This window comes from Rhincodon typus, chromosome 2 (genome assembly GCF_021869965.1).
Source record: "Rhincodon typus isolate 14 chromosome 2, sRhiTyp1.1, whole genome shotgun sequence".
Lineage (NCBI taxonomy): Eukaryota > Metazoa > Chordata > Chondrichthyes > Orectolobiformes > Rhincodontidae > Rhincodon > Rhincodon typus.
In genome coordinates, this window is record NC_063333.1 from 65,447,868 (window position 1) to 65,514,213 (window position 66,346).

General features: G+C 40.7%; 2 protein-coding genes across 3 annotated transcripts in view; one reads left to right on the forward strand and one right to left on the reverse strand.

The window, feature by feature from the left end:
• Positions 1–15,564: 15,564 nt before the first annotated feature.
• On the reverse strand, positions 15,565–56,115 carry ino80c (INO80 complex subunit C). Its single transcript, XM_020533402.2, has 5 exons — positions 55,890–56,115; positions 54,952–55,062; positions 36,918–37,029; positions 35,376–35,443; positions 15,565–16,100 (listed from the first exon to the last, which is right to left on the reverse strand). The coding sequence occupies exons 1-5, from the start codon at positions 56,103–56,105 to the stop codon at positions 15,969–15,971; spliced, it is 639 nt and encodes a 212-aa protein (XP_020388991.2). The 5' UTR covers positions 56,106–56,115; the 3' UTR covers positions 15,565–15,968.
• A 2,898-nt stretch (positions 56,116–59,013) lies between these two features.
• galnt1 (UDP-N-acetyl-alpha-D-galactosamine:polypeptide N-acetylgalactosaminyltransferase 1) overlaps positions 59,014–66,346 on the forward strand; it is a 121,868-nt gene continuing 114,535 nt past the window's right edge. For both annotated transcript variants that reach the window (XM_048614242.1, XM_020533400.2), the window contains exon 1: positions 59,014–59,953. The gene's annotated coding sequence lies outside the window, so the exon portion shown is untranslated. The remainder of the gene's footprint in view (positions 59,954–66,346) is intronic.

Here is a 66,346-nt window from a genome sequence, read left to right on the forward strand (position 1 = left end):
TCCTCTGATGCTGCTTGGCCTACTGTGTTCATCCAGCTCTACACCTTGTTATCTCAGATTCTCCAGCATCTGCAGTTCCTGCTATCTCTGAAGGTTTAATTGCAATTATTTACTCATTCGCCAACTATCTGGAAATGAAAGCAGCTTAACCATCAACATAGAGTCATAGAGTAATACAGTCTGGAAACAGGTCCTTCGGCCCAAACTGGTCCATGCTGACCATGGTGCCCACTCAGCTAGTTCCAATTGCCCACGGTTTGTCCGTATCCCTCTTAAACCCTTCTCATCTATATACCTATCCAAATGTTTTTTTAGATGTAGCTATTGTACCTGCCTCAACCACTTTCTCCAGCAACCCATTCCATATACTCAGCACTCTCTGCATGAAGAAGTTGCCCGTCAGATCCTTCTTAAATCTGTCCCATCTCACCTTAAAACTACGCCCTCTAGTTTTCAATTCTCCATCCCTGGGAAAAAAGACTATATGCATTCATTCTATGTATGCCCCTCATGATTTTATACACACCTCAATATGGTCACTCCTTATTCTCCTACATTCCAAGGAATAAAGTCCTATCATGGCCAACCTATCTCTATAATTCAGGCCTATTGGTCCTGGCAATGTCAGTTTGTTTTTCCAGCTTCCATTGAGCTTCACTGGAACACTGCAGCAAGCCAGAAACAAGGATGTTGGCCAGGGAACAAGGTGGTGTGTTGAAGTGGCAGGCAAAAGGTAGCTCAGGGTCTTTTTTGCGAGCAGAATGTAGATATTCTGCGAAGCAGTCACCAAGTCTACCCTTCGTATCCCCAATGTAGAGGAGACCACATTGTGAGCAGCGAATGCAGTAGACTAGATTCTGGGAAGTGCAGGTGAAGTGTTGCTTCATCTGGAAGGTATATTTGGGCCTTTGGATACTGGAGAGGGAGGAGGTAAATGGGCAGGTGTTGCATCTTTGCTGGTTACAGGGGAAGGTGCCGTGGGGCTGTGGGAGGTGTTGGGGGTGAAGGAAGAGTGGACTAGGGTATCTCGGAGGGAACGGTCCCTGCGGAAGGCAGGCAAGGGAGGGAAGGGGAGGGGAATATGTGTCTGGTGGTGGCATCTAACTGGAGGTGGTGGAAATGGCGTCTCATTATCTTCTGTATGTGGATGCTGGTGTGATGGTAGATAAGGACAAGGGGAACGCTGTCGCTGCTGCAGGAGGGAAGAGAGGGGTGAGGGCGGAAGTGTGTGAGATGGGTCAAACCCGGATGAGGACCCTGTTGATGACGATGATGGGAAATCCTTGGTTGAGGAAGAAGGTGGACTTTTCAGAGGCTCTCTTGTCGAAGTTGGCCTCATCTGAACATATGCGATGGAGACGGACAAACTGAGAGGCACATATTCCCGTCTCCTCCCTTGTCCGCCCTCTGCAGGGACCGTTTTCTCCGGGACACCTTGGTCCACTCTTCCTTCAGCCTAACGCCCCCCATAGCCCCACGGCACCTTCCCCTGCAATCAGCAAAGGTGCAACACGCCCATTTACCTCCTCCCTCCTGACTATCCAAGGACCCAAACATACCTTCCAGGTGCAGCAAAAAGACCCTGAGCTACCTGTTGCCTGCCACTTTAACACACCGCCCTGTTCCCTGGCCAACATCTCTGTCTCTGGCTTGCTGCAGTGTTCCAGTGAAGCTCAACACAAGCTGGAAGAACAACACCTCATTTTCCGCTTGGGTACCCTGCAGCCCTACGGACTCAATATCAAGTTCAATAATTTTAGGGCGTGAACTCTCCCATGTCCTAGCCCCCTACCGTGCACACCAGGCCTTGTTATCACGTAGGCTGCCATTACACACTACCTATTGTCAGTCATTAACAGTCCCCATTAACAACTATTCACTATTCTTGCCAGATCGTTATCAACTCCTTTGTCTATCCAACTGCTCTTCTCTCTCTTTGGGTTGTATCCTATCGTTTACTCCTTACCCCACACCCCTCCCTATTTTCTGCTTATAAACTAATGTTTTACCAGTTACCATCAGTTCTGAGGAAGGATCACCAGACCCGAAACGTTAACTCTGAATTTTTCTTCACAGATGCTGCCAGACCTGCTGAGCTTTTCCAACAACTTCTGTTTTTGTTCCTGAGTTACAGCATCTGCAGTTCTTTTGGTTTTTATTTAATATTTGACAAATTCCATCCTGTCCGGGCCTTTTACAATCTGGGTGGCTCAGTCAATACAGGGGAAATTGAAATCTCCAACCAATACTACTCTATCATTCCTCCAGGTATCTGCACTCTCTCTACACTTCGACTCCTCTAGTACCCACTGGCTATTTGGAGGTCTATAATACAGTCCCAACAGAATGACCATCCCCTTCTTGTTTCTAAATTCTAACCATATGGCCTCATTTGATGACCCCTTAAGAATATCCTCTGCACTGTTGTTATGTGCTCCCTTATCAAACGGGCACATCCTCCTCCAACTCGCTTATCTGTACTTCTGTCATGCCTATAGCTTCTGTATCCTGGAACATTGAGCTGCCAGTACTGCCCTTCTCTGGTCTCATCTCACCAAAGTGCATCAGTCCACTTTTGTAAAAAATAAAGAAGCACACATATGAAAGACAATCATGCTCAGATCATGCATGGTTTCTTTCGCAACTCTGATGTTACACTATCATTAAATATTAGGCATAAGTCTAAAAGTAAGGCATCCAGACTACTTAAAGGAATTGCCAGAACCACCATATCTCTGAGGTTATCGATAGCAAATGTAAAATATATAACACCCAACAATAAAACTGAAGAACTGTAGATGCTATAAATCAGAAACAAAATCAGAAATTGCTGGAAAAGGACAGCAAGTCTGGCAGCATGTGTGGAGAGGAAAAGAGTTAACATTTTGGGTCCGGTGACCCCTCTTCAGAACACCAGAGCTCTGCTTTCTGTGCACACATGTTGCCAGACCTGCTGAGTTTTTCCAGCAATTTATGATTTTGTATATCTAATCTGATTATGTAAATTAATTTACTGAAACAAACTAATGTTTGACAAATTTATCAGACACCTACTCCTAATTAAAAATGAAATCATAACTGCAATCTCGACAACTTCAAAATTTGAACATTCCTCCCAAGGCTTTGCTGCTTATGATAAGTCACAGGTAAATGACTTATGCCATGCCCCTAAATGCTTTGATATCTTGCTTGACTAGTGAAATTATTGTCAGTCCTAATGTCTCTACCCTGGTAGATAAAGCTTTATATTTTTGTGAGGTCATCAAGGACTTTAACTATACCAAACCTTCACACCAGATCTGTCCAACAGATAGGTCCCAACCAGAACCATTAGGTTATACTTGAACAAACAATAATAACTTTAAACACCTCTGCCACAACATAGTTCATAAATCTGGCACTATTAGCAGCTATTACATGTTATTCCAAATTGGAAAAGCCACATAGTTTTTTAAAATAAATCCCTATATCATAAACCACCCGGCACATATATATTAAAAGAAGTGCTGTAAAATTATTGTTAGTCAAATTCATTGCAATAATTTCTAATTTTGAGTGATAGAGTTCTTTGATAGTGACAGGTGTATTTTGTCTCCCGTGTGATCTCCTGAGCCTGGAAACAGATGGCTTTAATAATACCATGCAACAAAAAAATACCTGTAGAGTTTCACTTTTAGTATAATTCCTATTTGAGATCCTTGTCGCCACAGGTATGCTATTTGAGTTGGCATGACAGTTATTTTGTGTTGGTCTTCACAGTGGAAGACACATATAACATGCCGAAAACTGATGGCAAGAAGGTTATAGCAGGTGAGGACCTAGAAACTATCATTATCACAAAGGAGGAAGTGCTGGGCAAGCTAATGGGACTAAAGGTAGACAAGTCTCCTGGACCTGATGAAATGCATCCCAGGTACTAAAAGAGGTGATGGGGGAAATAGCAAATGCCCTAGTAATTATGCACCAAAATTCACTGGACTCTGGGGTGGTTCCCGCAGATTGGAAAACAGCCAATGTGACGCCACTGTTTAAAAAAGGAAGTAGACAAAAAGCAGGTAACCGTAGGCCAGTTAGCGTAACTTTGGTAGTGGGGAAAATGTTTGAATCTATCATTAAGGAAGAAGTAGCAAGACATCTGGATATAAATTCTCCCATTGGGAACACCCAGCATGGGTTCATGAAGGGTAGGTCATGTTTAACTAATTTGGTGGAATTCTTTGAGGACATTACTTGCATGGTGGACAATGGGGAACCTGTGGATGTAGTGTATCTGGATTTCCAGAAGGCATTTGACAAGGTGCTACACCAAAGGCTGCTACATAAGATAAAGTTGCACGGTATTACAGGTAATCTATTGGCACGGATAGAGGATTGGTTGACTAGCAGAAAGCAAAGAGTAGGAGTAAATGGGTGTTTTTCTGGTTGGCGGTCAGTGGCTAATGGTGTGCCTCAGGGATCAGTGTTGGGACCGCAATTGTTTGCAATTTACATAGATGATTTGGAGTTGGGGACTAAGTGTGGTGTATCAAAATTTGCAGATGACACTAAGATGAGTGGCAGAGCACAGTTTGCAGAAGACACTGAAAGTCTACAGAGGGATATAGATAGTCTGAGTGAGCAAAGGTCTGGCAGATGGAGTACAATGTTGATAAGTCTGAGGTCATCCATTTTGGTAGAAATAACAGCAAAATGGACTATGTTTTAAATGGTAAAAAATTGCAGCACAATGCTGTGCAGAGGGACTTGGGTGTCCTTGTGCATGAATCGCTAAAAGTAGGATTGCAGGTGCAGCAGGTAATTAAAAGGCAAATAGAATTTTGTCTGTCATTGCGAAAGGGATGGAGTTTAAAAACAGGGAGGCTATGCTGCAGCTGTATAGGGTCCTGGTGAGGCCACACCTGGAGTACTGTGTGCAGTTTTGGTCTCCTTACTTGAGAAGAGATATACTAGCACTGGAGGGGATGCAGAGGAGATTCACTCGGTTGATTCCAGAGTTGAGAGGGTTGGATCATGAGGAGAGACTGAGTAGGCTGGGATTATACTCATTGGAATCAGAAGAATGAGGGGAGATCTTATAGAACCATATAAGATTATGAAGGGAATAGATAAGGTGGAGGCAGGGTGGTTGTTTCTACTAGCAGGTGAAACTAGGACTAGGGAGCATAGCCTCAAAATAAAGGGAAGCAGATGTAGGACTGAAGTCATGAGGAACTTCTTCATCCAAAGGGTTGTGAATCTGAGGAATTTCCTGCCCAGTGAAGCAGTTGAAGCTACCTTGCTGAATGTGTTTAAGGCAAGGCTAGACAAATTTTTGAACAGTAAAGGAATTGAGGGTTATGGTGTGCGGGCAGGTAAGTGGAGCTGAGTCTCAAAAAGATCAGCCATGATCTTATTGAATGGCGGGGCAGGCTCGAGAGGCCGGATGGCCTACTCCTGCTCCTAGTTCTTATGAAGCCAACAATGTTATTTGCCCAGAGAAATGACTCTTTTTACCATTACAAATAAATGAATAATCTATTGCAGAAGAGAACATAGAACAGTGCAGCACAGTACAGGCCCTTTGGCCCACGATGTTGTGCCGACCTATTATCTTACTAAGATCAAACTACCCTACATTTTACTATCCTCCATGTGCCTATCCAAGAGTTGCTTAAAAGTCTCCAAAGTATCTGACTCCACTACTACTGCCGGCAACGCATTCCACACGCCCACCACTCTCTGTGTAAAGAACCTACCTCTGACATCTTCCCTATACCTTCCTCCAATCACCTTAAAATTATGCCCCCTCATAATAGTCATTTCCGCCCTGGGAAAAAATCTCTGGCTATCCACTCTATCTATGCCTCATCATCTTGTACACTTCTATCAAGTCACCTCTCATCCTTCTTTGCTCCAATGGAAAAAGCCCTAGCTCCCTCAACCTGTCCTCATAAGATGTGCCCTCCAGTCCAGGCAGCATCCTGGTAAATCTCCTCTGCACCCTCTCTAAAACTTCCACATCCTTCCAGAATGAGGCAACCAGAACTGAACACAATATTCCAAGTGTGGTCTAACCAGCGTTTTATAGAGCTGCAGCATAACCTCGCGGCTCTTAAACTCACTTCCCCTGCCAATGAAAGCCAACACACCACACGCCTTCTTTACAACCCTAACAACTTGGGTCGCAACTTTGAGGGATCTATGGACCTGGACGCCAAGATCCCTCTGTTCTTCCACACTGCCGAGAATCCTGCCATTAACCCTGTATTCTGCATTCAAATTCAACCTTCCAAAATGAATCACTTCACACTTTTCTGTGTTGAATTCCATCTGCCACTACTTTGCCCAGCTCTGCATCCTGTCAATGTACAACAGCCCTCCACGCTGTACACAACTCCACCAACCTTCGTGTCATCGGCAAAATTACTAACCCACCCTTCCACTTCCTCATCCAAGTCATTTATAAAGATCACAAAGAGCAGAGGTCCCAGAACAGATCCCTGCGGAACACTATTGGTCACCGAGCTCCAGAAGAACTAGGCAAAACTCCAGGCAAGTCTTAATTTGAAAGGTGTTGTTGAAGCAGCCTTGGTGAGTTGCGGCAATGCATCTTATGTACAGTATACATTGCTACCACTGGAAGTGAATGTTGAAGGTGGTGAATGGGTTGTCAATCAAATGGACTGCTTTATCCTAGTAATGTAGAACTTCTTGAGTGTTGTTGGAGCTGCATCCAGAAAAGTGGAGAGTATTCCATGACTTGTACCTCATAGTTGCCAGATTAGCTCCAGGGAATCAAGAGTTTAGTTATTCATTGTTGATTTTCACCCTCTGACATGCTTCTATACTACCTGGTTCAGTTCAGTTTCTGATCATTGGTAACTTCCAAATGCAGACTGTGGGGGAAAGCAGCAATGGCAATGCCACTGAGTGTCGTCAGGATAGGGCTTGCTTTGACCTTGTTGGAGATGGTTATTGCAAACTGAAATAAAAATGTTTACATTATAGGTGTATGCCCAAGATGTACCCAATCAAATAGAGATGAAATATCATTGTAGCTCTTTACTCAATGCTACCGAACGTTCTCTCCAGATACATAGCCTGCTAAAAGTCAGCTAATCAATTCTGTCGAAAGGCCATCTTCTACCATTTCCTCACCGGAAAGCTTTCACAGCTGAAAGATAACAAAAAGTAAACAAGTCATTGAAAACCTCTGGTTGTTTGGACAGAGATATCATTGCCTTTTGTCTGGAGGATTTTTGTGAGAAGTTCATAAAGAATGTACCTTCTTTCTGAGCAGCTCATTACTAAATCCCATTGTTCAAAACTAACCTTTTTGAAAAAAAATATAAGGGGAAACAGTGTTAAAAAGGTTATGAATGACCAACGCAGGAAATGGGCCATTTTTTTTTCAAAATGTCATAAGGACAAATGAAAGCCAAATATCGCACTTTTGATTTCCTGAACAGAATATTTATACTTAGGTTTAGGGCAGTCTCTTGCTTTTGTAAGGAAGGGAAATTAGAAAGACATTGAAAAAAATACATTTTATCTGTGTTGAATATTAAAGTTTCAAAAATATATTATTTTAGTGTAAATGATTCATATTTATAGAATTATAAAATTCCTACACGGGAAGCAGGCCATTCGGCCCATTGAGTCCACACCAATCCTCTTAAGAGCATCCTACCCAGACCCACGCCCCTACCCTATCCCTGTAACCTTGGAATTTCCATGGCTAATTCACCTAGCCTGCTGATCACCTAAAACAAGATGGCAATATCAGTTGTGACAAGGATGCAAAGAGGATTAAAAGAGATTTGGATAGGCTAAGGGAGTGGGAAAGATGAAATATCGTGTGGAAAATGTGAGGTATCCATTTGTTAGCCGAAACAAAAATGTAGAGTGCTTCTTAAGTGGTAAGAGATTGGGAAATGTTAATGTCCAAATGGATCTGGTGTCCTTGTTTATGAGTCATTGAAAACTAACATACAAGTGCAGCAAGCAAATGTTATGTTAACCCTATTGTTAAAGGATTTGACTACAGAAATAAAGATGCCTTTCTGCAATTGTATAGAACCTTGATGAAATCACACCTAAAGTACTGTGTACAGGGTCTGTATCCTCACCTAAGATAGAAAATTGTCACTGAAACATCAAACACTAGTATTGGACTGAAGAAGTCAGCACATCAGGATTGGTTTGATGAAAATGAAGAAAGCATCTCTCAAATCCTTTAGCCAAAAATGGTGTTGCAGAATGATCCAAGCTCCATCTCCAAACGATACAGTTAGCAAGCAATATTCAGAGAGATAAATGTGTAATGCAACACAGAGTTCAACAATTTTAGACTGGTATACTCTGTCTCTATTTTGTATCCATTCTTTGGCACATTCCTGTAAGGATGAAGGATAAGTATGGCAAATTTAGGGAACCTTGGATAACGAGAGATATTGTGAGCCTAGTCAAAAAGAAAAAGGAAGCATTTGTCAAGGGTAGGAGGCTGGAAACACACGAAGCAAGGGTGGAAAGTCAAAGGAAAATTAAGCAAGGAGTCAGGAGGGCTAAAAGGGGTCATGAAAAGTCATTGGCCAACAGGATTAAGGAAAATCCCAAGGCTTTTTACACATTTATAAAGAGCAAGAGGGTAGCCAGGCAGAGGGTTGGCCCACTAAAGGACAGGGAAGGGAATTTATGGGTGGAGCCAGAGGAAATGGGCGAGGTATTAAATGCATACTTTGCGTCAGTATTCACCACAGAGAAGGATTTGGTGGATGATGATTTTGGGGAAGGGTGTGTAGATAGTTCGGATCATGTTGAGATCAAAAGGGAGGAGGTATTGGGTGCCTTGAAAAACATTAAGGTAGACAAGTCCCCAGGCCCTGATGGGATATATCCCAGAATACTGAGAGATGTAAGGGAGGAAATTGCTGGGGCCTTCAGAGAAATCTTTGTATCCTTGCTGGCGACAGGTGAGGTCCCAGAGGATTGGAGAATAGCCAATGTTGTTCCTTTGTTTAAGAAGGATGGCATGGATAATCCACCTAATTACAGGCCAGTGAGCCTTACGTCAGTGGTAGGGAAATTATTGGACAGCACTCTTCGAGACAGGAATTACTCCCACTTGGAAATAAGTGAACATATTAGTGAGAGGCAACATGGTTTTGAGAAGGGGAGGTTGTGCCTCACTAACTTGATGGAGTTTTTTGAGGAAGTGATGAAGATGATCGAGGAGGGTAGGGTAGTTGATGATGTCTACATGGACTTCAGAAAAGCCTCTGACAAGGTTCCTCATGGCAGACTGATACAGAAAGTAAAGTCACATGGGGTCAGAGGTGAGCTTGCAAGATGGATAAAAAAAACTGGCTCAGTCGTAGAAGACAGAGGGTAGCAGTGGAAGCATTTCATAGAATCCCCACAGTGTGGAGTCAGACTATTCTGCCCATAGAGTCCACACCGACCCTCCAAACAGCATCCCACCCAGACCACCCCCCTTCACTTAACCAGCATACTGTAGGAGGAAACCAAAGCACCCGACAGAAACCCACACAGACAAGGGGAGATTGTGCAAACTCTACACAGACAGTCACCTGAGGGTGGAATTGAACCTGGGCCCCTGGCAGTTGTGCTAACCACTGAGCCACCATGCCGCCCATCTGAATGGTGGGCTGTGACTAGTGGTGTCCCTCAGGGATCAGTGTTGGGATCTCTGCTATTTGTAATATATATAAATGATTTGGAGGAAAATGTAACTGGTTTGATTAGTAATTTGCTGATGACACAAAGGTTGGTGGAATTGCAGATAGCGGTGAGGACCATCAGAGGATACAGCAGGATATAGATCGATTGGTGACTTGGGCAGAGAGATGGCAGATGGAGTTTAACCCAGAAAAATGTGAGGTAATGCATTTCAGAAAGTCTAATCCAGATGGAAAATATACAGTAAATGGCGGAACCCTTAAGAGTACTGATAGGCAGAGGGATCTGGGTGTACAGGTACATGGGTCACTGAAAGTGGCAACGCAGGTGGAGAAGATTATCAACAAGGCATATGGCATGCTTGCTTTCATCGGCCAGGGCACTGAGTTTCAAAATTGGCAGGTAATGTTGCAACTTTATAGAACTTTAGTTGGGCCACATTTGTAATATTGTGTTCAATTATGGTTGCCACACTACCAGAAGGATGTGGTAGCTTTGGAGAGGATACAGAAAAGATTTACCAGGATGTTGCCTGGTATGGTGGGCATTAGCTATGAGGAGATGTTGAAGAAACTTGGGTTGTTGTCACTGGAACGACAGAGGTTGAGGGGCAACCTGATAGAGGTCAACAAGATTATGAAGGGCATGGACAGAGTGGACAGTCAAAAGCTTTTTCCCAGGGTGGAAGAGCCAGTTACTAGGGGGCATAGGTTTAAGGTGCGAGGGGCAAGGTTTAAAGGTGATGTATGAGGCACGTTTTATACACTGAGGGTGGTGGGTACCTGGAACTCGCTGCCAGGCGAGGTAGTGGAAGCAGATACGATAGTGACTTTTGAAGGGGATCTTGATAAATATACAAAGAGGATGGGAATAGAGGGCTATGGTCCCTGGAAGGGTAGGGGTTTTTACTTGTGACAGGCAGCATGTCGGGTCAAAGGGCCTGTTCCCGTGCTGTAATCTTCTTTGTTCTTTGCACATTTCTCATTTTTCACTTATTTTTCACTTTCAGACATACCTTTTGTACTTCCAGCATTTTCTATTTAATATTTTCAATTTCCATAGTATTTTGCTTTTTGACATATCAATTGAGTTTTTATGTATGTTTGGTTATTTTTGTTGAAGGAACAGCAAAGGTTTAAGATACAAACAAAATGGGTAGCTTTAAGTAGATTCATCAGGGATTAAAATGTTGGAAAATATTCTGCTAATACTGGTAGGGAGTGGTTTTGATCAACTTGACCTAATAGCATTTGGAAGATCAAAGTCAAAAGTACCCAACTGACTGAAAATAGAAAAATAAGCACCATTGTGTTACAATATGGCACAAAAGAAAACTGAGCAAGGGTGTTGCTGGCTGGCCAGCATTTATTGCCTTTGAGAAGGTGGTGGTGCGCTGCCTTCTTGAACCGTTGCAGTCCATGTGCTGTAGATAGATCCATAATGCCCTTAGGGAGGGAATTCCAGAATTTCAACCCAGTGACAATGAGGAATGGCAATTTTTCCAAGTCAGGACGGTGAGTTGCTTGGAGGGGAAATTGAAGGTGATGTTCCTATGTATCTGCTACCCTTGTCATTCTAGATTTGAACCCATGAACACATAAAGGTGCTGTCCAAGGAGCTTTGGTGAATTTGTACAGTACAAATTTGTCCAGTTGAGTTTCTGATCAGTGATAACCCCCAGGATGTTGATAGTGGGGGATTCAGTGATGGTGACACCATTGAATGTCAAGGGGTCATGGTTAGATTGTCTCTTACTGGAGATGGTCATTGCCTGGCATTTGTGTGGTGTGAATGCTACTTGCCACTGGTCAGCCCAATCCTGGATCTTGTGCATTTGACCATGGATTGCTTCAGTATCTGGGGAGTTGCAAATGGTGCTGAACATTGTGTAATCATCGGTGAACTTCACTACTTCTGACCTTCTGATGGAGGGAAGGTAATTTATGAAGCAGCTGAAGATGGTTGGGAAACTGTACTAAGGACTCCTGTAGAGATGTCCTGGCACTGAGATAACTGATCTCCTACAACCACAACCATCTTCCTATGCGCCAGGTATAACTCCAACCAGCAGCGTTTGCCCCGATACCCATTGATTCAAGTTTTGCTAGGGCTTCTTCTTACTAAACTCAGTCAAATGTGGCCTTGATGTCAAGGGCTGTAACTCTCACCTCATCTCTGGGATTCAGCTCTTTCAAGCATGTTTGAACCAAGGCTGTAATGAGATCAGGAGGCGAGTGACCCTGGAAGACCCCAAACTGGGCATCACTGAGCAGTTGCTGCTTGTAGCACTGTCAGTGACACCTTCCATCACCTTACTGATGTTTGAGAGTAGACTGAGGGGGAGATAATTGGTCGGGTGGTATTTGTCCTGCTTTTTGTGCATAGGACATGCTTAGACAATTTGGCATTACCCAAACATATGAAAGTGTTGTAATTGTACTGGAAGAGCTTGGCTAAGGAGGCTGAATTAGATCATCCACTTGGAACTTCTGGCTGAAGATTCCTGTCTAATGCAAGTAATTCCCTTTTTTAAAAAAATGAATTAAAGCATCCGTGCAAGTAGTAGATACGGAAATGTCTTCACCATTAGTTATTTAGTCATCCATTATAATTTATTGGCTATTGAATGTAATTTACCATGTGATTAATAAGGCATTTTGATAGACAGAGTAGAATGATGTGCAGAAGAATGCAGCATCACTCCTGAATTAGTGAAATCCTTCCTTATTTCATGCATGATTAACTAAGCATAATAACTTGCAATATAACTAACATTCTTGTGAATTATTGCATTTGTTCAAACATAATACATTGGAAGTTTCTGACTTGCTCGCTGTGCCGGCTTGTTATTGTTCAAACGGTTCGTCACCATGTTAGGTAACATCATCAGTACCGACAACCACAAGAGGACACAGTATGCCCTAACACAACTGGCCACACTGCCCTACATCAAGAACATATCAGAACTGACAATGAGATTCCTACGACCACTAGGAATCATGGTAACACACAAGCCCACAGCCACTTTACCACAAACACTCAAGGATTAAAGACCCCATTCCCACAACCTGCAGAACCAATGAAGTTTACAAAATATCCTGCAACCACTGCCACATTACATCGGACAGACAGGAAGGAAACTAGCCATCAGAATACACGGACATCAGCTAGCAGCAAAACAATACGATGAACTTTCCTTAATTACAGTACACTCAGAGAGTGAAGGCCATCAGTTTAACTGGGACAAGGTAATCATAGTGGCCCAAGCCAAACACAGACATGCACAGGAATTCCTAGAGGCATGGTTCTCAACCCATAACGTAATCAACAAACATATAGACCCCATATGCAAACCCATACAGAACGAAACCAGAAATGACACTACTCGCCATAACGGACCAGACAGTATAAATTCCAAGCGGAGTAGAACAACTTTGCTTCATTGGAGGCCTCACTGATGATGTTACCTACCATGGTGACGAAACGTCTGAACGAAAACAAGCCAGCTCGGCGAGCAAGAAAACAACCTCACCCACAATCCGAGCTACAGATCTTTGCTAAAGACTTAAATATAATACATTTTTCATGAAATCATAGATCAGAGCTTTTCCCCACATGCAGTTGAAGAGTTTTGCTGAGTGACATTCAAGGCAATCTGTCCCTGACATGGTTCAAAAGAAATCTCTTGTAATCTTCTGTTCTTCACCTCACTAACTATGCAGCTGAGCTCTTTACAGCCGTTCCTGTGGAATCAGTGCTCACCACTGCCAGACCATCCACCGTTGATGCTGCCAGGACCACGTTTAAAACAGAGAAAAAGAGGACTTCAGATTCTGCAGGCAAGATATACCACTAATACTATGGTACTACACCATTATGGTACAGAAAGGCTATGTCAGACATGGGAGCAGAAGGCAGCCAACTGGCACATTAAGTCTGCTTTGCCTTTCAATGAAGTCTTGTTGATCTGATGATTTTCAACTCCACTTTTCTGCCTTTTCCCCATTATTCTTGATTCCCTTATTGATGAAAAGTCTGTCTATCTTAGCCCTGAGTATATTCAAATGTTCCAGCCTCTACAGCCCTCTGCGATACATAATTCCACAGGAAAAAGAAAATTTGTGCTTCGTGGACAAGGGCCAAGAAGTGCTGGTGAACAGTGTGGTGGAGAGGAAGGCTGTCGTTTTTCTTGTGGCTCACGACAGGAGGCCATGCCACCAGATCAAACCAGCCTGGATCAGTACTGTGTCCTGAGTCAGACAATGAAAACATACTGACATGCAGAATTTAAATATGAGTATAGTTGATTACCTTCCTTTGGGTTCAGGTTATACTGCATCTCTCATTTACATTCTCTCACACACACACAGAGTAGCGAGCCTCTCCTGTTTGCTGCTTACACATGGAACTTGTGCTTTCCTCTGTAAATCTAAAACTGATACATTTACAAATGAAATAATAAACTCTTCATAGGTTGTGTAGCAACTGATAAGCATTTGATGAGATCAATATGCTACAGAGTTCCACTACATTGAGTTTGCACAGAAAATTCCCATTACAGATATTGGTAGTTTACCAACTATGTGCCAAGTTACTTCTCATTTGTAAAATGGGAAAACTACTTTATAAAGAAGAGGAGACAACAAGATGCAGAGCTGGATGAACACAGCAGGCCAAGCAGTATCATAGGAGCAGAAAGGCTGATGTTTTGGGCCTAGACCCTTCATCAGATCACCTTGTTGTCTCGGATTCTCCAGCATCTGCAGTTCCTACTATCTCTTATAAAGAAGAGGATCTGCCGAGTCCTGATCAAACTGATGAATACCTTCAACTGGTTCAGTTGCTTTTCCATCAATGATAAATAAGTCTCAGAGAAAGAAGGTAGCTAATGATGTCAATATAGAATTTGTAATTTTCAGCCATTTGTATCTGTCCTGGACAATCTTCCAGAAAAATGTATGATATCATGACTTAGAGCATTTCTGCTTTTAAAAAAAAAGAAATTTATGTGGTTGCTAATCTCATTAAAAGAAAGCAATGGATTCAAAAATCTTATAGGTTTTGTTATTTGTATTATATATGCATCACTCTCAATAATCCTATACCAACTAACACACAAAAGTACATTATAGCTGATGCTGGAAACCTGAAAAAAAAACCCAGAAAATACTAGAGATCCTCAGCATCTCAGATAGCATCTATGGAGAAAAGCAGACTCAACATTTTAGGTTGATACCTAAAAGATTAACCCTTTTCACACAAATGCATGACATGACTCCAGAACCTGTGCAACATCATATCTAAACACTTCAAAGAAGTAATTTTTACTCCATTTTTTTCTCCCTTCAAATCAAATTTTAATCCATTTTGCGATAAATTTCACTAATTACAAATACATTAACCTTATCTAATGTACAGTACATTCACTGTATATGATAGATATTTTCCCACATCTGCCACAACTAAAAGATTGGTTGAGAAGACAAGTCAAACAACTTAATTTTCAAAATTGTTAAATTTGTCTTGACAGTCTTCAGAAATAAAATAATATTGAATAAAAACTGATTCTACTCAAATTATTACAATTCTTAAATGCTATATCCATATTTTGTGCTAATGACTGTCACTCAATTCTATGTGCAAAAATTCCAAGAAATAAACTAATTGACAAAAATATATGCATCTGTCTCAATTTGGCAATGTTTTGCTCACTAATTGCAGTTAATAGAAAAATGTACTTCGTGTAAGCAACATCTATAATTTCATTAAATATTATATCATACATTTAGTCAAGTTGAATCACTAAACTTATTTATTTTCTTCAGTGCCTGGTTAACTCCATGAATTAGTTAGTAATTAAAAACCGACCAATACCAAGGAAAAAAATCATTTTCCAAAATTAATATTTATTTTATATCCAAATATTTTGATAATTTCATCTTCTCTTCATTTTTTTCCTTGTTTGGATTGCCGTAAGGCCATTAAAACATTTTTTTTAATAACCAGCATCCTTTGGAAAAATATACAAGAGCAGTTTTACAATATATTAGCTGTACATGTATCATTTTCTGTACATCCTGAAGTTTCATCAGGGGAGTTTTTGTAGTTTTATGGTAGTTTGCATTTCCCATTTACAATTTTTCTTAAAACCTCTGTTGCCAAAACTTCAGTTGCTGGAATTTTTTTGTTGAGATGCACAGGAACTTCCAAATGTCATAAGTCACCATGTGTTGCTTTGTGCAACAGAAAATTTGTTTTCACATACTTCAGAAAGACAATTGTGTCCTATTTCACGGTACTATGCTTGTTGCTTTCCTTAAAGCCAAATAACCAGTCACAATGTCTGACGGAAGCATACGAATGTAGGAAAACTCCTCTGTGCTGCTAAATCGTAGCTTACTTTGTGGGTCTGTATAATTGGCCTGTAAAAACAAAATCCATATTTAATAAAAACACACAATACTACAGGATAAATTTTGATACAGAGCACTCTTAGATAAATGAGCCATATAATGAGAATACAATGAAATTAGCAGACCAAATGATTAGTGACTTGTTTTAATATACTGAAATCTGCATGGTCACAAATTAGGATATTGTCATTCAGATTCTCTAGTCTTCATACAGTTCAATACTGAATGCACTGGGAACCATCCCAAGTCTCAATGCATTAACAATGGAGGAACTGCCTGTCAAGGTTAAATTTCCAGGAAGAAATTGATGCCCAAAACCCTCTCAGAAAGTCTCCAAATCAGAGATGGAGACTCCAGAGGGTCTGAGAAATTACTCAGGAAACATCAGGGGGATTAAAACTTACTCCAGTCAGTCACTCTCAGTGATGCTCCCCTCCCTGAGATCACTGCACTATCCCTTACCTAACCAGACTGGGATCTCTCACTCAGCCCCACGTCCTTCAGTCACCCCCTCACATCTCTGCCACTATAAACTCTCTGTAGCTTGTCAAAGAGGCTTTGGGACCCTTGAACTATATATATTTTATCATTTGTAGCATGCATGTAAAAACCAGGCAACAGATTAATGATTTTTTTTAATATTCATTCATGAGATGCGTCATTGACTGACCAGCATTTATTCCCCATCCCAGTTGCCACTGAAAAGGCGATAGTGAGCTACCTTCTTCAACTAATGTTGTCCATGTGCTGCAGGTTGACCTACAATGCTGTTAGGGAGGGAATTCCAGGATTTTGACCCAGGAACAGTGATATATTTCCAAGTCAGGAGGGTAACTGGCTTGGAGGGGAACTTGCAGGTGGTGGTGTTCTGATGTATCTGCTGCTCTGGTCCTTCTGGATGGAAGTGATTGTGTGTTTGGAAAGTGCTGTCTAAGGATCTTTGGTGAATTTCTGCAGTGCATCTTATAGATAGTACACACTGCTGCTACTCAGCATTGATGGTGGAGAAAACAAGACAAGACTTGTGGATGTGGTGACAAGCAAATGGGCTGCTTTTTCCTGGATGGTATCAAGCTTGTTGAGATTTGTTGGAGCTGTGCCCATTCAGGGAAGTGAGGAATACTCCATCACACTCCTCACCTTGTAGATGGTGGATATGCTTTGGGGATTCTGGAGGTGAATTACTTGCCACAGTATTTCTAGCCTATGACCTGCTCTTGTAGCTTATACAGTTTATAAAGTTAGTCCAGTTGAGCTTCTGGTGATTGGTAACCCCCTCCAGGGTGGTGATGGTGGGGGGGGGAGCGGGAGTGAAGAAGAGGTATTCTCTGATGGTAACATCTTTGAATGCCAAGGGACAGTGGTTAAATTGCCCCTTATTGGAGGTGGTCATTGTCTAACATTAATGTGGCATGAATGTTACTGGCCACTTGTCAGCTTAAGCCTGGATATTGTCCAGGTCTTATTGCATTTGAAAATGGACCGCTTTAGTAACTAAGAAGTTGTGAATGGTGCTAAACATTGTGCTATCAGTGGTGAACACCCCACTCCTGAACTCTTGGTGGAGGGAGGTTGTTGATGAAGCAACTGAAGTGATGATTGGACTTAGGACACAACCCTGAGGAACTCCTGCAGAAATGACCTGGAGCTGAGATGATTGACGCCCAATCTCTATAACCATCTTCCTATGTGGCAGGTGTAAATCTAACCAGTGGACAGTTTGCCCTGATACCCACTGATCCCAATTTTGCTAGGGCTCCTTTATGCCACACTTGGTCAAATGCAGTCTTGATGTCAAGGGGTATTATTTTTCACTTCATCTCTGGAATTCAGCTGCTTTGTCTATTTTTGAACCACGGCTGTAATGAGATCAGGAGCTGAGTGGCCCTGGTAGAGTCCAAACTGGACATCATTGAGCAGGTTATTGCTGAGTAGGTGTTGCTTGATGATAGTGTTGATGATCCCTTCCATCATTTTACTGATGATCAAGAGTAGACTGATGGAGCAGTAATTGACCAGGTTAAATTTGTCCTGCCTTGGGTGTCCAGGACATACTGAGACAATTTTCTACATTGTTGAGTAATGGATAGATGCCAGTATTACAGCTGTACTGGACCAGCTCAGCCATGATGTGGCAGGTTCTGGAGCACAAGTCTTCAGTATTATTGCCAGAATGCTGTCAGAGACCATAGCTTTTGCAGTGTCCACTGCCTCCAACCATTTCTTGATATTACATAGAGTGAATCAAATCAGCTGAAAACTGGCATCTGTGATGCTGGGAACCACTGGTGAAGACCGAGATAAAAACCAAAAATAGAACACAGACAATAAAACTTGAAAGTACATTTATGTGAACTAACTCACCAAAACAATCCATGTGTTCAACAAAAGCAGACTGAGTTGAAACAACTTTATGAAGCAACGCCATTTAAGGTTATAGATTGTTTTTCAATTAAAAATTCCTGAATATAATGTAATATGATTACAAATAATTAAGGTGCTCAATCAACCAAACTAATTATATTTTAAAAGCCTTGCAGTGCGATAACAGAGAATAAACCTATTTGCAAAACTTGTGTTTTATGGTTTCATCTTGGAGCTTCTTGAAGCTTGGCACTCAGATGGCAATTCCTCTCCCCTTACTGCGATCAGCTGTATTTTACCATAACACCTTTAGTGGCACTTTAACCTTTACTGCCAAGCTTCTTTATTTTTCTGGCACTTACTCTTTCATCCGTCTTCTCATCCCCTTTCTCTATTCTGCAAAGCCTTCAATGCCTGCATTCTATGGCAAATTCTAAGCTAAAATATACCCTCGTGACAACAATCATACTCAATTGCAACCTTCATGTAAATTTCACTAGCTCCCTCTCCTGTCATTATACTACAGTCACATTTTTGTTTGGTTTCACTTTTTTTTTATATTTTAAATATTAATTCTTGACACGTGAACACTGCTGATAAGGCTGACATTTATTGCTCATCCCTAGTTGCCCAAAGGTGATGCTGGGTGATTTCATCAGAATGTCACAGGAAAGTGACGACTCAACCAAATCAATAACGATAGCAGATTTCCTTCCCTGAAAGGTCATTACTATGTGAGTTGGTTTTTAAAAACCACCTGCCAGCTTCATAGTCGCTTTTACTAACATCGGTTTTGTTTAATCTCTAACTTTAAAACAAACATGAAGTTTGCAAAACTGCCTTTTTAGAAGCTGAAATGATATTTTCTAGATTATTAGTTCACGAACATAACTACAACACTACTAAGGTGATCATTTCAATATTGTCATTTTTAAGGTTTTATTACTTTAAAACCCCAATCTGCCTCAAATATATCCATGCTACTGAAGCTGCTTTTTTGCTAACTTTAGCATCAGTCACAGAAATGTATAGTCAGTAGGATATCTGCAGACTGTCAGCAAGACTCGAAAGAGACAGATTACAGGCACAATCTTAGACCAATTCCAAGCTTCTGACGTGCAACTGTGACTTCATTGAATCATATTTTACAAATGAACATTGCCCTGTTTTGGTGACCTAACTAGTGTAACTAATTTTCAAGTTTTATTTTTGATTTTTATTACTATATTGTGTTTTAACTGCTGCATGGTATTTGCATACATGTTGCATATGATAAAATTTACAATTTTGTGCTCCCACGCACATTTCATTTATGGGACTGCAATTTGGGAAATAATTGTGAAAGTCAACAGCCCAAGTCTTCACCTTCGTGGCTGTCCAGGCTACACTAGTCCCATTCCGCTGCAGCCTTGAAAGCCCATCTGTTATGAAATTATTCTGGTAGCTTCTCATGTTGAAGAATATATTGATCTTGTGAGCAGAGCTCCCAATTTATGACCTTAAAAAATTACCTATACATTTAACTTCTGAATCAGTGAAGTCAAATACAGAGAGAAGAATGCGTACGAATATAAATGCCTTTGTCAGTCACCAGGCATTTCAAACTATTTTACAGAGTCATGGTTGTAATACAGGAAGCACCAATTTTCACAGCAAGCTTTCACAAACAGCAATGTAATACCGATCCAATTCTTGATGTATTTTGAGGGGAAAATATTGATCATTACACTTATAGAGTCATAAGAGTCAAACGGCACAGAAACAGACCCTTTGGTCCAACAAGTCCATGCCGAACATCATCCTAAACTAAACTAGTCCCACCTGCCTGCTCCTGGCCCATATCCCTCCAAACCTTTCCTATTCATGTATCTATCCAAATGTCTTATAAACGTTGTACATGTACCACATCCACCACTTCCTCAAGAAGTTCATCCCACATGTGAACCACCCTCTGCATAAAAAAATTTGCCCCTCGTATCTTTTTTAAATCTCTCTCCTCTCACCTTAAGAATGTGCTGCCTAGTCTTGACATCCCCCATCCTAGGCAAAAGACAACTACCATTAACTCTATCCATACCTGTCATTATTTTATAAACTTCTATCAGGTCACCTTTTAACCTCCCATGCTCCAGTGAAAAAGTCCCAGCCAATCCAGCCTTTATAACTCAAGCCTCCACACCTGGCAACATCCTGGTAAATCTCTTCTGAACGCTTCCTTCTGGATATATGTCATCAACTTTTTTTGTGCTGCTGAAAAAGTGGACATGTTTTAACATTTTACCAGAAAAACAGGTTCAAAGGCTTGCGGAAAAGACTTTTGTTTTACGCAGATTAAGTCTGCATTAGTTTTGACAATTGGAAGTTCGATTCTTCAGTAAATCATGATGTACCAGATATGCTAACATTCCTCCCCTGCTGACTCTCTCTTTTTCCCCGCTACACTTTATGCCTCCTGCCTTCTCAAGGCATCGAGTGTCACCCAGAAATAAGTCACACTTGATATCAATTCAAATGGATAACATGTAATGAGCATGAGCCAAGTACTTGATCTTAAATGATGGGAGGTTGGCATCAAATCTAATCATTTCCTCACATACATTCACTTTCCAGCATTACTAGGTAATGATCAGAATTGAGAACCCTGGATGATTTGATCCACAATAGTCCATGAGCAGTGGAGGCAAATTATCAGCTAATGTTCTTCAGGCAGAGATTGGTTAACTGAGAGCCAAGTGTATTTTACTGACAAAGTCCCTTCCAAAATCTAGAATCTAAAGCTTAAACTAGAAGGAAACAACATGTACAAGATAAAATGGCTTAATATTACTTACTTCAGGACTTCAAATCATCACATTATTTACCATAGTGTTACTTTGGCAGGGGAGCTGGGATACAAGTCACAATTCTGATGTTTTTTTTAAATTAAACCACAGGGATGAAGCCTTGCAATAACTGCAACCTCCTGTCATGGGACTAGGGTAAGCAGCTCCTGTGGAGGAGTGGTAGACAGCACAAAATACCAAAAAACAAACTCTTCCCGCACTAACATTTCTGGAAAAAAAATTGGCCCAAATGCAAATGAACATACATATTTTGTAAATGTGCTTGAATTCTACAGTCTCATATTTCCTTTCCTCACATGAGCAGGAGTCACCTTCTAGGCAAGTAATATGGATTACATGTATTCAACAACAGCTATCCGAATGACAAGAGATTTAATGATCTTGCAAGTTGAGCACTGTAGCAGAAACTAGATTTTAGAAAAATCTGTGATTTAATTATTTCCTATAGCAACCAACCAGTAAGAATCCTGGCCAACTTAATTGTTAAAGAGTAACATTTCCTTCTAGGATGAAGAAACACTGGCATTTTTATAATCAGTTTATCTAAAAACTCCTTGTAAGCTACATATTCCAAACTATTCAGATGTGTTTTATCAGCTTGTCAGAAAAGAAAAGTAGGGATGGGGTGCAGGGAGAATGCAATTGGAGTGGATGAGCTAGCATCACAACACAAGACATTTTTCTAAACTGCTCACATTTCTACAAAAAGAACACTAGCCAGTAGCAGCGTATATGCACTTTTTCTTCATAAAATGAAAACTGAACTAAGCTTAGTTACATGCAGAAACGAGGAGAAACTAGAGTTTGGTAGTCTGCAGCCAGCAGACCACATACTGAACCATGTCCATCATTAGCCAGCTGAAATCAGTTGACAAGGTTAATACATATTTAGCAGGAATCAACTTGGTACCTTGCTGGTATGTCTGGAAAAGATTAATGTACAAAATTATACTTGGCCAATTATGATTTTCAGTTCTCCATAAAATCACATGCAGTTTCTTTATTTACAGATCTGTGAAAGACAAGATGTGACCAATGGGAGTAAGTCCAATTGCATGACATGTTATATATAGCCTATTAAGTGTTTCCTTTGCTGAGTTAGTTGGCATCATAATCAGCTGTATCTTGGCTCTTTCCTTTAGTATGAGGATTATATTTTTGATAGCAGTTCTTTGTGGAGACGAATGGAGTGCATAGTAATCAACTTCATTTCCCACTTACGTTCCACATGACTCATTAACCTCACCTAACAAAAATCTTTCTCATCCTAAAAGCTCTGATTGACCACAGGCTTTAGGGAAAGCAAATTTCAAATTTCTGCTCCTCACTGTATGGAGAAGCATTTTTTCATTTCATCCCTAAATGGCCCAGTCTGACTCTAAGCTTCTACCCACTGCTCTCAATTTCCTCACTTCAGTTGATGTTTTCCCGGTTAGCTCTGCAATCAAATCCTAACATTGTTTAACACCTTAATCACATCTCTGTTTTCTATATCCAGGAGAATATAAAGTTGCATACCATTGTCATGTCTACAATTTAAAAACCCACACCTTGGTATTATTCTAGCGAATTTGTGGTGCACCCCGCAACATATTCTTCTAACATTGTGGTGTCCAAAGCTGAATGCAGTACTCCAGTTATGCAAAGCATTGGTAAGAGCCATTCTGAAGCACAACTTCCTTCCCTTTGCATTCCAATCTTGAGAGAAAAGTCAGCATTCCATTAGCTTTTTAAAATTGTTTTTTTGCACCTGTCTACTAACTTCTTAATAATTGTGTTGCCAAACTTCCGCCTGCAATGGCTTCTGTTATCAATCCTGCAGTTAGCTCTGGGATCCCCAAGGATTTATATTCTTGGCCCTTTCCTAATAATCCACTGACCTGCATGCCATGGAGACATCAGGAATTTAAAAAAGGACAAAAAAAAACTACAGATGCTGCAAATCTGAAACAAAAACAGATGAATACGGGCAATAATCAGTCGACCAGACAGCTTATCTTGAAAGAAAAGCAGAGCCAACCTTTCAAGTCTGTGATTTTTCATCAAAACTAGAAAGTATAGAGATTTAATTGGTTTGAAGCACTGGAATAGGGAATGGTGCAAAAGAAGAATAAAGATCTGAACTAGGGTAGGGAACAGGATATGTTAAATAACAAAAGGAATATTTGTTCAAAGCAAATGGAAATAGAAACAGGGCAAGCAAAGAAACAAAATATGGACCTAGTGACCACATGCATGGGAATAGCAGAATCATCACTAGTAGATGCCCTCTAGAAAAGATTGAGCCAAAGCTTCTAACCTGAAGGTATCAAGGAGAGATGTTAGCCTAGTGGTAGTGCTGCTGGATTACTAATGCAGAGGCACAGGCAAATGCTATGACGACCTGGGTTCAAAATCCATCATTACAGAAGGTGGAATTTAAATTCAATTACTAGATCTGGATTATAAAGCTAATTTCAGTAATGATGGCCATGGACAACTATCAATTGGTAAGAACACATTTAGTTCACTATAAATGAGCTTTTGGGAAGTAAAGGTGCCATATTACCTGCTTTGACCTACATGTGACTCTATATCCATAGCCATGCTGTCGGCTGTGTCCTCTAAAATGGCCTTTGAAAGCTACTCAGTTCAAGGACAATTAAAAGTGTGCAACAAGTGTTGGCATTGCCAGTGCCACTGATGTTCCATTAATAATTTTTTTAAAATTGCTGAACTCAATGTTAGATGTCTAGAATTTTGGAATGTGCCTTACCAAAAAAATGATTTGTTGTTCAGTGAACTTATATTCATCCTCAATGGAATTGCAACGGGAAAAAGAGATCTGAATGGGAGCGGAGTGGGGGATTAAAACGACAGGCAATGGGACTGAAAAAAAGTGTTCCGTGAAGTGATCTGTATCAGTTCTGCCCAGCATAGGGAAGATCTTATTGTAAGCAGCACATACAGTGTACTGAATTGAGAAAAGTACAAATTTCACCTGGAAGGCTTGGAGCCCTGGAAGTAAGGAGGTAAAAGGGCAAGTTTTGTAATTCACAAGTTTGCATAAGGTACAGTGGAAGGGGAAGAGACTGTTGGGTGCAACTGACAAGTTAACTTCAGAATGGTCCTTGAGAAAGCTGACAACACCCAGTTCTGCTTGTCACCACTTTTTTCCCTCAATTCGATGTGTTTAATTTGTCTAAAATCACGTGAGCAAAAAAAAAACCTAAAACAATTGTCTCTAATTCCCACCAATTTCCAATTCTGATTGCTTGTGCATCACCAATTTGCTTTGTTCCAAACTTCAGGTTTTAAGCTCTGTAAACCCCCTCTCTTGCCTCCTTTAATCTTAAAATATCTTAGAACTTAATTCCAATTCTAAGGTTCTGCTAACTGCCCCAATACTTCCTAATATGTCTTGGTGTAGTATGGATGTGAAGATTTATTTGAGAAAGCATAGATAAACACTGCTACTGTTGCTACAGTTTTCATTTCTTTCACGTTTAGAAAATGTTCAAATTTATCTTTCTTGGGTTCATATATCTTGACTCTATCTCCTCCCTCCAAACCAATTTCCAAACCAATTCAAAAGACATCTCCAATTCAGTGTGCTCTCATTTTTGCCGTTATCCTCTTATTGAACATTATTTCATGTTTTCTGGAAGCCCATATAAATAACATCCATAAGACACATGCTTGTCTACCATAACTGTACCCCCCCAAAAAAAAAACAGGCATAATTTACTGATTGAACCATGTTGGTTCTCTCTGATCAGGTCATAAATTGCAGTAGAGTCTCTAAAGTTTCATGCCACGTGCTGCACCAATTTGAACGGAGTATAATTTTTGTTTTATTCATTCACAGGATGTGGGTGTCATTGGCCAGGCCAGCACTTATTGCCCATTGGGCAGTTAAGTGTCAACCACATAGAGTGGGTCAGGAGGTACACGTAGGCCATACCAGCTAAGCATGAGAAAGAATTAATCTGCAGATAGGGAGGAGAGAAATTAGATTATTGGTAGAAGTTAAATAAACAAAGAAGAATTTTGCAAGATCTCTCTTTGCAGAGGGTCAATTCCTTTGGAAGAATGCAGATAGGACAGGCTCTTCGGCCCACCATGTCTGTGCCAACTATGATGCTATTCCAGACTAATCCCATCTGCCTGTGCATGGTTCATATCGCTCTATTTCCTGCTTGTTCATGTGTTGTCTAAATGCCTCTTAAATGTTGCTCTTGTATCTGGTTCTGCCATCTCCACTGGTTGCATGTTCCAGGCACCTACCACTCTGTCTAAAAAAAACCATCCTCACACATCTCGTTTAAATTTTTCTCCTCACACTCAAGTCTAGTCCCCTAGTATTTAACATTTCCACCCTGGGAAAAAGACTCCCAACTATCCACCCTATCTATGCCTTTCATAATTTTATATACTTCAATCAGGTTGCCTCTTGGCCTCTGATGTCCTACCAAAAACAATCCAGGTTTGTCCAACCTCTCCTGCACCCTCTCCAAGTACTCCACATCCCTCCTATACTGTAGTGGCCAGAACTGTATACAACTGTGCACAAGTTCAAATATTGCAGAACGTGCCTCATGTTCACTGTGACTGCCTAGAATCCATTTTTATTGTCTTCAAAGAATAAGTGAAGAACTTACAGAATTTATTTTGTCTATATTGGCCAGGGATTCTTTTCCCCACTCTGTGAAGGGATGGTTGTTGTTGGTGGACTTTCATCATTTCCTCAAATAGGTACTTCATAGCAAGAGATCCACTAGGAACTAGTGATCATAATCCAATTGAGTTTATGTTATTTTGAAAGAAAAATACTCTTACAAGAGAATCCAACATTTAAACAAAGCCAAACGTATCAGTAGGAGGGGAGAACTGACCAAAGTTGAATAGATTAAAAAGTATAGCAGTAAATAAACCATGGGAAACATTTAAAGAAACAATTCAACACATTCAACAAAAATACATACCATTGAAAAACAAACTCAGCAAGAAGATCCATCCATAGTTTACTCAGAAAGTCGAGGATGGTATTGCACTAAGATAATACTGCAAAGAATAGTAGCAAGTCTGAGGATTGGGAGTATTTTAGAAACTAGCGAAGGGCCATCAAAATATTGGTGGAAAAAGAGTACCCAACATCGTAAAAACAAAGAGAATCAATAAATTAAACATGAATTCCTTAGAAGCAGAGACAGGACAAATTATTGCATGGCACGAGGACATTGCACAGACATTATCCCCTCGTAACAATAACTGTCCTTGTCAATTAAATAACCATTCTCTCAGCCTTGAATATACTCACTGACCTAACCTCTGCTGCTGTCTATGGAAGAAAATTCCAAAGATCAACAACTGTTTGAGAAATGAAAATCTTTATTTCAATCTTAAATGAGATTCGACTTATTTTTTAAAACTGTGTCCACTAGTTCTAGGTTCCCCATGAGTATTATACATTCATTTGGTTCTTAGGTGAGATGATACCTGGAAAAGGTGAGAGCAGATTTAGTCTCTGTAAATAAGGAAGGATATACCTAGAAACAGTACAGCAGAGGTTCACTAAATTAATCACCGAGATGACAGGTTTGTCCTATGGTGAGATGTTGTGTCAACTCAACCTATATTCTCAGAAATTTAGAACAATAAGAAGCGTACATTTTGTGGAACATATGATTCTCAAGCCACTCTTATGGGATAGACACAAGCTGGGGAATCTAGCACATTTCATACCAATGGACTAATAATTTAGAGTTTAGGTTTCTCCAAGGGACAGGTGGGAAAGTGGAGCCCCAGCTCAGGATCAGCCAATCACACTCAATGGTGGAGCAAGCTTGACAAATCATGGTGTACTCCTATCTTTTATGTTGTGTTCACACTATTTCTCAGTCTTCTATGTTCCAGGGAGAACATACTCAATCTACATAAACGTGCCTCGTAATTCAATCCCAACCTCACCTCAAATTGGTTAATATCTATATTCTTTCAGTAGATGCAATATTGTTTTAGTACAGCAGGGATCATAGTTGTTTAGTGTTCACTGTACACGAATGACCATTGATGCATCCCAATAGGATTTGCCTTACTCACTGCCCTCAAACATTGTTACAAATGCCATAATTTGCTGCCAATCAAGCTCTTCAGACTGAAATTGAATTCAGGTCAGGTTGAATTAAGGATGTATTCCTGACACGCCTTCTGAAATGGTGCCCCAGACATTTACACTAGTGTCTACAAACTACACCATCCTTCCATGTGTCAGTAGGACTCTTGCCATTGGAGGGTTTTCTCTTTGATTTTCTTTGGTTTCAGTTTTGTTTGGAGTCCTTGATGTCATACTTGGTCAAGTATCACTGTAATGCAATGATAAGCTACTGTCACCTTTATTGTGGCATTCAGCTCGTGCCTATTTCTGGATCAAAGCTGTGAATGCAAAGTGGGGCAGTGGCTCTGAAGTGTTGGTAATCAGGCTATTTGTGAAGCGTATCTTACTTAATTACATTACCGCTATTTCTCTCCATATCAATATTATGTATGAGCACATCGAAATGGTAATTGGCTTAGTCAGATTAATCGTATTTTGTACAGGTAGGCATACTTGGATAAGCTGCCACATAAACAGACAGAAGGAAGTATGCTGGAACACTAATTGCTATAGTAGTCTATTGATGGGGCCCACTGACTTCAATGTATCCAATGCATTCAGCTACTTAATGTTATGCTGGATCAACACATTTTTGTAAATTGTCTTTTCTGGTAAAAAGAACTTCAGGAGAAAGCCACTCAGCATATTTGGCTAACAACACTTCAAAACACCTCTGCCCCATCTCACATGTTGGTTTCATAGCAGTCAAGATGGGGACATTAATGAAAACACCTCCTCTTATTATTTCCTTGGATGCTGACTATCATTTTCAACCTGATGTGGCAGAAATAGAATTCTGCTCTGATCCATATATTATGCAATTGCTTTGCTGAGTCCATAATCTTTAAGTTTAGCTTGCAGATCTCTGTGGTAAGCTACTGTCACCTTTATTGTGGCATTCAGCTCGTGCCTATTTCTGGATCAAAGCTGTGAATGCAAAGTGGGGCAGTGGCTAACTTTACATCTAATTGTAATTTTAGTAACTTTATACTTACCTTAATTCTCAACTTTTCTCAAAAAAAGGACAGCAGAGACGTTGTTATAGCAGGAGGCAAGTCTGGGGTGAGATGATACAGAATGAAATAAGAAAGTTTGCTGAAGTTTGGGGTGTACTGTGCATTGCTTGCGTTTTGTTTTTATTCTAGGAGCAAAAGATTTATCTAAGCCAATTTGCATTGTGACCAGAATGAACCTTATTTTACATGAAATCCAACTTAAGTTTTTGAGAATTGAATTTTGTTTCACTTTGAGGAGAAATAGAACCTAATACTCCTTATAATGCTGTAAATCAGAGTAAGAAATTTGTTTTAAATAGATTCCAGTTTAAGGTCTATAAATAACATTCCCAATCAGAATTACTTTCCCATCTAGTACACATTAAAATCAAATCAATAGCAAAAAGGGAAAAAGCAATTACAATTACTATGATAAGAAACTCCCACTGGCTCTGAAATTTCTTTGTAACCAGCAGCAGCTGCGATGGTATTTGAAATGCAATTTGCAAAGCCGAAATAACTCTTACGTACAACGCTTATTTCACCCAATTTAAGTTCACCCAATTGAAATTCTTTCAGTTTTTACTTCCCTAATCAACTTACATTCTTGTACATACACATTGTGACGTGCAACACATCGCACACTGTCTTTTATAAACTTATTTAATGGGATACAGGCAGCACTGGCTAAGCCAGCATTTGTTGCCGATCCCGAAATGTCATTTTTTAAAATTCATTTTTGTGGGATATGGGTTTTGCTGGCTGGCCAGCATTTACTGCCCATCCCTAGTTGCCCATGATAAGGTGGTGGTGAGCTGCCTTTCTGAATTGTTGCAGCCCCTGCTGTGAGTTGACCCACAATGCCTTTAATGAGGCAATTCCAGGATTTTGACCCAGCAACAGTGAAGGAACGGCAATATATTTTCAAGTCAGGATGGTGAGTGGCTTGGAAGGGAACTTCAAGGTGGTGGTGTTTTCATGTATCTGCTGCCCTTGACCTTCTAAATTGAGGTGGTCATGGGCTTGGAAGGTACTGTCTGACGATCTTTGGTGAATTTCTGCAGTGCATCTTGTAGATAATACATAGTGCTGCTACTGAGCATCGGTGGTGAAGGGAGTGTATGCTTGTGGATGTAGTGCCAATCAAGCGTGCTGCTTTATCCTGGATGTCAAGCTTCTTGAGTGCTGTTTGAACTGCATGGCTCTCTAGATCATTTCAGATGGCAGTTACAAGTCTATAGGTTACTGTAGGTCAGAAGTGGCATGTAGGCCAGAACAAATAAGGATGGCAAAATCCCTTCCCTAAAAGGATATTAGTGAACCACGTGGATTTTTAATGTGAGTTTCAAGGCTCCACTGCTGAGACCAACTTTACATTCTAGATTTATTAACTGAATCAAATTCCACCAGTTGCCATTGTTTCCAGAGCATTATTCTGGACCTCTGGTATTGTTATTGGATTAGTAATCCACATCAATCTGTAAAAACAGATAAATGCAAAAAATGGCTTATATAAGAGAAAAGGTTTCAGCTAATTTAAGTTCTTACAGTCTTTTGCTTCCAATAATCAACTTTCATTCTTGTACATACACACACACACACACACACACAAACACACACACAGTGTGACACATCTGGGACAGGTGGGACTTGAATTTGGACCTCCTGGTTCAGGAGGTAGGATCACTACCACTGTATCACAAGGGCCTATTTTCACTCTTGTATGCTGTCTTGTACCCTGTCCCTTGCTCTTGCTAGGGTAGAGCTCAAATGATCACTGATTCTGAGAGCACTATTATGATCTCCCTGGAGATAGATAAGGTTCAAAAAGAAATTCAAACTTCCATCTAAGAGCAGAAAGAATGACATCAAAATTTCACATCTGAATGATAAACGACTAAAAGCACTATTAACTGAACACTATTTTCTTTTTGTGGCAACTTATATTTTAAGCTAATAAGAACATCATTCCCCTTTTATATTTAACATCTATTGAACACATTATTGAATTTTAAAAAATGTCTACAGTTCCTCTCAGCTTTTAACAGGTTCCTGTATCCCCATTTCATTGAGTAGTAATTTGAAGTGACCATCTCTATCACTTTCCTTTCTTTTTGGAAAATTTCTTCAATCCATCACTAGCAATAAAGATGATCCTTCTTCCCCCAGGCCACATCAGGACATATCTGCTGAAACCAGTAGAAAGCTGCAGGTTGTGTTGCTTTGATGAGAGACTGTCTCTGTCCCATATCCACACGTTGTAGCTCAGAGTCAAGCAGATTTTCTCTCTGCTGACCGCACAGAACTTCTATCTGTAACATTTGTAAGGAAGCCTGATTTCATAAATTACTTCCTTTTCCCTCTTTCCCCATGGCAATTTTTAAAATTTCACTCATGGGATTTTGGTATAGCAGCTGGCTAACATTTGTTGCCCATCACCAGTCACCATGAGAAATGTGATAAGCTGCCTCCTTGCACCACTGCAGTCCATTTGGTAACAGTTAATACAACCGAGTGGCTTGCTTGGCCATTTTACAGGGCAGTTACAAGTCAATGACACAAAATAATAAAAAAAGGGGACAAAACTGATTCCATAGTAATGGAGCAATATATAATATTGAATAGAATAACATAGTTAGGAAGAAAATATTAAAGAGCTTAACCAACAGGAGTGTCGATAAATCACCATGCCCAGAGGAAATATTTCAGGCTAAGTGAAGCAAGGGAAAAAATAGCTGATGCTCTAACAATCATTATCCAATTCTCTCTGGCTGTAGGCGTAATGCTGGAGGTTTGCACTGTTACTTAGTTGTCAGCTTCTGTCTCATGAGACAATGTTTGTGCTGAGGTGGTCAAATCTGTGCTAGGCATTGCCTGAACCATACCAGGCAGTCTCTGCCACATCTTCCGTAGAGATGACAGTGGGTTGAAAAGCTGCTTGCCTTAGTTTTCTCTGGTTCCTGTTCTTGGTCAGATGAACTGCTCCCCTTTCCCAATGTCGCTCCAAAAAGTTGACTACTGTATACTGCTGTTAAAAAGGGTGAAAGGGATAGCCCAAGTAATTACAGACCAGATAGTTGGTGTGCCCTTGGTGGTGGGAAAATTATTGGAAAATGGACGGTAAATATAAAATTCAACATTTAGAAAGGCATGGTTAGTAAACATGGACTTGGTAGCACTGAACTTTTTATTTATAAATGAAGGGTTGATGAGAATTTTGCATTTGATGTAATCGATACGGATTTAGCAAAGCTCTTGATAAGGTCCCACACTGCAGATTAGTTGGAAATGTAAAAGCTCATGGAATCTCAGGAGAGTGGCAATTTGGATCCAAAAGGGAAATGGTGGACGTTTTTTTCTATGACTGGGAGGTTGTTTTCAGCAGGGTTCATGATATGAATTAACCATTTAGATGTAAATCGAAGAGAAATTATTCAGAGGTTTGCAGATGAGATGATAATTGGCTGTGTCTTTGTAAAACTGGAGACTACAGGTTATTATTGAAGGAATGGGCAGAAAAATAGCAAATGAAATTTGACCAGAGTGTGAAACAATATACAATAAACTGTAGGATATCAAATAGTATAGAGAACATACAGTCCTTAAACTGCCTGCCCACAGATCTTGAACATGGCAGGGCAGACAGATAAGATGGACAAGACACCAAATGCAGCACTTTCTTTTATTTGGCAAGGCATGCATATAAGGGCAAGTAGGCTTTGCCAGAACTATATAAAGATACCAGTTATGCCATTGTTAGAGTGCTATGTACCGTTCTGGTACATTATAGGAAGAATGTGTCAGTTTGGATAAAGGGTCACAGGGCTCAAAATGTTAACTCTATTTTCTCTCCACTGATGCTGCCAAACCTGCTGCCTTTCTCCAGCAATTTCTGTTTTTATTATAAGAAGATTATGATTGCTTTAGAGAGGATACAGAGACGACTTACAAAGGTGCTACCAGCAATTTTAATAATGGGAAAAGAATGGATGGCCTGATCAATTTTCCTTTGGAATAGAAAAGGATGAGGGTAGAATTGATTGAAATGTATGGAGAAGTTAAACTTGTAAAACTTCCAGAACAGAATTGCTTAATTAGAAATTGACAGATTATTAAAAGACTGAGAAAGTCTAAGCTTTCGAATGTAGACAGTATACATGTAAGACAACTTTACAGACAAAACTGGGGAGAAGCAATTAAGTTGAATCTAAAGATTTAATATAGAAGGATAGTTTCTCTGTATTTGAAACACTACCAAGTGATGATATTGAGAAACAGATGCAACTTCATTTTGCTGTGTGTTTGAAAGGCCTGTTCTATAATTTGGTAGCTTGGTTTATTTTACCATTTTCCTTTCATGTAATAAACTTTATTTTATTAAAGAAATCTGTAGCCGTTTGTGCTTATATTTCAGTGAATTAACTCTGCCTCTAAAAACAAAATCTATCCAGCCAGATTTCATTCTGGGATCTGACTTGTTCATCAGTAGAATCAGCTGGGATCATAACAAATGATAAAGATTAGGAAACAGTTGAGATAAATCTCAGGAGTGGGATTCTGGAACTCGCTGACAATGAAAGCATGGTACAGACAGAAAACACATCACATTTAATATAAACTGTATTGCCATAAAATCCAAGGCCATGGAACAAATGTTGGAAAATTGGATTATGTTGGTCTCTCAGCTGCTAAAAACATGTTTAGTCAACTAACGCATGCTATAAATTTCTGTTTGAAAACTGCACCTTCTAAACATGAATTCAAATGGCTTATTTGCACATTAAGAAGACAGCTCTTGTATTATGCCACTGTTACTTATAAAAGTTAAAAGATAAACTACAATTTGGCCAGCATTTTAATTTATTCACATTAAGTTTGCTTCAATGACAAGGAATAGAGCTTTCTTTTCTTGCATATACTGAATGAATTAGAAACGTTTGAAACTAACACTTGTGCATTTCATTTCCTGTTAGTTTGCAAGGCAATGGCACAGAATGTAAAGACAATGACAGTCAAAAAGTTTATAAATCAGAGTTACAACAGCTCTCCCAGAATTTGTACCTGTATAATATTAGTTTTGCTTGTATTCACCAGTACAATGCTTTGTTGTCAATGAGACATTTTGATGAAGGATGAAGAGGAAAACAAGGAAAGAATGTTTTAGCCAAGAGCATTCGAATATGAAAACCGTAAATGGTGCTGTTAAACATTAACAGTACAGAATCTTAAATTCTCATTAACCTCAGCATTTCTAATTGAAGTCTTCCTGCTCTGTCTATATTCAAATAAAGAGATGTTCAAGGGTGACAGAACACCTGTAGAGCTTTGTTGGTGTTTGGTAGGTATATGTACTATCTGGTGTTACCATATGAACCTGAAGGTTCCAGGTTCAAATTCTGGATAGTTGATCTTAGCTGTGGTAGCAGGTGGACAACCACAATTGTACTCATTATCCTGGGGTAGGGAGGGAAGATCAGACAGAGCCTCCTTCACTATATAGTTCAGTTGTGTGAGTAGGTGAGTAAGTGAAGTCAAGACAGAGTTATACTTAATTGTGATAGCACATTCACTCTGTTGGTATACACTTATTATAGAGGGGGTAATGTCAGTACCACTGCAACAGAAAACAGAGACAGTTGTGCTTCAGACAGATGATGCAAGAAAATTGGAATTTAAAAAAAAATCCAAATTAAGTTAGAGCAAGAACATAATATGCTTCTTCTCCACAATACACCACAGTAGGAGTTGAGTAGAAGTTCCTCACAAAAAGTCACTTTGTAGAAGTTTTCCCCTCTCTCTTTGTATTGGTACAAATTCTAAAGTCCTATGTAGTATTTTTTTTTAATTCATTCATGGGGTGTGGTTGTGACTGGCTAGGCCAACATTTATTGCCCATCCCTAATTGCCCAGAGGGCAGTTCAGAGTCAACCACATTGCTGTGGGTTTGGTGTCACGTAGGGCAGACCATGTAAGAATGGCAGTTTTGTTCCCTAAAGGACATTAGTAACCAGATCTTTTTTTCTAACAATCAACAATGGTTTCATGGTCACCATAAGACTCTTAATTCCAGATGTCTGTTGAATTCCAATTCCACCATTTGCTGTGGCGGGATTTGAACTCCGGTACAAAAGAACATTACCTGGCTGTCCAGATTAATAATCAAGCAATAATACCACTAGGCCATCACCTCCCCTAAATTATGTAATTTATATACTGTGAAGAAAAATTATGAAAAACAACTCATGCTGAGTCATAGATGTACGAGGTAGGTTTGTTTCAGCTTAAATCCTTCTATGGCCTTGTTCATCCCCATCTGAGTAACATCCTCTATTGTGACCTCTCAAACTCTCTGTTCCTTTGCTGTTAGCCTTGTGCATCCCTTTCTACCAGTGGCGATTCAACCGATCAGAAGCTACTTAGTAATCTCTCCACCTCCTTCAATCAAGCTTCTGGTCGTTGACAATCTGTTTCTTTTAGAGTTAGAGAGGTACAGCATGGAAACAGACCCGTCAATCCAACTCGTCCATGTCAACCAGCGATCCCAAATTAATCTAGTCCCATTTACTAGCATTTGGCCCATATCCCTCTAAACCCTTCCTATTCATATACCTATCCAGATGCCTTTTAAATGCTGTAATTGTACCAGCCTCTATAACTTCCTCTGGCAGTTCATTCCGTACATGCACCACTCTCTTGTTTAGATTTCTTTTTATTCCCCTTGTACTTTCAAAGTTGCTAGAGCACCTTTACTTTAAAAGGCACCACACTAATACAAGTTGCTGCTGATGTATAATTCATAACTAAAGAATGCTTGCAGATTAACACAGTAAACAGCAACAGTAGAGTGTGAGGATAGTGTTCAAAAGGTAACTGCAGTCTAATTTTCAAGAACTTAATACTTGCATAAAGTCAACTAAATGCAATAAAAATATTGTGCCATACTTACAGGAAGTCCTGAAATATCTGAGTATTTTTTGGCTGGTTTAAAGGAAGGAAGAGCATCAATGCTGGAATCTGGAGATTTTAAGAGAAAAAAAATGGAATTGGTTGTTACCAAGATTGACATCTGACAAGGCAAAAACTTAGAATCTTTTAACCAGAAAGAAAAATCATACATGACCATTATCTATGGAATTCCATCTTTTGGAAATAATAGTAATTGCTCAAATTAATTAGGTGCAGCATACCAGCAAAGCTAGAGGACTTATTTCTGGAAGTAAAGAATACACAATTATTGAGACTACTTATGCCCAATAAATAATCACATTTTAATTAACAAATGGACATAATGGATCTCACAAACTAAAGTTTGCTACTCCAACATAGCATAACTACAATAATCCCTATACTACTTATAATATTCTTATAATTCACAGTAGAACTATGATAGAAACTGATTCGCACATTTACAAAAGTGGCAGTCCATTACTGTCAAATTAATATTTTGTGCAGCACTTGTTAAATCCAAATTTTTCATGTTACAAAAATTATATTAAGAGCTGTGTATTAAAGATTTGGTCCTCAGATATTCAAAGCAAATTGAATCCGAAGAACATTCGGGTGAGGTCTGATCAGTGGCAAGTGACACTGTTTGGCACTTGCATGGCAACAATGACCACATTCAACAAAAGCGAATCTAACCAACACCCAGTGAGATTCAATTACATCATTATTATTGAATTCCATACTATTAGCATCCTTCAGGTTACCTTTGATCAGAAAGGTAACTGAATCAGCTTAATAAATACCATAGCTACAAGCGTAGACGATATTCTATGAATTGCATGAATCCCAAAAACATGTTGCTATTTGCAAGGTATAAGTCAAGAGAGCGACAGAAAACTCTTCATTTGCTTGGGCATCAACTGCAACAATTTACAAGGCTTCTTCAACAGCATCTTTCAAACTTAGAACCTTTATCAAAGCAACAGGGTAGCAGACAAATGGAAACTCCACAATCTGCTAATGTCTCTCAGTCACATCACCATAGGTTGGAACTATACAAGCATTCCTTCACTATTGCTGAATCAAAATCCTGAAACATTTTTCACTATAGCACTCTGGATTTAACTGTAACACACGGACTGCAGTGGTTCACCACCACTTTCTCAAGGTCAATTAGAACAATAAATACTGGGCTTGCCAGTGATATTTACACCTTAGGAACGAATAAGGAAAATAATTTTGTTGGAAGATAACTATTTCAAGTTTGAAGAAAAATAAATTTGTCCTTTAGGTTTAAAGAACATATGTGGATCATTATTGCCTTTCATGGGTAAAAGATGCTTCTTTCAAGTTTAACATGCAATCTTTACCTGTTTTAAAATATAAATTTAGCAGGCATTTGGAAGATTGTAATGAACAGGCTGATGGTACAATCTGGAATAATGAAAATACATTGTTGGTTGATAGAAGGTTGATATGATTATGTGTGAATGTTGGGTATATTTTAAAAGAAACATCAGCTAGCAAATACACTGAAACTCACAGTTAGGATCATTCAGTTTCCATGGTAACATCCGCTCAGTAGCAAGAATTTGTTTCAGGTTTTTCCAAACACGACTCTTCTTCCCAGCCCCTGCACCACCTATGCCAGAATGCTGAAAATTAAGATCCCAAAGACAAGGAGGAGGAGGTTAGGTAGTTGTTTACTGCACTATTACTCTTAATGTAACTTTTTTCCCTAACCCATGCAATTAATATACTACTACAACATGGATTTTTGGATCTACTGAAAATAACTCTCAATTTGCTCAGCTTTCTTATTAGATATAAACAAAGGGTTATATGGTTAGAGTTAAATTCTATGCATTATCTGAATATAACAAAGTTCATACAGAAATATGCTGCAATTTACAAACTCAAAGATTCTATACACATTCTTGCCTACCTAAAAGTTAAAAGTGTTGCCCAAGCCAATATCCGCAAGGTGAATCTGGCATGCAGTTATTGTATCCATGTTTGCATCAACATTGGTTCAAGTCAAAACTAAACTGAAATTAGTCAATTATTGGAGAGGACATGTATATTTTAGAGCTATCGATGACTTTTTCCAATGTTGATTGGAAAGCAGCTCACTTGTTAATTCAGGTAACTGAATTTCTGAAGAAGGGTCTAGACCCGAAACGTCAGCTTTCCTGCTCCTCTGATGCTGCTTGGCCTGCTGTGTTCATACAGCTCTACACCTTGTTATCTTAAATTTCCACTGTTAGGTTATCATAGCTATACCCAAACATCCTTGCCAAGTGTGAAATTTACCAAATTGCACAGATGTTCAGCCCTGCTGCTGGGATGTTGTAAGGGACCACAGCCTTGTTTGTGTCCAGTGCCCTCAGCTGCTGCTTGAATTGTCACATAAAGTCAATCAGCTGTCTGGACATTAACAATCAAAAAGGATCAAAAAAGAAAGTAGATTGCTCTTTTGACACGAAGGGAACACCATGGATTACTCCTGCAATTATACAGAAAGGGATAAGCTATAGGACATTACTTTGTCATAACAGCGGTAAAAATATAGAGCATCAATTTTAGACTTTCATTATCTGATTTTTATACTTTGGACTGAAATGGTTTCAAGAAGAAAAACATAAAAATGACTGATCACTGACTGAACTAAGCTTTGTAATAAATAAAGAAACAGTAACTTATCTAAACTGAAATTAACTTCTTTTATTCAAATGGGACTGAAACCAGTTAACTAGATCTATACACCTTCATGTATCTTCACATGTTGAAGATAAAACATTGTTTGAGATTGTCCAGGTTGAAAACACAGAACTCAGACACTGGGATATACAAAGTAACTGTATTTTACGGAACCACTTTTAGGTAGAGCAAGGGGATGGATTTGAAACTGGAGAAAAGTTTCTCTTCGTCTCTAAAAGGATAAAGGACCCAATGATAAACACGAACGGGACAGAAAAAGACATAAATGGGAAAGAAACATCCAAACACTGAGAACTTAAATTTTTTTTTTCAATTCATTATGGGATGAGCGTTCACTGGCTGGGTCAGCATTTATTGCCAATCAGTAGTTGCCCTTCAGGAGGTGAACTGTCTTCTTGAACTGCACTCCATTTGGAGTAGGTGGGCCCGCAATTCCATTAGGGAGGGAGTTCCAGGATTTTGACCCAGTGACACTGAAGGAACAGCGAAATATTTTTACGTCAAGATGGTGACTAGCTTTGAGGAGAACATGCAGGTGCTGGCATTCCAATGTATCTGCTGCCATTGTGCTTCTAGATGGTAGTGGTCATGGCTTTGCAAGGTGCTTTCTAAGTAGACTTGATGAATTTCTGCACTGCATCATGTAGGGGGCACACATTGCTGCCACTGAGCATAAGTGGCAGAGGGAGCGAATATTTGTGCATGCATCAACCAAGCAGGCTGCTTTACCATGGACGGTGGCAAGCTTGTGGTGTGTGCTTGGAACTACAATCGATCAGACAAATGAAGAATATTTCCTTCAGATCCTGACTTATGCCTTCTGGCTGGTGGGCAGGCCTTTGGAGGTCAGGAGGCAAGTTAGTTGCTCCTGCATTCTTAGCCTCTGACTGCTCACATAGCTGCAGTTTTTATATGACTTGTCCAGCTCAGTTTCTGGTCAATACTAACTCCCAGGATGTTGATAGTGTAGGATTCACTAATGGTAATGCAATTAAATATCAAGGGTGATGGTTAGATTCTCACTTGTTAGAAATGGTCATTGTTTGGCACTTCTGTGACACAAATATTACTTGCCACTTGTCATACCAAACCTGGATATTGTACATGACCAAATGCAGCAAGACCTGTATCCGAGTATTGCTTCCATATCCGAGCAGTCATTAATGGTGCTGAACATTGGACAATCAACACCCCTCTTCTGACTTTATGACAAAGGGGAAAGTCATTGATAAAGCAGTTGAAGATGGTTGGGCCTAGGACACTATGCTGAGGAACACCTACAGAGATGTCCTGGAGCTGTGACGATTGACAAACAAACCATCACAACCACTTTTCTATGTGGTGGGTATGGCTCAAATCTGCAGAGGGTTTGAACCCTATTTTCCATTGATTCCAATTTTGCTACGGTTCATTAAGGCCATATGTGACCTCGATATCAAGGGCAGTGACTCTGACCTCACCTCTGGAATTCAGCTCTTTTGTCCACATCTGAGTCAAGGCTACAATGAGTTTAGGAGCTGAGTGGGCCTGACAGAACAAAACTGGGTATTAGTTGGCTGGTTTTTCTTTTATTCATTCATGGGATATGGGTGTCACTGGCTAGGGCTGCATTTACTGCCCATCCCTAAATGCCCAGAGGGCAGTTAAGAGTCTACCATATTAGTGCTAAACAAGTGCTGCACCACAGCACCGTTGATGACCCCTTCCATCTGATGACTGAAAGCAGATTAGGATGGGCCAGTAATTATCCAGGTTGGGTTTGTCCTGCGTTTTGGTCTACAGGAAATATATGGGCCATTTTCTAATGCCAGTGTTCTAGCTGTACTAAATGTGGCTAAAAGTTCTGAAGCATATGTCTTCAGTACTATTGCTGGAATGTTGTCAGGGCCATAGCCTTTGCAGTATCCAATGCCTCCAGCTGTTTCTCACTATCAAGTGGACTAAGTTAAAGCGACTGAAAATTGGCATCCGTGATACTAGGTAACTCTGGAGGAGTCTGAAATGGATCATTTATTTGGCACTTTTGGCTGAAGATTGTTATAAATGCTCCAGCTTTATCTCTTGCACTGGATGTGCTGGGCACCCGAGCATTATAGATATGTATATTTGTGGAGCCTTTTGTTCCAGTGAGCTGTTTAACTGTCCACTGTCATTCGCGACAGGAGGTGGCAGGGCTACAGAGTTTAGATTAGATTCAAGAGTTATGGAACCATTTAGCCCTGTCTATCATTTGCTGCTAACGCTCTTTGCAAGTAGGCCTGTTTTGTAGCTACACCAAGTTGATTTCTTATTTTTAGGGAAGCCTCATTCCATTCTTGGTATGCCTTCGTACACTCTACATTGTTGATTCCATGGCTTGACGGAAATGATCGAGATGGGGGTATGCAAAGGGATAAGGTTGCAGGTAGGATTTGAGTACAATTCTGCTGATAATATCCCACAATGTCTCATGAATGGCTAGTCTTGAGCTTCGATATCTGTTCAAAGTCTATCCAATTTTGCAATGGAGGGCATCCTCAATGTTAAGACAGCACTTTGTCTCTACAAGGACTGTCCTGTTGTCAATTTTGCCAATATTTGTCATGGACAGGTGCATCTGTGGCAGGGGGATTGATAAGAATGGGGTCAAGTACGCTTTTTCTTTTTGCTAGTTCCCTCATCACACACCCCCGTCTAGCAATGTCCTGCAGGACTCGACCAGCTTAGTCAGTAGTGATGATACTGAGCCACTAGATGGGTGACTTCAAAGTCCGTCATCAACAGCATATTCCACACACTCAGTGCTTCCTCCAAGTGTTGTTTAGCATGGAGGAATGCTGATTCATCAGCCAAGGGGTAGCAGTAGATGATATCCTTGCCCATGTTTGACCTGATGCCATGACACTTTATGGATTCTGGAGTCAATGTCTAGGACTCCCAGGGCAACTGTCTCCCAACCACACACCAGTGTGCCACTACCTCTGCTGGGTTTATTCTGCACTGGGACCTGACATACACCAAGAACAGCTACCTAGAATACACCTCCTCCCACCCACCTTCCTGCAAAAATGCCATCCCCTATTCCCAATTCCTTCACCTCCGCCGCATCTGCTCCCAGGATGAGGCATTCCACTCCCGTACATCTCAGATGTCCTCGTTTTTCAAGGACCGCAACTTCCCTCCCTCAGTGGTCGAGAATGCCCTCGACCGTATCTCCCGCAACTCATCCCTCACACCCCGTCCCCGCAATAACAACCAAAAAAGAATTCCCCTCGTCTTCACATACCACCCCACCGACCTCCGGATCCAACGCATCATCCTCTGACACTTCCGCCATCTGCAATCCGACCCCACCACCAAAGACATTTTTCCCTCCCTACCCTTATCTGCTTTCCGGAGGGACCACTCTCTCCGTGACTCCCTTGTCCGCTCCACACTCCCCTCCAGCCCCACCACACCCAGCACTTTTCCCTGCAACCACAGGAAGTGCTACACCTGCCCCCACACCTCCTCCCTCACCCCCATCCCAGGCCTCAAGAAGACTTTCCACATCAAGCAGATGTTCACCTGCACATCTGCTAATGTGGTATACTGCATCCGCTGTACCCGTTGTGGCCTCCTCTACATCGGGGAAACCAAGCGGAGGCTTGGGGACCGCTTTGCAGAACACCTACGCTCAGTTCACAATAAACAACTGCACCTCCCAGTCGCGAACCATTTCAACTCCCCCTCCCATTCCTCAGACGACATGTCCATCCTGGGCCTCCTGCAGTGCCACAACGATGCCACCCGAAGGTTGCAGGAACAGCAACTCATATTCTGCTTGGGAACCCTGCAGCCCAATGGTATCAATGTGGATTTCACAAGCTTCAAAATCTCCCCTCCCCCTACCGCATCCCAAAACCAGCCCAGCTTGTCCCCGCCTCCCTAACCTGTTCTTCCTCCCACCTATCCCCTCCTCCCACCTCAAGCCGCACCCCCATTTCCTACCTACTAACCTCATCCCCGCCCCCTTGACCTGTCCGTCCTCCCTGGACTGACCTATCCCCTCCCTATCTCCCCACCTACACTCACCTTTACTGGCTCCATCCCTGCCTCTTTGACATGTCTGTTTCCTCTCTACCTATCTTCTCCTCTATCCATCTTCTATCCGCCTCGCCCTCTCTCCCTATTTATTTCAGAACCCCCTTCCCCTCCCCCATTTCTGATGAAGGGTCTAGGTTCGAAACGTCAGCCTTATTGCTCCTATGATGCTGCTTGGCCTGCTGTGTTCATCCAGCTCTACACCTTGTTATCTCTGTTTACCCAGAAATATTGTTGTTTTTGCGTGGGACCTGGGACCATGTGGAAGGAGTATGATTCTGCAATTATCACTATGTCAGGCTGTTGCTTGACTAGTCTGAGAAAGCTCTCTCAATTTTCGCACTAACACACAAATGTTCATAAGGAAGGCTTTGCAGAGTTGACAGGGCTGAGGTTTGCCATTACTGTTTCTCGTGTCTAGGTTGATACCAGGCGATCTGTCTAGTTTCATTCCATTTTTATTAAAACTTAAATGGTTGATGCCATTGAATGACTTGCTAAGCGATTTCAGAGGGTAAACCCCATTGCTGTAGGTCTGGAGTCACATTTGGTCAGACAGAATGCAGTTTTCCTTCTCAAAAAGGACAGTGGTGATACAGATGGGTTTTTACAAAAACCAACCATGGTTTTACGGTGATTATTTAAAATTTGAAATGAAAAAGTCTATCAAATTCAAATTCCATCATCTGGTGCGTGGAATTCAAACCCATGTCCCCAGAATATTCCTGGGATCTCTGGATTACTACACCATCACCTCCACCATAAGTCCCCCATATTCACAGTTGCGTCTGATCAAGGACATGCCTATCTATCTGTGGTCTCAGGTTAAAGCATAGCACTTCATGAACACTCTCAAGACTTCAAACTGCACTTCTATTACCTTTCCTTTTGTACAGAGTACAATCTCCTTTTTATTGTTACACACGTGCTTGTGTATGTTGGATGTCAGGGTTAGCAAATAATAAAATCACTTTCTTTCACTCAAGAAAATCTTGCTAATTGGCTCCCTATTTGTTTCTGGTTGACTAGTCAACCACATTTTAATTGGACTGATATACAACCGTATTAGTGAAAAAAATACATTGAATCTTTGTTAGAGGAGTTGAAAGAAATAGTTAAGCCTGTTCACGCCTCCTCACCTGGTCAGAACACCCAAACAAAAAAAAACATTACTATTGAAGGAGTATTAAGGTATTCTTCAACAATGTCAAGTGACATTTTTAAAATCAAATATTCTTTAAATAGTTCTTGCAATTAGAAAGGTGAAGAATTTAACTTTTTCCTCCCCACAATCAATATCAGCATTAAATACTCTGTTTAGCATACAGCAAAATAAGATGCACTCTAGCTAAAAAGAATGCCTTCAAGCCAGTATCAGAAAAAACACTACCATACCAGTGAGAAAATGTCACATGCACACAACATTAACTCTTGACAGCACACTGAACTGATAATTGTACCACTATACAACACCACTCAGCTGCTAGCATTCTTTTCCAGTGCCTGATTGAGTTCTAATCCAGTAAGCCCTCATAAAATTAATGGATTTATTTTAGGCAATACCTTCTTCGGACCAATACTAACAAAATCTACTGAAAAAGTAGCCCAGGGTGAAGCATCAGCAAACAAAGGGCCAGCAGTCTGCCTTTGAGCAGAGTATATGGCGTGACAATATCTTCTTGTAAACTGTAAAGGAGAACCACCTAAAAATCACTGATTTCTGGGTTCTATATACAACAACTCAAAAATATAGATTTGGGAAGAAAAACACTAGACCTGAATACTGTCTTGCCTTTAAGTTTCCTATTGAACCTCAATAATAGATGAACAAACTGAATTAAAATAGTTTTCACCATTGTGGATCCACACAATTTGCTTCAATTTACAAAGTTATGGAGTCAAGAGTTTTTACAGCATGGAAAGCGGTTCTTCAGCCCATGCCAGTCATCAAATATCTGTCTATTCTAATCCCATCTCCCAGCACTTAGACCATACCCTTGGATGTCAGGGTATTTCACGTGATCATCTCAGCTCTTCTTTAATGTTTTGAGGGTTCCCAACTCTCTCAGCCTTTCGGACAGTGAGTTCCAGATAACCACAACCCTCTGGGTGAAAAAGTATTTTTTCAAACCTCCTCTAAATCACTTAACCCTTACTTTAAAACGGCCCCCTGGTTATTGATCTGTCTGAAGGAAACGTTTCTCCCCATCCACTGTGTCTATGCACCTCCGAATGTTATACAACTCAATGAGATCCCCCAGTCTTCTCTGCTCTAAGGAAAACAATTCCAGCCTGTCTAATTTCTCTTCATAGCCAAATTGTTCCAGCCCAGGCAACATCCTGGTGAATCCCATTTGCACCCTCTCTAATACAATCACAGCCTTTCTATAAGATGGTGACCAGAACTATACATAGTACTCCAGCTGTGGCCTAACTAATATTATATACAGCTGCATAACTCCCTTGCTCTTGTACTAAATGCCTTGATTAATAAAGGCAAGTATCCCATATTAGTGATAACAAGGTGGAGAACTGGATGAACACAGCAGGCCAAGCAGCATCAGAGGAGCAGGAAAGCTGACGTTTCGGGTCAAGACCCTTCTCCAGCATCGGCAGTTCCTACTATCTCTATCCCGTATTAGTATCTCTTCTTAACCACCTGGTCTACTTGTCCTGCTACCTTTAAGGATCTATACATATGTACACCAAAGTGCTTCAGATCTTCTATTTCCTAGGCTGCTGTAATTCGATGTGTACATCCTTGCCTTGTTAGCCCTCCCAAAGGGCAGTGGGCATTAAATACAATTTGCCACTGTTCTGTCCATCTGACCAGCCTGTCTCTATCATTCAGCAGTTTGGCGGGGGCGGGGGGCAGTGGTGGCTCAGTTGCCTCACAGCACCAGGGACCCAGATCCGGTTCCACCTTTGGGCGACTGTGCAAACTCCACACATTCTCCCCGTGTCTGCACGGATTTCTTCCGGGTGCTCTGGTTTCCTCCTACAGTCCAAATATGTGCAGGTTAGGTTGATTAGGCTATGCTAAATTGCTCATAGTGTCTAAAGTGGGAAATGCAGAGATACAGTAAGGGATGGGTCTGGGTGGGATGCTCTTCGGAGGGTCAGTGTGGACTTGATGGGCCGAACGGCTTGCTTCCACACTGGAGTGTTTCTATGGATCTGTGGTTTCCTTCTTGCTGTTTACCACACCACTTTTTGTGGCATCTGCCGGTTTTAGAACCAATTTGAGAAATGGCCCTGGATCCCTTGGACTCAGTTTCCTAACCAGCCTGCCTTATCAAAAGCCTTACTGAAGTCCATGTAGATTACATCAACTGCACATCTACAATTCAATCTACAATACAAAACAATTCAAATTTGTTGAACATAATCTCCCCCTTTCAAAGCCACACTGACAGTCTTTGACTAACCTTTGCTTCTCCAGTGGAGATTAATTCTGTCCCTCGGGATAGATTTCCTACAGATGTTAGGTTCATGGACCTATAGTTTCCTGATTTATCCCTATTACTCTTCTTGAATAATGGTACCACATTAACTGTCCTCCAGTCCCCTGACATTTCTCTTGTGGCCAGAGTGTATTTGAAAATTAATGCCAGAGCCTCTGCGATCTCCTCCATTGCCTCCCACAGCAGTCTTGAATATAGCCCATTTAGACCTGGGGATTCATTCACATTCAAGCCTGCTAAAAATGCTAAAAACCCTTCCCCCTTAATGCTAATTAATTCAAGTATACCACAGTTCTCCTGCCCTGGTTTCTAGACCTTCATGAGCCTTCTCTATTGTGAATACAGACGCAAAGTACTCGTTTAAAACCTTAGCTATGTCTTCCGGCTCCACATACAGATTTCCATTTTGGTCTCTAATGGCCCAAATGTTTCCCTAGTTATTCTCTTGCCCCTAATATACTTATAAATCGTCTTTGGATTTTCCTTAATACTGTAGCCAATGTTTTTTTAAATGCCCCCTCTTTTCTTTTCATATTTTTTATTAAGCAACTCCCACACTTTCTATAACTGCTGTTTGCAGCTTCCGGTATCTATCGTAAGCATTTTTATTTCTTATCCAAACCTCTATATCCCCTAACATCTACAGTTCCCTATTCTTGTTGCTCCTGTCGTTCACCTTTATGGGAACATATTGGTCCTGAACTCTCACTATTACTCTGTGAATGTCTCCCACTACTCTGATGTCGATTTTCCTGCAAGTAGTTCCTGCTCATCTGCCTTATTTGCAACACTCTTTGCATTAAAATAAATGCAATCTAGCTTTGCCATGCTCCATTGTGCCTTAATTTGACAAGATTTGCACTGCCTTCTTGTTTGACTCAGTACTTCTATACCTGACTGCGCATCATCCCTTACTGTAGCTCTGCTCCTCAACAAATTAGTTTAAACCCCCCACGAATTGTAGTAGCAAGCCTCCCAACAAGGATGCTGCTCCCCCGCAGGTTAGAAATGAACCCAGTGATCTAGGAATATAAAGCCCTCCCTTTTTCTCCAGGTCTTCAGCCATGTATTCATCTGTTCTATCTGCCTGCACTCACTAGCACATGTCACTGTGAGTAATCCAGAGATTACAATGTTTGACATCCTGCTTTTTTAATCTGCCAACTAGCTCCAAAAGTTCTTGTTGTGAGATCGCATTGCTCTATTATTATGTTGTTGGTCCCAATGTGAACCATGATCTCTGATCGTTTACCCTCCCCCTTCAGAATGTCCTATAACTATTCAATGACATATTTGACCCTGGATCCAGAGAGGCATTACACCATCCCGCAGTCCCATCAGTGGATGGAGAAATGCCTGTCCGTACTCCTCACTAGTGAATCTCCCACCACCATCATTCTCCCTTTTTCTACTCACACCTGGGACAGCTGGGCTCTGGCAGCACTCCGTACAGGAACCATCATAAGCAGGTTTTCTTGCTTGCAGACATATGTATTTAATGCAAATCAACTCTGCTAATTTTAATCAACACTACAAGACTACTCTTAAAAACATACAATGTATTATGCAACACATGAAGAATATTTAGCAGACTGCTTCATATCAGGTGTTTCTATTTATAGATTCAAGGACTCATGATTCCACAGAGATTATATGTTTAGTGCTGCAGCATCAGATAAAATCAATCACTAAAATAAAACAGAATCTTCCACTCAATGGTTAGATGGGATAGACCTTATTTTAACAATGTTGCACAGCAAAGTTTTGGACAATGCAGACATATTACAATTGCTTTGTTCAAGTTTAGTGCATGTCAATGTTTTTGTGGTATTAAACAGGAGTTTTACTATGATTACCAACGGAAGCTATCAAAATCTTGTAAAAGCGTAAGGTTGTGTTTGAAATACAACAAATATCCATTGTACAACACAGTTCTGATCTTCTTCATTAGATGATGTACAACCAAGCCAACAAAACTACAGGATTTTCCAATGGTTAAGCAAACATATCAGAATCCAAGACAATGAATAAACACAACTATAGGATAATGATTAACGTTGAACTTTATACACTGACAGATGTGCAATTACTCCTAAACAATAAAATATCTAGGAATTACAATATAAACAGGATTTTAAATACACAGTCTGTGTTGGCATTTGTCTTCCAAAAGAAGAAGCATTTCCAAAGAGATAGCAAGAACTGCAGATGCTGAAGTCAGAGATAACACTGTGTGGAGCTGGAAGAACACAGCAGGCCAGGCAACAGAGAAGCAGGAAGGTTGACGTTTTGGGTTGGGGCCTTTCTTCAGAAATGGGGAGGTGGAAGGGAGCTCAGAAATAAAGAGAGAGAGGAGTGGGGCTGGGGAAGGTAGATGGGATGATGGTAGGTGAGTGCAGGTAGGGAGTGGTGGGGATTGATCAGTGGGATGGGACCGATAGATAGGTGGGAGAGGAGATGGACAGGTTGTGTCAGGTCAAGGAGGCAGGGATGAGAAGGAGGGTTGGGAGATTTAAAACCTGGTGAATTCCACGTTTGGGCCATTGGGCTATAGGCTCCCAAGGTGGAACATGAGGTGCTGCTCCTGCAGTTTGTGGGTGGTGTCATTGTGACACTGGGAGGAGGCCCAGGATGGACGTGTCACCCAAGGAGTGGGAGGGGAAGTTAAAATGGTTGGCGACTGGAAAGTGTTGTCATTTGTCACGGAGAAAGCGCAGATGCTCTACAAAAAAGTCTCCGAGTCTACGCTTGGTCTCACCAATGTACAGGAGGCCACATCAAGAGCAGCGGATACAGTAGACCAAGTTGACGGATGTGCAGGTGAACTCCTGTCTGATGTGGAAGGTTTGTTTTGTGCCATGAATGGAGGTGAGGGGGGAGGTGTAGCAGTTCCTGCGGTTGCAGAGAAAGGTGCCGAGAGTGATGGGGTTAATGGAGAGTGTGGAATGGACGAGGGAGTCACGGAGAGAGTGATACCTACAAAAAGCAGATAGAGGCGGGGAGGGAAATACCTCTTTGGTTGTGGGGTTGGACTGCAGGTGGCGGAAGTGGCGGAGAATGATATGTTGGATGCAGAGGTTGGTGGGGTGATACGTGAAGGCAGAAGTGCACGAAATGCAAGAGATGCAGTTGAGGGCATTTTTGATCACTGGAGCGGGGAAGTTACAGTCCTTGAAATAAGAGGACATCTGGGATGTGTGGGAATGGAATGCTCCATCTTGGGATCAGGCACGGCGGAGGCAGAGGAATTGGGAGTAGGGGATCGCATTCATGCAGGAGATTGGGTGAGAGGAGGTGGAGTCTAGGTAGCTGTGGGAGTCAGTGGGCTTGAAAAAAATGCCAGTTTTGAGACGGTCACCAGAGATGGAGACAGGGAGGACTAGGAAGGAGAGGGAGGTATTGGAGATGGTCCAGGTAAATCGGAGGTTGGGGTGAAAAGTGTTAGTAAAGTTGATGAACAATTCTAGCTCCTTGTGGGAGCACACGGCAGCAGCGATACAGTCATCAATGTAGCGGACAAAGAGGTGGGGCACAGTACCAGTGTAACAGTGGAAGATTTGCAAATACAAGATTTCTATTTGCCTTTCCACTTCTTTCCCTTTATTCACCTTTCAAACTGATTTTGAATAGTTTTTGCCTCAATCGTAAACTTCTCAAAATGAATTGCACAACTTTAAAATTTGTATACAGAGGTATATCGTATCCTTTCTACAAAATCCCTTACTTTTGATGTGGGCCCTTTTGTTCAGCGAATTTTCAGTATTTACCAATTTTCCAGAATTTTAAACACAAATCAGATCATCATTATTATTCCCTTATTTTGCATTGTTGTAATGAAAAAAAGCATAATCAAGATTCTCTTACATTCTATAGATGATACCCTCTCATCCTAAGCATTCTCATTCAATGGCATGATTTATCCAGAACAGTATACGAAATTGCTTAACAACAACCCAACCAGTTCATTCTCTAGAGACTAATCATTATACCCACACCATCAGCCATATTTTTAAACAGCTCAGTTAAATTCCAACCTTTCAACCGTACTCTCAAGAACCCAAAACCTTTTGTTACCTGGAAGCTGCTCGGCAGATCTAAGAGCATTACAGACCCACTATTGTTCAACCTTGTGTGTCAGTATGTCATTTGTCCCTCTAGGACATTGGACACAGACCACTGAACAGTTGCATTACTTTTTGAAATGGAGGCGTCTCATTTGTTATCGGAATTAACCAGACAAATTGCTGCACCACCCACGGAATCCTGGAAGGGGAGGAGGGGAGTGATCAACTTTAATCCAGAGACTCAGGTAATGTTCTGGGGTCCAGGGTTCAAATCCCACCATAACAGATGGTGCAATTTGAATTCAGTTTTAAAATTAAAATCTGGAACTACGAGTCTAAAGATGACCATGAAACAACTGTCAATTTTCGAAAAAACCTATCTGGTGTTACACTAATGCCCTTGAGGGAAGGACATTGCTGTCCTAACCTGGTCTGGCCTATATGGCCTGACTCCAGACCTATAGCAACATGACTGACTCTTAACTGCCCTCTGAAATGGGGTAGCAAGTCAGTCATAGAGTCATACTGCACAGAAACAGACCCTTCGGTCCAACCAGTCCATGCCAAACATACATCCAAACGAAACTAGTCTCACCTGCCTGCTCCTGGCCCATATCCTTCCCAACCTTTCCTAAAAACGTACATATCCTAATATCGTTTAAACATTGTAATTGTAGCCGCATCCACCACTTCCTCAGGAAGTTCATTCCACATGCGAACCACTCTCTGTGTAAAAAAAATTTGCCTCTTACGTCTTTTTAAATCTCTGTCCTCTCACCTTAAAAATGTGCCCCCCTAGTCTTGAAATCCCCTATCCTAGGGAAAAGACAACTACCTTTAACTCAGTTGTAACAATCACTAGAAAGTCTCAAAATAAAAGGAATGAAACTGGACAGACTACTGGCATTGACTGAGATACTGGAAATGATATTGACAAAAAACAGCCTTTTTAATCCTGCAAAATCCTCTTTATTAACATTTGGGGCTAGTGGCAAAATTGGGACAGCTGACTCAGAATAGTCAAGCAGCAGCCTGATTGTCTGTAAGGTATGATTCCATGAGTATGACTATGTCCCTGACACCACCATCTCCATCCTCAGCCGCACACATGTCCTGTCCCAATACAGGACAGGCCCAGCAGAGGATGTGGCACCATACTGATTACCACATGCCGTCCTCCCTTGACTGGTAAACCAATGCTCTTCCATGAGGAGGAGAATTTGGAAAAAGCAAGGAGGGAGCAAGGGCACAGAACATACTCTGAGTGGGAAGTTTCAATGTCCACCACCAAGAATGGCATGGCAGCAGCACTACTGGTCGAGCTGGTCAAGTGCTAAAAGACACATAGCCGCTGGACTGAGTCTGCGGCAGATGGAATGGAAAGGAAACAAGAGGAAAAAGCTCAAAACCTCATTCTCACCAATCCACCTGCTATGGATATAAGTGTCTGTAATAATGACCATCACACAATCCTTGTGGAGATGAAGTCCTGCCTTCATTTTGAGAAGGTTTTGCATAGTATTGTGCGGCATTATCACCATGCTAAATGGGTCAAACTTTGAACAGATCTAGCAACTCATAATCAGTAGCAACAGGATCACACTCCAGCAACCACATGGGCCAGCATACAAGTGGATGGACAGGTAGTGTTGAGAAAGTGGGGAGACCACAGAAGGACTTGGTCAAGATGAAAATGCAGTGTGGGAAAGTGTGAGATTATGCACTTTGGTTGGAATAGAGGCATAGACTATTTTCTAAATGGAAAAAGGCTTTGGAAATCTGAAGCACAAAAGGGCTTAGAGGTCCCAGCTCAGGATTCTTTTGGGGCGAACATGTAGAGGTACAGTTGGCAGATAGGAAGGCAAATGCAATGTTAGCACTCATTTCAAGAGGGGCTGGAATACAAGAGCAGGGATGTACTGCTGAGGCTATATAAACTCCGGTCAGTCTACATTTGGAATATCACGAGCAGTTTTGAGGACCCAAACTAAGGAAGGATACGCTAGGCTTGGAAAGGGTCACAAGAATGATCCCAGGAATAAATGGCTTGACATATGAGGAGTGGTTGAGGAGTCTAGGTCTGTACTCAATTGACTGCAGGGGGAAGAATCTGAAACTTCAAGAATACTGAGAGGCCTGGATAGAGTGGACATGGAGAAGATGTTTCCACCAGTAGAAGAGACTAGGAAGTGAGGGTATAACCTCAAGTGAAGAGATGACTCTTTAGAACTGAGATGAGGAATTTATTCAGCCAGATGTTTGTGAATCTGTGGAACTCATTGTCACCAAAGGCTGTGGAGGCCAAATCATTGAGTATCTTTAAGATAGAAGTAAATAGGTTCTTGACTAGTGAGGAGATAAAGGGTTACAAGGGAGAAGGCAGGAGAATGGAGTTGAGAGACATTTCAGCCATGATCAAATGGCAGAGCAGACTCAATGGGTCAAATATCCTATTTCTGCTCCTATATGTTATGGTCATATTACCCCACACCCCCAACCCCAAACCCCACCACCCTATTATTACCATCAAGCCAGGGGATCAACTCTCATTCAAAGTTGAATACAGGAGGGCATGCCAATAGCAGCGCCAGATTTACCTAAAAATAATCAACCCATTGAAGCTACAAATCAGGTTTACTTGCGTGGCAAACAGTGTAAGCAACAAGTGATAGACAAAGCTAAGTGATGGGGTCAGATCAATGGATGAGATCTAAGCTCTGCATTCCTATCAAATCCAGTCATGAACGGTGGCGGACAATTGGAGGATGGTCCAAAACCATCTCCATACTCAATTAGGGCAGAACACTGCACATCAGTGCAAAAGGCAAGTCAGAAGCATTCACAATAATCTTTAGCCAAAAGGGTCAAGTTGATACCAACAGCATCAGAAATCCCCAGCATCACTCTTATGGTGTTATGATCACAGATGACAGTCTACAGCCAATTTGTTTCATTCCACCTGATATCAAGAAATGACTGAAGGCAATGGATACTACAATAACTATGGGCCTGACAATATTTCTACAATACTGCTGTGACTTGTGCTCCAGAACTTGTCGCACACTTGGCCAAGCTGTTCCAATGCAATTACAACACTGGCATCTACCTGAAAAATTTGCATAATTGCTCAGGTATATCATTTCCACTCAAAGCCAGACAAATCCAACCCAAACAGTGACCCTCCAATCAATCTACTCTCAATCAGTAAAGTGACGGAAGGTATCATCAGTGCTATCAGCTGCACCTGCTCATCAGTAACGCCCAGTTTGGGCTCTGCCAGGGCCACTCGGCTCCTGTCCTCATTACAGCCTTGGTTCAAACATTGACAAAAGAGCTGAATTCCAGAGGTGAGGTGAGAGTGACAACCCTTGACATCAAGGTTGTATTTGACTGAGTGTGACATCAAGAAGCCCTAGCAAAACTGGAGTCAATGGGAATCAGGGGAAAACCCTCAGCTGGTTGGAGCCATATCTGGCACATAGGAACATGGTTGTAGTTGTTGGAGGTCAGGCATCTCAGCTCCAGGACATCTCTGCAGGAATTCGTCATGGCGATGTCCAAGGCCCAAACACCTTTAACTGAGGATATTCACTGATAATTGCACAAAGTTCAGCCCCATTCATGACTCCTTGGATATTGAAGCAGTCATGCCCAAATGCAACAAGATTTGGAACAATATCCAGGATTGGCAGAAAAATGGCAAGTAACAATTGTGTCACACAAATGTCAGACAATAACTATCTCCAATAAGAGACAATCTAAACCACTGCCCCTTAAATGACCACTTCAATGGCATTAACATTACCAAATCCTCACTATGAACTTCCTGGCCAGGAACTGAACTGGACTAGCCACCTAAATATGGTAGCTACAAGAGGTCACAGGCTAGGAATACTGCAGCAAAAAATACACCACCGTGACTCCCTAAACCCTGTCCACCATCTACAAGACACAAGTTGGGGATGTGAGAGAGTATTCCCCAAATGCCTGGATGACTGTAGACCCATCAACATTCTATAAGCTTAACACCATCCAGGACAAAGCAGCCACTTGACTGGCACCACATCCACAAATAAGTTTTACCACCACTCAGTAACAGCAGTATGTACCACCTGCAAGATGCACTACAGAAACTCAACAAAGCTCCTTACACAGCACCTTTGAAGCCATGAGCATATCCATCTAGAAGGACAAGGATAGCTGATAAGTGGAACACCACAACCTGCAAGTTCCCCTCCAAGTTACTCATCACCTTTACTTGGTCAGAATCCTGGAATTGTGGGTACATGGACTGCAACATTTCAAGATGACAGCTCACCACCACCTCCCCAAGGGCAGCTAGGGATAATCAATAAATGCTGGCCAGACAGTGACATCACATGAGTGAATTAAAGAAAAATTTTAAGCCTTTCTGCATCACCCTCTGCATTGATGTTTCCTTGAAAACTGGGGTCTCTTTATCTTTGGGAATGTCAATTGGCATCCCACATGTCAGGGGACATTGGTCTCTTCTAAATCCCTCTTGGCCATACATCCTAACATATTTTCATCCTCAACATATCAATTTTCGCATCCATTTTTGTGCTACCTAATTTGTTTAAATATTTCATACTGTTTTCACCTTGTACATCTCTTTCTTAAATGGCCTCATTATCTTTTATTCTCTCAAGCCCATAAGTAATTTTCTTGCTAAGATCTCCACATTTTTCCTTTACACTGAGTGAAATTTCATCCATAACAATGTACTGTTGACAGATAATGTGCAATAACACAGGAAACCCATTTAACTTTACACCAGCAAAAGAAAATTAAAAGGAAAAAGTTAGGTATACACTATTTTAGAAATGTAATTAGGTGATTATTTCTTCTGGTGCTACTGATGCATTCACTTTTCTTGATGCTTTCCAGCCTTAAAGCTGCCAGGGAGTTCAAAAGTCATGGTATATGTGAGCATGTTAAAATCCATTTTTTGGGTTAAACAGAATTAGAGTCATTACTTTCTTCTGTCACATTTCATGTTGCAAAATGAACAAGCCTTTCCACCATTAAATTTCCCTGTGAGGACACACCTTTGTTGTTAGAGCTATTTACCCAATTGGTCAATTTTTTTTAAGCAAGATTGTTGTACTTTTTTTTTTAAATCCTTAGCATAAAACTGATTGACAATGATAGCCTGAAAATATATTTTGAGCGATTGTAAAGTCGGGGGGTGGGGGGAAGAAAAGTTCTGTGGGATTTGCCACTTCAGGTAAAAAAAAATACTTACAATAAAATTTGGATCCTTAAATATCAAAGGTTTTACTGCAGGCTCTCCGTGCCCTGGACTGGAATCTGTAGCCAAACTTTGATTCTCACCGATAGTATCCAACACAACATTCTACATTTGAAAAAAAGTGCACATTCAAATCATTAACTTTGACTGTTCAGCTGTAAAGAAACAAGGCTCACATTATTGATTAAAGCACAGATTAGTCATCCTGTGAACTGCTTCTGCAAGAGGCACAGAATACGGTCCACACAATTGACTTTTTGCCTGTCATATCTGTGCTGGACCTCTGCATGGTCAATTCAGCTAGTTCTATTCCACTCTCCTTTCAACAGTTTATTATGTCAAAGATGCAATGTAAATACATAATGTCACAAAGAGCGTCACAGGAGCATTATAAAGCATAAAATGATAAGGAACTACTAAAGGATGAAATTTTAAAATCAAGATTTCATTTAACTGGCAGTCATTTTTGTCAGCAAGCTGAGGGGCAAAATTTTGAGGGAATGAAAAGGATTTGGTGCGAATCAAGATGAAAGTTTTGGATGATTTCATGTTTACGGACAGTAGACTGTAGGTCAAAACTGCTTCTCTCTGCAGGTACTGCCTGAAATTGAGTACTTCTAGCATTTTTGTTTTATTTATGTTAAATCCAAAGAAATCTAACTTTACAACACCCAATTCAGTGCTTCTAGAATATAATGTATTCCCACGTGCAAAAAGAATGCTAAATTGCCGTACTTCAACTCTTTTCAAACCAGAATGTTTTATTGCACGACTTCTTGACGCTTACATTCTTTGTTCATGCCTACAAACGTGTACTTTTCTGATACGGCAATGTTGATTTAGTTTAACCTATTTGCTCATACGCCTGGGCGTTCCCTTTAATATATTCGTTTCCGTGATTCATATCACCCACAAACACTATCCACAAGTACCTGTCCTATTCTCTTCTTCTTCGCAGCCACACCCCCGCTGTTCCCCGGACTTGTCGGCCTTTTCTTATTCCGAGGTTTGGTGGGAGTCGATGCCACCACTGCCACCTGCGATACCATGGCCGCCATTCTTTTCACGTTTCCAGGAAACCAAGGAAACGATTCCGTGCGCGATTGCGTCACGCCTTCCGGGCGAAATAGGCATGCGCACTGTGTCATTTCGTATAGTCTAGAGGGAGTTTAAAACAGAACGTGGAATTGTGCGACTCACTGAACAGTGGTGTTAAACCACCACCAGTCGTCTCTCTCTAGTGGGAGAATAGTCACTGGTCCTTTAGGTCTATGAAGACATTGTCGGCTTTCATTAATGTGAACTTTAGATGCTTTTATCTTTACCTGATAATTAATTAACCGAAATTGTACCAAATGATTATTGGATTATTTCAAGAACTCCACAAATCTATTTTCACCATTGCAGCTCTTTCTGCTTAATTAGTTTCATGGGGACAGGCTGTCCTTCAGAGTTGCCAAAACAAAACGTGTATGCCTCTCTGCTCCTATGATGCTGCTTGGCCTGCTGTGTTCATCCAGCCCTGCACCTTTTATGAATACAAACCTAGTCGGTCAAAAACTCCACTGAATGTTGAAGGAGTCACTTCAGAATATTTTCGGTACTTCCCATATCTTGGCAGCCACCTATTGTTGAGGAGATCAACACTAGATCAGATGTACCAATTCAGGCTTCTACAAACTACACTACTGAGTATATGACAACAAAGACCAACAAATATTTCTAGCATACAGAGCAGTTGTCATCAGTTGCTGCACAACAGTCAAGCCTGGATTGTGCATCAGTAACACAAAAATGTGCTACAGAAATTACACCAACAATGACTCTGCCTTATTCTCCAGATACGATGGGACAACCGTCTTGAAGAGATAGTAAGAACTGCTGATGCTGGAGTCAGAGATAAGACAGTGTGGAGCTGGTGGAACACAGCAGGCCAGACAGCATCAGAGGGGCAGGAAGGTTGACGTTTTGGGTCGGGACCCTTCTCCTGACCCAACCTGACCCAAAACATCAACTTTCCTGCTCCTCTGATGCTGCCTGGGGCCTGCTGTATTCCTCCAGTGACCTCTTGAAGCCAGGTCCAAATGCATTCAGGCAAAACTTCTGCAAATCTAACTAGAGGCTGTATCAGGGCAGCATAAATGTATCTCCCTGCCAGGTCCAATTTTCTCAACTGTTGAATGACACTCATTCTAGGGGAGGCCAAAGAAACACCAGATGCTTTAAAGCTCTGCTTACAGCACAGAAGCATTGACATCAACAAGGAGCTTGCTACAAATTATTCAAAATTGTAAAAACTTGTCCATCAAGCTGAATCATAATTTGATTCCAAATGACTTAATGATGAGGCAAGTGGTGGCACAAAAGGAAAGAAAATGAAGTAAATTGTGCCCCGTATATCAAAAGGTCTAAAAGCTGCAAATTTGCCTGTTCAGTCATAGTGGGAATGTGACATCGCGTAGACGTCTTTGAATCAAGGGACATCTAATAACTTTTGAGTATTTCACATTATCTCACAGTATTATAGCCAAGCAGAGGCATAAACTTAGTGATATTAACAGGGTATGATTTTTAATATGGACCACTTTGAACATAAAATGATAAAGAATAGAGTATTTCAAATTAGTAAAAATCTAGAAGTCCAAAGGGGTTCAAGTGCACTAATTTAAAGTACCACATTTGCATGTCCAAAAAATAGCTAAAAACATTCAGCTTGTATTTTAGTCCTCTGAATATAAAGGAGTTAGAAGTCTTGTTGCAGCTTATAAGTGGCCTTGGGTAAAGCACACCTGGAGTGAAGTGTCCCATGCTGTGCACAACCTTAGGAAAGATGTATTAGCCTTGGAGGGAATGTAATGTTATCAGAATGATAACAAAGTCCAAGACTGAAATTTGAAGTGAAATTACTCACACTGGGATAAAAGCAGGAAATTTTGGTCAGACAGCATCTGTGAAGAGAAATTCAGAGTTTATGTTTTAGGTTACTGACTGTTCTTCTGAACTGCAAAAAAGTAAAAAAAAATACATTTTTAACAAGTGAAAAAAGAAGTATGTGTCATGGATGGTGAGAAAAAAATACAAAAGTGAGGTCAGTAAGAGGGTGGAAGACAGGAGAGATTAAGTGACAAAAGAATTGGTGATGCAAAGACATCGGAAGAATGGAACAGGAAATAAGATGCGAGAAAGTAAGCTGTGGGAGTTAGTGGTCTGTTGGTTGATGGCTTATCTCCATTAAATGAAACAGAGATAGAATTGGTGAAAGACCTCTCCAGATGCATCTTTTTTTTTGCTTTTCCCACTACCACCACCTTTGGCATTGCACCACAAACTCTTTTGTAATTCAATATCTCCCATCTTCCAATCTAGCAGAGATTTTTCCTTTATTTCTTTTACCAACTGTCTTCCCCTTTCACTTTCTTAAAAAACTTGTTACATATCAAACTTTTTCCAGTTCTGATGAATGGAAATGAAACATTAATGCTGTTTCTCTCTCCCCACAAATGATGCCTGTCCTGTGAGCATTTCCAGGATGTTTTGTTTTTATATTTCAGATTTACAGTACCTACCATTTTCTGTGATTTTTATAACACAACTAGGATTATATTCCCAGGAATTCATAAGATTAAAAGTGATGTGATCAAAGTTTTCAAAATATTGAGAAGATCTGATTGGGCAAATAGAAGGAAACTATTTCCATTGTTGCATATAGAACTAGGTCATATAGCCTTAGGGTGTGATCACCACATATAAGGAATAGTAGAAATTTGTAATTGTCCCTCATAAAGTTTAGCCGGAGCTGAATTAATTGATAATCTAAAACTGAGGCCGTTAGATATGTGTTAGCCGTTTGTCTTTAGGAATATGGAACAAAGGTGGATATATGGAGGTAGTTCCTCAATCAAACATGATCTCATTAAATGGTGGAACAAAAAGTGGCTAAATTGCTGATTGTTTCCAAATTCCGAAATTAAGCAGCCAATTCTATCCTTTGTCCTCTTATAATCAAAATGTTACTCCTCGAGTCTATCGTGGTCATACTTAGACAGATAATGATGGATCATATTAGATTTATTAGATTTTTGGATTTCAAACACTTTTAAGAAGTTTTTCGGCTTTAAAGGCACTGTCACCTTTTATTTGAAGTGACAGCGCTGTGGCTGCGGTGAGCTGTTTGCAGTTGGGTATACCTGTTCTTGACGTGAGCACGTCAGTAGAATTGAGTGCTGAATCAATCGTGAATATCCCCCGTCTGCTGAAGAAAAAGAGACAGAGACAAAACTGATCATCTCAAATCAGCAAGAGAGGAAATGTTGCAAGTACACCAGGAATCCGTGAGAACGCCTGAAGGGAAGTATTGAGCGATAAAGACATCAGCTTTCAGCAGACTTCTGCAGTGACGTGGATGGTTCCGCTGTGCTTTCATTTCCGGGTGGCGTTGCTTGTGTTTCCCAATTGGAGCGGAGCGGGGGAGGCACGGCACCGCGCGAGGAGAGCGGAACGGAGCGCGAGCACTAACGGTTGACCGTTCGGCGGCTCATTCGAGACCGCGTCACAAAGGGGTACGCGGCGTCACCCGGGCGGCCTTGCTCACGTCACGGCGGTGATGAGACCGGTGGCAGTGGCGGTGATGGTGATGGTTTTGGTGGGGGGGATGGTATGTGCCTTCTCTCCTCGCACCGTGTCTCTGCCGTGTGGAGAGTGATCTGTGAGCGGAGTGATCCAGACACCTGCCTGCCTGCCGGTGTGACCTGCTGCTTCTTACACGGACATTTACCCCCACAACGACTAAATCCAGCAGCAGCAGCAACCTCCGAGGAAGGAAAGAGAAAACCCCACCGGCGGCGGCGGCGGCTGACCGCTTCTAACAAGGACGTTCACCACAACTCGTCGCCGCTGTTCACTCTCCTGCTGGACTGAGGTCTTGATGAAGATGTGTCATTAAACAGGAAGGAGAGAAAGCGTTAGTCCATCCACCCACCCACACCCATTGAGAGCGGTAAGTGTCATATCGAGCCAGGCTTAAACAGTCATTACCTGAAGTTTTCGAAAGGAAGTGAGTACGTCTTTTTAATATCTCGGCAAAAAAAAAATCGGCCAACCTTTTTACTGCGTTCAATAGCAACTACTGTTGAAAGTGTCTATGAAATGAGTTAGTTTTTTTAAAGAAAGGTCTAAGGTACGTCGGAGGTTAATCAACATGGTCTTTAAAGTCAATCAAGTGACGTGACCGTATCAACTAGCAAGAGATTTATCTGTAATACACTTACACTATACCCTTCATTTCTCCTGATCCTACTTCATGATTTAATACGCAGACAGCACATTTGAACAATGAGTTTTGTGCTGCACACTTTTCGGATATGAAGGGGTTTTTTTTGTCTCCCCGGGTTTAACTTTTCCGACTTCACTGAACTTACAGTTGAAACTTTCACACCCCTTACCCTCAAATAATCGATGAATAAGTGCGAAGCTTCAGTATTTATGTATCGCCTCAGTTTGTAGCTTTATTTCGGAAAACCATGTCGTTTCGACAGTTATGCAATGCATTAAAAATAGAAATTGACAAATATTAATAGATATCACTTACTGTATAACAGCAATTAAACCCGACCCTGAAAGCGGTCAAGGGAATTTTGTTTTAATATTTTTCATCCCAACTTAAGTTTTAAGCTATTTTCCACTCAAAATAAAATTTGACCAAGTATTATGATTTTAATGTTCGTACATCTCAATCGCAATGATTAGGATAAAGCTTTAAATATCTTGTGACACTGTTGTCTTCCGTATGTCGGACAGGGCTACATTTATATAATACACAAGACGGCTTAATTGGAGAACGGCCACTAGGGGTGATTGGTTACATTCGCATGATAGTAGACGATGCACTGTGAACTTTTATTGTGTTACGGAATTGGACCAGTAACACAATTGAGATTACTGATGGTACTAATGTGCCCACCTAATGTCTAACGTTTGGTAGCTGTCACTTAAACATATTTTAGGGTGTTCAGTTTTTATCCTCCCAATTCTAATCATTTTCTTTCCACTAAATCTAATTGTTTTCACTGCGGTGTGGAGAGTGCCTTTGGCCCACCATGTCTATGCCAACCAACAAGCACAACTATACTACTCCCTTTTACTGGCACTTGGTTCATAGCTTACTATGCCCTAGCATGCTGCTTAAATATTGCTAGAGTACATGCCTCCACCACCCTCTCAGGCAGCATGTTCCATATATCTACCACCCTTGGGATGAAAAAGTATTTCCCCAGATCTCCTTCAAACCATTTGCTCCTCACACTTTGAACCTACTGCACCATTCAATAAGATCATGTCTGATTTTGTTTGTGGCTTCAACTCCACATTCCTATTTGTCCAGCATTAGCATTGACTCCCTTGACTATCAAGAATCTAACTCTGCCATCGGTAAATTTGATGATCCAGCCTTCATGGTTTTCTGGAGACCTAATTCTGCCTATTAGCGACCCTGAAGGAGGGAGACTCCCAATTTTTGTCTTCAAGGACTGAGCCTTTATTGTTAAACTGCGTCCTTTAGTCTCCCACACAAGAGGAATCAACTCCTGGCAAACAGCTTATCAGCTCTCAAGATCTCTTCTTTCATCAAGATCAGCTTTCATTCTTTTTACACTCCAATGGATTTTCTGAACTTTGTTTGACCTTTCTTCATGAGATAAATTCTTCCTTCCAAGAATGTGAATCTCCAAATTGCTAACACAGTTGTTTCCTTCTTTCAACTAAGGAAACCAAAATCATGCATGGGCTTCCAGATATGGCCCACAGATGCCCCGTACAGCTGCAGTAAAATTTTCCTACTTTTCATTTGCCTTGCAATAAACACCAATATTCCTTTGCTGCCTTGATCACTCATTGTATTAACGTACTAAATTTGATTCATGAAACAGGACACCCAGATCCTGCTACACCATTACATTTTGCATATTCTTCCTCCAAAAAAGGACACATTCACAGTTTTCCACATCATACCTTGTTTGCTAAATTCTTTGCCTACTTGCTTAATGTGTCTAATCTTTTTGTAGACTCAGTGCCTTCTTCACAATTAACTTATTAGTGAGTGATTGGCAAATTTGGTCACCATACATTTGAGTCCTTCATCTAAGTCATTGATATGGACCTCAGCACTGATACCTGTAGCACTGTAGTTACAACTTGTCAACACACAAGATCCATTTATCCCTACACTGTGTGCTTGTTGTTTGGATTGGTTAGCTAATATGTCCCCTATACCTTGTGCTGTCTTCTTGTGTTGTAGTACTTTGATGTGTCACCTGCCTTTGGGAAATCTAAGTACCTCACATCTATAAGTTCCTTTTCCTTTTTATCCACATTACTTGTTTACACCTCAATAAAATGAATGGGTTAGATATCCTGCTATAACCTCCTGGACTAAATTCTTACAATGTCCATAATCCAGATGTTGGGCTAATCAACCTATAGTTTCCTGTTTTGTCTTCCTCCTTTCTTGGAAATGTTACACTATGTTTTCCAATTCATTGGGACCCTTCCAGAAACTAAAGCATTGTTTGAAATATTTGCATTTGACAAATTTGTGTGGAAATTATGATGAATAATGCAGTGGATCAAGAATTGTAATGAAGATGGATAGAGTCAGGAAGATGGCTTAAATTCTGCATCTGTGTTAAGTGGGGGATAGTAGGAACGGCAGATGCTGGAGAATCTAAGATAACAAGGTGTAGAGCTGGATGAACACAACAGGTCAAGCAGCATCAGAGGAGCAGGAAAGCTGATGTTTCGGGCCTAGACCCTTCAGAAATCTGAACCATTTTGTAGTATTTTATTATGTCAGCACCACATTTACAAATAATTGACTGTCAGCCATGTTCAAAGTCAAACTTAGCTGCACAGTAAGTCTATTGCCCCTATCCTTGTAAACAAGAAAAGCAAGGGAAGATAAGTCAAGAAAATTAGCATAGTAGTAGGAGAACTGCTGTTCTCTTTAAGATTAACTTTGAATAGTAGAAATATTTATTAGAATGGTTGGATGTTGTGATGAATCTCAGCGCTAACAACTGTACCTTGGTCAAACAGCACAACTAGAAAACATTTCTGAAGAAGGGTCTAGGCCCGAAACATCAGCTTTCCTGCTCCTCTGATGCTGCTTGGCCTGCTGTGTTCATCCAGCTCTACACCTTGTTATCTATGTTAAGTATTGGTTTGTTTTCCCTAAGTGAACATTTAATTCTCCTGATCTTTGTATAAAAATATCGACACTCAATTTCAACATTAGGTGTTAGTTACACTTTCTTTTGTGAAATAACAAATTTAATCTTACACTCAGGTGGGAATATTGCCCAAGCCAGAAAGCTTATATTGTGCATAATACATTGAATATGTGTTCAATTCAAATGTGGAAAGTTGATACTTTTAATCAGTATGCTAGATTTAGCCTCTGTACTGTACTAATCACAGCATTTAGTTATATCACTATTTTAACACGTTTTCTAGTTGTGCTGTTTGACCAAGGTACGGTTGTTAGCACTGAAATTCATCACAACACCCAACCATTCTAATAAATGTTTCTACTATTCAAAGTTAATCTTAAAGAGAACTGCAGTTCTCCTACTACTATGCTAATTTTCTTGACTTATCTTCCCTTGCTTTTCTTGTTTACAAGGATAGGGGCAATAGACTTACTGTGAAGCTAAGTTTGACTTTGAACATGGCTGACAGTCAATTATTTGTAAATGTGGTGCTGACATAATAAAATACTACAAAATGGTTCAACTTGCATTGGATAGCTTCTAAAGAGAAGTAAACTGTAAGGGTAAATATAATATTACAAATTGCAAATGTTCACACACAAAGTATTTCCAGTTGTTTTCAAAAGCTTTCCAATCAGTTTATTTACATTTGATCCTTGCTGTTTTTCCTTTCAGTCTAAGTTGCATTGTAAATTTACACAGGTTTTGAAAGAGAATTTTTTTATCAATCCAATTGAGAATTATTCATAATAGTGCTGATGTTCAAAGGTATTCCCGTGACTTATCTCGCTCCTGTGCTTTTTGTGTTTGATTGTTGAGCACAGGATGTAAAGAACTCCACAGAGGAGGACTGTGTCAATGGAAATATTACACATAACAAACTGCTTTCCCTTTAAAGTCAATTTGCCCTTGGAATAAACTTGGGGTTATGTTGCTGTATTGAGCCATGGAATTTTGAGTCGAGAATTGTAATTGCTTTTTTAACCTGGTCAATGTTTTAGTTCTGAATTAGGTTAAATATAAAATATTTGAACCCTTTTAATGATTGCCCATAATTGATAGCAGTTTTCAGCACTCATACTGTCATCTTCATTCACGGTTGTACAATAAGAGATTTTGACCATTCTCCAATGTTTGCATAGGAATGTAGGGTGAGTGCAAATATAGAAAGTGAGTCATTGTAACTAATATTTTCTGAAATCCAAATTTTAGCTGAATTGTGTGCTGAGGATGAGTAACTCAATTATATTGCATTGAATAAGCTGTACTGTTTTATTAATTAACATCTATATAAATTGATGAAAGGTAAAGTCATTATAGTCTTGCCAGAGAGGTTGAGAAGGAGAATCCTTCCTGGTAACCTCAGCTAGTGTGGGAATTGAACCTAGACTGTTGCTGTCATTTGGTATCGCAAACCAGCTAACCAGCCTCACAATAATAGCGTATGTAACTTGGAGAAAAAGATAAACAGGATGCTGCATGGACTATTGCCATTTTTGACTACAGAAGTGAACTTGTTTTCATCTTGTTACTGGTGTCTACTGTGGTTACAAAGTAGCTAAAATAGTTCCAAAACTTGTATCAAATTTAAGATCAATCAAACCTACATGAGGTCAACAGAAACAATGTTACATTTTGAAAAGTGGTTGGAGGCTATTGGTTTTGGATACAATGTCGCTTTAAACAAGTTGTTTTTCACTGTTTTAGTGTATTGAATGAGTGTAGTGTGTATCTCATTTATTGCTGTAATAGTTGACAAGTGACAAATAACATTTGCACCACACAAATGCTAGGCAATGACAATCTATTCACTGCCGTTGACACTTGATGGTATTACAAACACTGAATCCCCCACTATCAACATTTTGGGAGTTACCATTGACCAAAAACTGAACTGGATTTGCCAAATAAATTCAGTGATGACAAGAGCAGGTCAGAGGTGAGAATACTGCAGGGAGTAACTCATCTCCTGACTCCCCAAAGCCTGTCCACCATCTACAAGTCATGAGCGTGATGGGATACTCTCCACTTGCCTGGATGAGTGCTGCTCCAAGGGCACTCAAGAAGCTTGACACCATCCAGGGCAAAGCAGCCTGCTTGATTTGGCACCACATCCACAAACATTCAGTCACGCCACCACCAACTGGTGGCAGCACTTTATACTACTTAAGAGATGTTTAGACATCATCTTCCAAACTGATGATCATTTCCATCTCGAAGGACAAGGATAGCAGGGCAACCTACAAGTTCCCCTCCAAGCCACTCAGCATCCTGACTTGGAAATATATTGTCACTGCTTTAAGGTCATTGGGTCAAAATACTTGAGTTCCCTCCCTAATTATGGATCTACTTACAGCACATGGATGCAGGTGTTTAACAAAGTTGCTCACCACCACCTTCTCAAATGCAACAAGAGGTGGTCGAATGCTGCCGTGCCCACATCCTATGAGTGAATAATGAATGTGTACTGTGGTGCTTTACATATACCACTTTTCTCTTTTTTTACTGTTGGAATGGTGTACTGATAATCTTCAGCAGGAGGTTAGGAAATTGAAATTAGATAATTCCTTTGTCTGTTTTGTGACAGTTCAGAGGAATTGTAGCAACTTGTAAATTGAGCACCTGCTTTCTTGGTCAGCAAATTGATACAGAATTGGGTCTCAAAGTAGATGAGAAAAACAAATGGGGTAAACTGAGTTATAGGTGATGAATAACTTTACTTCTTTTAATAAAAACTTGGACTACCATTCTTTCCCCTTTTTATAACGAGTTTGAGATGTCCTCTTAGACCTGTTTTCATCATCACCTCAGTCGCTATGCTGACTGAATAATCTGTTGAAGTTACTACATTAAATTCAGTAATTTGATTCTGGCTCTCAACTCTGTTTTCCTCCATCAATAACAATTGTAGACTATCAAAAGCTTTACTAATCCTGATTTGGTTACCAGACCCATTCTAGGTACTGATGTTTTCAGTTTTATGAATTTAAGTTTATCCTAAGTACAAAAGAAATAATAAAAGCAATAGTTTGCCATTGATCTACTTAGTGATACTAGGTGGTGATGCTGGTTGACTAGGTACATCTTCTATTCTGAGATAGTAGGAACTGCAGATGCTGGAGAATCTG

Excerpts from the sequence above, each read along its gene's own strand:
- ino80c (XM_020533402.2), bottom strand. The coding sequence starts at position 56,105 with ATGACACAGTGCGCATGCCTATTTCGCCCGGAAGGCGTGACGCAATCG. Across the intron at positions 55,063-55,889 it reads AGAAGAAGAGAATAGGACAG|AATGTTGTGTTGGATACTAT; the intron begins GTACTTGTGGAT and ends TTTCAAATGTAG. Across the intron at positions 35,444-36,917 it reads GAAACTGAATGATCCTAACT|ATTCCAGCATTGATGCTCTT; the intron begins GTGAGTTTCAGT and ends TAAAATCTCCAG.